This window comes from Pimephales promelas, chromosome 3, assembly GCF_988280905.1.
Source record: "Pimephales promelas chromosome 3, fPimPro1.hap1.1, whole genome shotgun sequence".
Classification (NCBI taxonomy): Eukaryota; Metazoa; Chordata; class Actinopteri; order Cypriniformes; family Leuciscidae; genus Pimephales; species Pimephales promelas.
In genome coordinates, this window is record NC_142771.1 from 31,758,565 (window position 1) to 31,829,661 (window position 71,097).

General features: G+C 39.9%; 2 protein-coding genes across 3 annotated transcripts; one reads left to right on the top strand and one right to left on the bottom strand.

Annotated features, from left to right (window-relative positions):
- The first annotated feature begins 2,815 nt into the window (after positions 1-2,815).
- zc3h7a (zinc finger CCCH-type containing 7A) lies at positions 2,816-26,795 on the top strand. The gene is made up of 23 exons (XM_039686507.2): positions 2,816-2,970; positions 4,851-4,956; positions 8,267-8,306; positions 8,387-8,584; positions 9,288-9,446; positions 9,525-9,605; positions 9,800-9,853; positions 9,933-9,972; positions 11,669-11,973; positions 12,061-12,295; positions 14,434-14,465; positions 14,550-14,721; positions 14,838-14,996; positions 15,090-15,295; positions 15,593-15,693; positions 16,389-16,570; positions 16,657-16,727; positions 16,818-16,954; positions 18,329-18,434; positions 18,542-18,650; positions 22,900-23,033; positions 25,843-26,006; positions 26,093-26,795. The coding sequence occupies exons 2-23, from the start codon at positions 4,889-4,891 to the stop codon at positions 26,280-26,282; spliced, it is 2,943 nt and encodes a 980-aa protein (XP_039542441.2). The 5' UTR covers positions 2,816-2,970; positions 4,851-4,888; the 3' UTR covers positions 26,283-26,795.
- Positions 26,796-30,406: 3,611 nt separating this feature from the next.
- Positions 30,407-32,854, bottom strand: snn (stannin). Of its 2 annotated transcripts, none has more exons than XM_089128744.1 (2): positions 32,714-32,854; positions 30,407-30,906 (listed from the first exon to the last, which is right to left on the bottom strand). In XM_089128744.1, exon 2 carries the CDS (start codon positions 30,806-30,808, stop codon positions 30,545-30,547), a length of 264 nt encoding a protein of 87 aa, XP_088984870.1. In that variant the 5' UTR covers positions 30,809-30,906; positions 32,714-32,854; the 3' UTR covers positions 30,407-30,544. The 2 variants fall into 2 exon arrangements, with proteins under 2 accessions (XP_088984870.1, XP_088984871.1); XM_089128745.1 differs by lacking the exon at positions 32,714-32,854 and adding an exon at positions 32,321-32,446.
- Between the last annotated feature and the right edge of the window lie 38,243 nt (positions 32,855-71,097).

Genomic DNA, 71,097 nt, shown 5'->3' on the forward strand with positions numbered 1-71,097 from the left:
AATGTGTAATTTAGTTTTTTTTTGTTTGTTTGTTTGTTTTACTTTAAGGTCTAGCTATAATATTTCAATTTGAATACAGTTGATGTAATGTGTTGATTTATTAAAAATTATCCATATCTTAATTAAAAACGCATGATTTATTAACACGTATTATCCAAAAACATATTTCACTATATATATATATATATATATATATATATATATATATATATATATATATATATATATTAGGGCTGTGCAAAAGTTAATTGCGATTAATCGCATCCAAAATAAAAGTCTGTGTTTATATATATATTTGTGTGTGCTGTATATAATTATTTTGTATATATAAATACACACACATGCATGTATATGTTTAAGAAAATGTGTTATTCCTATATAAAATATTTATATTTATATAATATAGATTATGTATTTATATATATATACAGAATTTAAGAGCAAATAATTCTTAAATATATGCATGCATGCATAGGTATTTATATTTACAAAATAATTATATACAGCACACACAAATATATTATGTAAAACAGACTTTTATTTTGGATGCGATTAATCGCAATTAACTTTTGCACAGCCCTAATATAGGCTATATATATATATATATATATATATATATATATATATATATATATATATATATATATATGCAAATAGCCTAGATGAGTGAAATTCATCAGTTCACTTAATGCATGTGTAGAATTCAAAGCAACTGGTGCTGTGTTGACATTAAATTGAATGAAATCTCAATATCAGAATTCAGAAATCCGAATATGGATAAAAATTAACTACAACAAAAATGGGACTACAACACATGTATCAACAACACTGTAAAAATGAATATGCTTTATCTAATCAAAAAAATTGTGGCAACAGATTACAAGCTATATTAATATAAATTTCAATATTAATTCAATTAAACAAATTAGTATTGAGTAATAATTAATCAAATTAATTCTTTAAAAGTTAACTAAATGAGTAAAACTTACAACAAAAACAAAACAGAAAAAAACCCCATAAATTTAAGTCACCATTATGGTGATCAATGTTTGTTTTAGGTTTGTTTTAAAATCACGTTTTTCTCCTTCGGTTTTCATGATTCTGCTTGTTAATATCAGGTGTCTTCAATGTTGGCAATATAAAATAAACTCTTTGTCCAATAAACTCCAAAAAAAAACTCTTTGTCTAAAATAAACTCCACCTGATGTTAACAAGCAGAAAAAATATCTAAAAAAATATTTGACATATATATATATATATATATATATATATACAGTATATATACATATTGTGAAATATATCACAAAAATATCCCACTAACAGACAGATGTCAAAGATTAATTAAGAACTCTTTATTATGAAGAGTTTTTAATTAATCTTTGACATCTGTCTGTTAGTGAGATATTTTTGTTAATTTTTTTGGTGTAAACTTTACTCATTTTAAATGTTCAACTTTTAAGGAATAATTATTACTCAATTCGAATTTGTTCAATTTAATTAATAATATTGCTTGTAATCTGTTGCCACAATTCTGATGATTAGATAAAGCATATTCATTTTTACAGTGAAATGGGCTAAAACAATTTCAATTAGATGAACATTTAAAATGTTAACCATATTGTAAAATTTGTTTCTGTCAGTTTTCTGTAAACACTTTAAATTAACTTAAATTGTTTGCATATTTTAAAGTGTCATATTCTGCATCTACATTTTGCTCCTCTCACCCTGTCTTGACCCCAGAGATTGTAATAATACCTTACCTCAATAATACATTTTCTGCTCTTTCTTTCCTTTCTTGAATTTCCTAACGGCACACTCATTTCTGTTTTATAAAAAAAGTAGATTACATGTCAATAAAATAACCAACATTTACTGGTTATTTTATTGACATGTAATCTAGTTTTTTTATAAAACAGAAATGAGTGTGCCGTTAGGAAATTAATTTTAAATAAATTAAATTTATTTAATGAATTATTGAAAGTTAAAGGTCACCCACTTTACCTGAATCCAACTGGCCCACTTTATCCAGCCAAAGTGGGGAAAAATAACACATTTTTTAACATTTTATTATTTGCATTTGATTATATGTTAACTGTAGTAACAAACAAACCAGGAACTGTAACAATAATACTTGTTTACATTTAGTGAGCAACCTTATCATTTAAAAAATAAATTCTTATAGCTAACTATTTTATCATTTAAAGAAAAAATGTCACTAATTAAAGACCAATGTCATGCTCTGGAAAGTGTAAAACCAACCCATTGAGCACAGTAGCCTATAAAACTTAAACAAGCCACTTTCCTTGCATTCACCATTACTGACTGCATGAAAATGTTCTTATAAGTCAGCATGCCCTATTTCTTCTCACATATTAAATAATTCAAATTTATATTCCATGTCCGTGCATTCTATAAGTAGCCAAATATCTGGGCCTGTTTTCTTTCCTTTCTTGCATTTATTTAACCATAATCCATATTGCCTACTTCTTGCGTAGTCTTCATTAGCTTTACGTTACTTGGCACATTTTTAAATACTGAGAACGTTTTGTCAGTGTTATCCTATTTTTTACAATATGGTGTTATCGTAAAGATGACAAAGAAGACATTCACTAACAAGTTTGTTTTTCAAAGCGGAAGTAAGTTATTTCCTGTAAATGTGGTCCGGTAAATAACATAGTTACTTAATAGCAGATTAAATAAATGTTAAAAATACAATTTTTCTAGTTAGCATGTCATCGGTAGATCGATGTTTGATGCTGAACGCAGCCAGGTGGAGAATGGGGTATGGAGATGATGGCGGCTGTTGTCCGTAAGAGGGCGCTGTAATCATCTTCACCTACGAACCGAAAAAGTGAACAAGACGTCATGAAGATCACGTTGCCCAAAGAAGAGGCAGGATTGACGAACACATGAAAACGTTAGCGATTGTATGGAACAGTATTTTTCCTGCTGGTCATTTGTCTACATAAGGTGAGTGTTGTTAAAGTAGTTATAAATAGGTTTGTTCGCCTACATACATATGTTTGTGCGGCCGCTGTTCAGCCGAGTGAGTGGGCTGAGGTGCGCGGTAAAAATGCTACCATGCTAACATAGTTTACCTAGCGACTCTGTCTTCACACAAGAGTTTGAACTACCAACCCTTTGGCTAGCACACAAGATCTACGTGTAACTGACTTTACGGGAAAAATAGGTCAGAGCTTCGGTGCCTGTTTTACAGCAAAAATATCCATTGGAATTTCTAAAAATGTGGTCATACAATGGCTGTGTATTAATATCAAGTGGGCTGCCTATCTAGACTGTACATTACATTTGGACGCCGAAGCGCGTTCGAAGAAACCTGGAAACAAACAAGTTAACGTTAGGCGGCTCACTTGGCTTCGAGACACAGCCAGTGTTTCTTTATTGCGAGAGCTTGTGTAATGAGACTTTAAGTTAACATGCGACATTCAAGAAGTTTCAATGTGGCTAAATCAACCAATATCAGACGTCACTTTTCTGCGAATCCCCATTGTCTCAAGTGGGCTAAGATTTAAAAAGTATGTTATGTTTTATACTGAATTCCTTACTGTTTTGTTTTTCTTTTGAGTAAGGTGTTTTGAATGAATCCGTTTGCAAAATCCGACTGAACCGAGTCAATCGACAAATCTTTGAACTATTGTTAATCATAGCCGTGCGTCATGGGCCGAGAACATCGCCCTGATAAGTGATTTAATGTTAGCATTGTTTGTATTATAAATAGACTATAGTTCTAATCGACTTTAAGAACTAAATTATTGTTTCAAGAAACTAACAACCGAAAAAAAATTATTAAAAGAATAGTTATACCCATAAATGAATATTATCCCATGGTTTACTCCACCTCAAGCCATCATAGGTGGGTGTTTATGACTTTCTTTTTTTTTTCAGCTGAACACAGATTTTGGCGCTTCCCAGCTTTGTAATGTAGTATTTGAAGCTTGAAAAAGTGCATCATTCATCATAAAAGTAATTCATATGGCAACAGTTGGTTAATAAATGCCTTGTAAAGCAAAGCGATGGGTTTTTCTTTGGAAAATATCCATATTTTAAAATATATAAACCATAATCACTGGCTTCCAGCAATGGCTGAATGCGCTTGTTCAAATTCAGGCGGAAGAGTGACCTCTGACCTGATGTAGAGGTGGCATACGCTTGGATGAGTATTGACAAGCGCAGAGGATAGCGCTAATTTATGCTGCTCACAAATTAGAAGTCAAAAACAAGATGTTTTAAAGAAAATGTTGGAGGATTTTGATATAAAAGGAGCTACGTCATATGTTGGCTCTGACTCAACTCTCTCGTGAATGCGTGAAGACAGTGATAAATTATGGGATGATTTTCATATTTTGGTGAACTATTCCTAACAACAATGTAATGTAATCATGCACATTAATAATACCTCTAAAAATGCCTTAAGAGCATGTTGTATGTCATGTAAGTAGCCTAAGCCGTCATTCAATTTCTGAATCGCTTCTTTGTAGGGCTGTAACGATTTCACTACTGCAAAGATTGTGAGTCAGCATCGCAACTTCATCTTTGCAGCCAAGTGAACTGACACTGGCAGAAAACACTTATTAATAAAGAATTAAAATGTCTCCTTGCTATATTTGACATTCATAATCATTACTTTAGCTGGTTCTTTGTGTCAACTTTTAGGTGTGTTATTGGCAGTGTCACCCTTGCGTTACATGAATGCGTCACCACCGCATCAGCACCGAAAACATGGAGATTTTTTTAGAGAATAATCGTCGTACAACCTATTTGATATTCTATAATTAAATACTCAGTGACTTGAATCAGTGTATCTGTGTCATCTCTGTATAAAACTGTAGGTGTTGACCATAGTCGAGTCCTACATGCGAATGGGAAGATGTCCGTCACATGCCAGGACCGAAGCAGCCGGTGGCAGGACATTCAGAAAGGCCTACAATTCATTCAGTAAGTGTTCTGCTTTTAACTATTAGTATAAACCTGTGAACGTAAGAGAGCTTTGATCATGAAGAAAAAGACTTCAGTTTTTGTTATGGAGGAAAAGTGAGAGAAATAGTTTGAGACTTCATCCACTGATGTTTATTTCTGTCTTGTGAAAAGAATTTGGTTGCAGTTCAAACAATTTATGGAATGCAAATTACACACAGCTTTGACACCCAGCCCTCACTGATTCATAATGACATGGGTTTTTTCTCAGGAAATCTATCATTGCTCATGTACCTTGCACCTGCGTTTTCATTGTCCTCACCTGCAAACTTGTCGCTTTTGGATGACAATTGCCTTTTGGTCATTTACGTGAATCGGGGGAACGTGAAAACGAAGCATTGAGGACTTTGAAAAGCCCCTTTCACACAGAGATTCCGGAAAATACACGGATAATGTGACCCGGCATTTGTCCCGGGATTGTTTGATTTTTGTTCATAGTAGATAGTGAGGAGCTCCTGGTCTCTGCTTCGTTCCAGTTTACAGACATTTGTTCGTCCTTTCTTTGTTGATGACGAACACAAACTTTCTTCTAAGAGCAACAGAGTCGCGCGATGGCACGAGCGTCATCACTAAAACACCCCTTACGGCATTGGTCCTGGCTTTTGTTCACACAGCGCGCGTTCCGGGACTGATCCCGGCAATGTTACTAGGTCCCCAACCCGGTATCTGGCAATTTCCCGACAATTTTCCGGGATCAACGCGCTGTGTGAAAGGGGCTTAAGTGTACAGACCGTTTAATAAGAAGTTATTTTATAAAGACAGTGCACTTTGTGTATACACAGTCGGAGCCATCTTTGAAAACAGTCTCGATAAGTCAAACCACGAACGATGTGCCAAGTGAGCTGGACTGTATGAAGTTCAGCAAACTTCTGAACTGCATGAACGGCGTTCGTGGTTCGACTTATCGAGAATGTTTTTCCAAAGATGGCTCCTGTCTGTATACGTAAAGTGAACTGTTTTTATAAAGTATTTCCTTATTAAACGGTCTGTAAACTTACAAAGTTCTCAATGCCTCCTTTTGCATTTTGGTATTAACTAGCGATTTCTCTTTACTTTATTAAATGCCCCCATTACTAGCGTTATACGCTAAACAGTTTTAGAGATACTATTCATTACATTCGATTATCATGAAAACAAATCTCAGAGAACGGTTGACTAGGTACCAATGTTTTATTAGACCAAAGGTACATTTTGCACCGGAGTTCTCCTGTAATGTGTGGCCGAATGACAATCCTTAGCCCCTTTCACACAGCACATTGATCCCGGGAAATTGCCAGAACGCCTTCTGTGTGAACGCAAACACGACCCGGGATTGATACCGGCATCGATGCCGGGTTGGGGACCTAGTAACGTTGCCGGAATTAGTCCTGGAACGCCCACTGTGTGAACAAAAGTCCAGGGTGAACAAAAAGTCTGTGTGAACAAAAGTCAAAATGCCGTAAGGGGTGTGTCATAGTGATGATGCTCGTCCTATCGCACGACTCTGTTGCTCTTAGAAGAAAGTTTATGTTCGTCATCAACAAAGAAAGGACGAACAAATGTCTACAAACTACGTCTACAGACGTCATGTGTCTCTCTGTGATCTTTACGGGTTGTGTGTGAACGCACTCACAGATCCCGGCAAATCACTGCCAGTGTGAATGAACCGAAATCAAACAATCCCAGGACAAATGCCGGGTCACATTATCCGTGTGTTTTCCGGAATCTCTGTGTGAAAGGGGCTCTTGAAAGGATAATTTAATCGTGAGGATATTGATGAAACTACCATGATAATAATGACAGATATAAAATTTTGCATGGGTAATGTAGTACCCAAAAAAGAGGTGATCAATTATGCGAACAATAAGCCCTACATAACTAAGGAAATTAAAAGCTGTATTAATAAAAAGAAACTAGCCTTTCGTAACCAAGATCGTCCCGCAGTAAGTTTGGCACAGAAGGAATTGAATGGACTATTGAGTGAGACCAGGAATAAACAAAGTGTCTAACCCTAAGCAGCTTTGGGATTCTATGAAATCCATAACTAATATGCAGCCTTCAAGGAAATGTGTATCTACTCCTGATGTTCTACAGAAAACCAATGATTTAAATACGGTTTAAGATTTGAGAAGAGCAGCCATACTCCTGTAAATAGCATAACACATTTGTCCTAAGAAATCAGCTGTCCCTGATGGAATTTCAGCCTACGTTTTAAAAAACTTTGCAGATGAACTGACTCCAGAATGGCTACCTAAATTTCAACAATCTTTGGATAGATTCATACCGGCTCTGAAGATAGTCAAGCCCGTAGAAAATAATGATTTTAGACCGATGGCGTTAACGTCTGTGATTTTGAAATGTTTTGAAAAGTGTATTCTCAATGTTAAAAGCAGAGGTTGCTAACAATTTAGATCATTTACAGTTTGCTTATAGACAGGGGAGGGGAACTGAGGATGCTATTAGCAGCATTATGCACCTAATTGTGAAGCATTTAGAGAATCACAAATCCTATGCCCGTTTACTTTTTATCGATTTTAGCTCTGCTTTTAACACCATCCAATCGCCTTTTTTGTTAATCTCAGCTGCACCATCTTTGACTGTAAACCCAGCTATCATAAAGTGGTACTTATCTTTTTTTTAACTCATAGAACTCAGTGTGTTAAAATAAACAATTGTCTTTCACAACAAAGGAACATGAACACAGGTGTTCCTGTCAGTTCACCAATTCCTTTTACTCTTTTTACAAATGAATGTTCAAGTAAGCATTCAAAAAACTATATTTTTAAATATAAAAATGACACAGCCATCTTAAGTCTACTTTATGGAGACTTTTATTATAGCCAGAAATAAGCTGGTTTGTCGATTGGGGTTATAAAAATGATTTAAATATAAAGAAATTGGAGATTATATTCAATCCAAAATGTATACGTGACCATCGTCAAGTGGTGATACATGACCAAAACATCACCCAAATGCAAACTTACTATTTGAGTGTTTAAATAGACAGCTCACTTACTTGGAAAACTCAAATGCAATGGGTTTTACACCCGGCTGCACCAGAGACTGTACTTCTTGCAAATATTAAACATGTCTTCTCTTTAAGCATCAAGGATGTTTTAACATTGATTAATGATAAGTATTCTGACTTAAGTCATGCTCAGAAATATTTTATTTGCATATTAAAATCCCAAAAAAGAATGGAGCTGCCCAACACTGTCACCTTGTTTATTCTGAGGAAGTTTGCAGGTCTGATATAGTCTCAATGTTTTCTTTATCTTCTGTTTAAATGTAGATCTACCCTGCCCTTTCCTGGTTCCCAGGAGCAGTATGAGGTATGTGCACTGTTTCTGCAAAAGCACTGTTTGCAGTTGTGCATTAGATGTTTATATTAAGCATTGATTCATTCCTTTAGGTATTCATTCAGAGTTTGGTGAGGAATCTGTATGGCGAGGCAAATGATGTGTTCCTTGAAGGCGAGTGGGCACGATCTGTTGAATTATACACCGAGGCCTTAAACATAGCAGAGTATGCCGAATCAGAGGACATCCTCATCCCTCAAGAGATAAAGGAGAAGCTTCATGCGAACCGTGCTGCGTCCTACTTGAACATTGTAAGAATCTGCATTCGCTTACATGTATACAGATATACAACTTTAATTAGGATGCAGGGATGCATTCAATTGTTTGATAGCGAGTGTAGTCATTTGTGAAGTTACTAAAGATTTCCGTTTCAAATAAATTCTGTTCAATTGAACCTTTTAATCATGAAAGGATCATGGAAAAAATTATCACTGTTTCCACGTAAATCAGTTTGCATGATTGAATCAATGACTCGCTCATAAATACTTGAAGAGTCACCATTTTTGTAGGAATCTTTTGAATTAATGATTCAATGGTAAATACGTTTAACAGTCACTTGTTGCATGTAACAATTTAATTGTTCAAGAGATGATTTAGTCTATTTTGACTATTACTGTAGACATCTGTGTTTATTATATCCTGTTTAAGCTGTTTCACAGCTATACATGATAACTGTATTCTTGAATGTTCTCTTATTATTTTATCTAATATATATAGCTGAATCTTTGGCATTTTGGAATTAGATCGAAGGTGTTTTTGAATCGAGATTGCAATCTTTCAACGATGAATCATGTAGCTCTAATTCATCCGTATATAATAGGAAAATGTTTTGAATTGTAGAATACAAACTTCCATTAGTGTTTGACAACTGCTAATGGGCAGTTAATTGTCCCACTCCCAGTTGTTGTTTTTTTTTTATTATTGACTGTAATGTGTTTGTGGTTATTGATGCAGGGACTGCATGATCAAGCCCTAGAGGACTCTGAAAAAGCTCTTCAACTCAATGAAAGCAACTATAAAGCACTTTACCGGAAAGCTCGATGTCTTAAAGAAATGGGAAGACATCAAGAGGCTTACGAGGCGGTTGCTAAATGCTCCATGGCGGTGCCTCAGGTCAGAGCACTTTACATTGAGGTTTTAATCAAGTAGTTTTCGCATTACTTGCTTCCTCATGTTTCATTTGCTTTACAGGACACTCATGTGATTGAAATGACCCAGGAGCTTGCCAAAATGTTGGGATTGAAAATCCGTAAGGCTTATGTGAGACTCAAGGTAAAATATCCTTTTTTTCCAAATGCAGGGGGGAAAATAGGAACCAACATAATCTGAGATGTCTACTTTCTAGCCAATAAGGGGGAAATTATTTAATTGGTTAGACTTATGGTGAAAAAAAAAATTAAAGCTCATAATCTGTAAATATTTGGCCCTGACCAGTTCTTTTTTTCTTTCTTTTGGTTTGAAATCAGCCTGCCTTAAATGTTTTGCCTGGTGCAAGTCTATCTGGTGCGGTTAATGATAAGGTAAGATGCCGAATGTGTATGTGTGTTTTTAATTTGATAAATTTCAGCAACCCTACTGAGCTGCTTTGTTTCCTAACAGCATTCTCAAAGCTCTGACTCTGTGGAGGATATTGAAATGGGTAAGTCCTGTACCGCCATTAAAGGGATGCTCCTTTTTTTGGAAATAGGCTCATTTTACAACTCCCCCAGAGTTAAACAGTTGAGTTTCACCGTTTTCGAATCCATTCAGCCGATTTTCTGATATTTAGAAGAATATCAGTAACCAGACAGTTTCTGGTCCCATTGACTTCCATTGTATATATTAGGGGTGGAGCCGAATCCGAATACGGTATTCGGAAAGGCACAAATAATGTGTTTTTTACGAATACTTATTCCGAACAAATACTTTAAAATATATTTGTATTCGGGAACAACAATTACTTTATATCAAAAAGCTGCTTTCCTCACGAGACCGCAGTGCGCGAGTTGAGTGAGTGACGTTCAGGAAGAGGTGACTGACACAGGCTGCTCCACACAGCAACAGAGAGGGCTCGGCTGAGCGAAAAAAACACTTAACTGCATCACTATTTTTGTTGAATAGATGTTTGTACCTTAACTAGGTTCCGGGGGCAGTTTATAACTTTCGGGAAGCGGAGTTTGATCGGGAGTATATTGACGTCTGTAGACGGGTGCTCTCATTTTCGCTCCGTTTACGTAGCTCTGTTAGCTCGGTAACGGTTTATTTGTTTTTTTATATGGCTTGGTTGAATTCTAATGTAGAATGCGGTCTGTTATTATAACATGCCGCTGCTTATAAGTATAACACACCGTTGCCATGAAAAACAGAGCGTTGCCATGGATTCTAAACGTAGAGACAGAACGGACTATTTTTCTTCTTTAGCGGAAGCGATACAATCGTTTTTTAAATCCACAAACTCCTTTTTATATCCATATTTTGAGTCAAATTATTGATTTATTTAGGTAACCATATAATAAGCGGGGTAATGTAGAGCGAGGCAGCGAATACAAACCCTTCAGGCTTCGCGTCGGGCTCATAATCAACTTCCTCACTATAAATTATCCCTAAACTTATTCTGTCTGCTCAGCGTCCTCCACCGTGGTGTTGGGGTTCATAATGTTCACAATTGTATTTTATTAGTTGTTGGTTTAACCATGGTTCATGAGGTAATGGATGACTGTTATTTTCTTTTCAATGACTTTTCTTGTTACATGTTCATTGCTGGATTTATAGAAAAACATCAACCAATATTGCATATGCATAATTATTATAATGGATATAATTAAAGAATCCATACACTATAAAGTATTTTTAAAGATTTGTATGCCTATTTTGAATTTTACTCGAATACAAATACAAATACTTTTCCTCCCTGAACAAATACAGATACAAATACCGGCTTCTTTGCACACCCCTAGTATATATATATATATTTTTTTTTTCCTACTATGGAAGTCAATGGGACCAGAAACTGTTTGGTTACTGATATTCTTCTAAATATCAGAAAAACCAGCTGAATGCATTTCAAAACAGTGAAACTCTACTGTTTAACTTTGGGGGAGTTGTAAAATGAGCCTATTTCCAAAAAAAAGTGGAGTATACCTTTAAAAACATTTGATTTTTTTAATTTGTAATAATATTCTTCCAAAAAAATCACTGTTTATATTGCATATTTGATCAAATAAATGCAGCATTGGTGAGTAAAAGAGCCTCATTTCCAAAACATTCAAACATCTCACAAACACCAAACGGAAGTGTTTATCATAAATGTATGAATCAGTTCCAGTCAACTCATCACTGCCACGTTGTCTCCATAGAAGTGGGCCAGTCAATGCAGGGTATGGATAACCCAGTACCAGTCAGCATGCCAATGTGTTCAACTGTAAATGAGAAGGAAGAAGTCGAGTCTAAACCTCTAGTCGGTGTCATCTCGCCACCGCTACTCCCAGTTGAGACCCATCACCCAGAGCCTGTTCCCATGCCATTACATATGCCTCTGGTTAATGGAACCAGGCCCAATGACTCTTATGTATTACCGGACACCCGCATGGACTATGATACAGATATTATTGGGGATGATCTGGATGAGCTGTTGGACAGAGCAAGTCCTTCTAATTCTTTGGTAAGATAGAGTAATGCATTTTTGCTCAACATAAGTTGAGTGCATGTGAGATTTCATGTTGATGTTTGCCGCCTTCTCCCCACCCAGGATATTCCCACCGTGGACGGACCTATTCCTTTACCGACCAGTATTTCCGTCAGTGGTTCACTACAGAGTCCTTTACTCATGCCTTCTCATCTGAGTCATCCGTTTTTGACACAGTGCACAATAAATTTGCCCGCACCTTACCACAAACCAATTTCATCGTATTCTCTTGGTCTGGATACGTTTTCCTCAGCGCTGGATTCATTGGATAGTTTGTCGATTTCAGATTCTCAGACAGGTTTGTTGCTCTGCTTTCTCAACTAATGAAGGGGGGGGGTCTCTCCTCCAAATGCTGAGTGAATTAAGATAATTTACCAACCTCAATTATTTCTTACCTGCAATTAAACTGTAAACTGTCATCGAGTGCTGCAGAAATTAGTCATAAAATTAGTCCTATTAGTCATTCAAGGAATGAGTTAGCATTTTTGCACTTCCAGTTCTATCGTCCCAAAGTCAATGGGTTTTTGGCTAAATATCTGAAATAAAGTCGGTTGAACGGGAGTTCAAAATATTGTCATGGATTTTTCTACAACATAAAGTACGTTAGTAATACCTCACTCGAAATATTAAGCTTTTTATGTCTTGAAAGTGTCTAAATGGGACTACAGGGATTGTCGTCTTGTCGGATGGTAAACATCACATCGATCAGGTGAACTCCTCCACTAACTAGCCTGCTTTTACAGCCTCTTTGGGATTATAATAACACTCACTTAAACTTAAACTTTCAAATTATTTACTTGAGATTGAAAGAGTTGTTGGAAGTTAAAGGGTTGGTTCACTGAAAAATTATATTCTGTCAGTAATTACTCACCTCATGTTGATCCAACGCAGTAAGACTTTCATCTTCGGAAGACAAATTGAAGATATTTTTGATTAAATCTGAGAGCTGGATCACTCCTACATTGGCTTCTAAGGCCGTGTGTCCACCAAAGCGTTTTTCCACACGCCTGGCGTTTGTTTTCAATTGGAGCGCTGCCATGTGCCATGCGTAAATGAGGCGCTGAGCGTTTTTTATTTCATGCTGAAGCGCTGAGCGGCCGGTGTTTTTTACTGGTCATCAAAAGTTGAAAAATGTTCAACTTTGGATAAAAAGCAGCGCTCATCACTGTCACTTTTTACCCAGCCGTCCAATCACAGTGGAGGAGAGGCGGGACTAAACCACACTGACCAACTGTCACAACATTCTTTCTGTACAACGACGTCAACCAACAGAGCTAACCGAACATCATGGATGAAAAATAATTTTTTTTAGTATGAAATAAATTATCTGCGAAATCAGTTACAAGTAAACTGTGCTGCGGATATTTTGTATCATTGCAACGAAACGTCTCAACGGGAAAAAAATGCTGCGCTGCCAAAACGCGCTCAAAGCTAGGCGTTTTTCGACTGGCTAAAAACACTATGGTGGACACACGGCCTAAGTGATTGAAACTTGCCAGCCCAGAAAAGTTATTAAAGACATCATTAAAGTAGTCAGAGTGACTACAGTGGCTCAATCCTAAGTTTATCAACTGACGAGAACACTTTTTGTGCGCAAAAAACAAACAAAATAATGACTTTATATAACTAACAATACAAAATAATAAAACAAAATAACGACTTTATTTCGACTATTCATTTCCTTCTTTGTTGGCCTCGAGTGAGCTCACGTAGTGAAACTGCGGAGCGCTTTTGTGTTGTACGTCACACGTAGGCTGACTATTCGCTGACGCTGGTCATGTGTGTGTGATGTGTGTGACATACAACCAGAAGCACTGCGCAGTTACACTACGTGAACTAACTCAGGGTTGGGACAACATGAGGGTGAGTAATTATTGACAGAATTTTCATTTTGGGTTGAACTATCTCTGTAAGTCATGCGACCGTTGTGTAGCCTAGTTTGTTTATTTTTTTTTTTACTTTAATAGATTGTATTCAAATTTCAAAATTAGTTCGGGATGATTGTGATGAACAAGTATGCAAGAATCAAGCTTTTGTTGGTCACGGAGTGTATTTTCTGTTATCCAAAAGCCAGTGGAAAAATCCAATTTACTGTGACTTGATGATCACGTCCTGATTAGCCTATAAAAATGTCATCACTGCAGCACTCAATGAGACTGGTTTATTTGTGATGAGCACTGTGGGTCATTGTCGCTCCCTGAAACTTTAATAATTCAATATTGTAGATTCTAGTAAAGTGCTATAATAATAATAATACTTTTTATTTATAATGCAAAATGCTATCTTATTTAATTACTAAAGCCCCTAGTTAATGCCCATTTGGTTTCCTGAAAACTGTTAATTTTGGACCCTGGTGTCAATTTATTTGTTTGTTTTTATTTATAATGTCTGACTTTCTTTTTTCCTGTTTTAATTTCTTGAATCCTTGTGGACCAGATAAAGTCTTTAACCAGCATCATTTTATGTCGGTAAGAGTTAATTTACTTCAATATTTTTCTGAATATTCAGCTCTTTGGTCCTCTTTGGATAATCTCCATTATTTGCTCTTTCAGATGGGAAATAGCAACATGACCGTGCCAACCATTCCACCCATTGGGATGGGTTTCAGTACATCCGATGGGACATTCGCACAGGATTATCCACCGCAGTTAGACCTTGCCAAGAACCCACTTGCTGATACACATGATTTTAAACAGGCCTGTTCATCATGCTACATTAAAACCGGTAAGCGTCAGTCATGCAGGAAGTGTTGCTAAGCAGCATTTGCAGTGCATGATCTTTTAAAAATGCAAACAATGACGTTTTTGCATAAGGTTTTTTTTTTATGACTGTATTCACAGGACCTGGAGTGCTGGATTACTCTTACCTTTCAGAGGACCACAAATGCAAAAAAGATTTGCTTTTGGGTAGAACCAAACATGCCGAACTTCCAACATGGAAGCTTATTCGCCCGAGACCCACCAAAAACCAGTACATGGGGCCTTATTATATTTGCAAAGGTGCTAGTGTTGTTCTGCTTTGTGGCCTTATCTTGCTTTTTTGCTTTTTTTTTTTTTTCCTTTTACTAAAAATCCTCAATTTGTGCTTTGTAGATGTGGCGATGGGACAAGAATGCCGGTATCTTGGCCACTGTACCTTTGCTTATTGCCAAGAAGAAATTGAAGTGTGGACGCTAGAACGCAAAGGCTTCATCTGCAGGGATAATCTATGTGATCCTTATGGATATAGACCTAAGATCAATGTGACAGTGCCCAAAATCCTACAGGAGCACCATGGTATATTTATGTTCCTCTGTGAGGTAAAGTGTGCCATTGTTTAAGCGGCTTGCCCAATGTAATTGCTGACTAACCCATGATACACCTGAAAGTAAGCGGACTAAAAAGAATTTGGCCGTTCTGGTTGGAGATATTTTTTTTTTCAGCAGCTGACTGTCTGTCTTTTAACACACCCTCTCATTTCATCATTGAACTGGAATGACTGGTTTTCAAAAGAATGGATTTTCAGTTTCAGTGTTTGTTTTTCATCATTGCTGAAATTTGCATTGGTTTAAACTTTGAAGGAGCTGTAAAAATAACATGTGTGACTTGGTCTGTAGGTGTGCTTTGATCACAAACCCCGAATAATCAGCAAAACCAATAAGGACAACCCCGGTCTATGCTCTCACCCCGTGACAAAGCATGCGTTTGAGGAAAAGAAGTAAGCATTTCTTCTTGTGAAGACATGTACAGACACTAAATATGCAGATTCATGCTTTGCAGTGAATGCAGTTGGTCTGAAAATAATGAATGCATCTGATCAGGGCTGGGCGATATATTCAGTGTTTATATATTTAATATTATTTTGTCTGTGAAAATGAAACATTCTGTAACATTTATTTGCCCATTAAGCTTCTTGAACTCTGTCCGCACAGTAGATCAGTGTCAAACCCACACCATGCCATGACACGGATTTAATTTGTCTGTTATTTAAATATCAATAGAGTTTGAAAGTTTTATTCATTTTTTCAAACTTTGTCAGTGAATCAGCATGAATACAGATTCATCGTAACTCCGAAAACCTAGTTACATATAATTGCAACTGTTAAAATCATTATAGTATAAATACTTGTACTACAAGTTAAATATAATATTAAAATGAAAATATTAACAATTGATTTATTTCTTTTAAACAGTGTTTTACACAGTTTAAACAATAGTTTTAGTGGTCATTATACAAAAACATTTTACCCAAAGACGCTGCTTTTGACCAATCAAACTGAAGTGTTTCAGAGAGCCAGGAAGTGATGACATTTTCGTTGTTGTAGTCTATATTTCCTGGCCCTGGGTGAGATCTTTTATTACTTGGATTGAATTTTGACACTAATAACACACTTTTTTGTTTTGTTTTTTTAGGTGCCTTGTACACTATTTAAGGGACAAAACCGTTAGATACTCCAAAATTCGTCCATACATCCCTCTTTGCCAGATGGACCTGTGTAGGCATGAGGTACGATACGGCTGCCAGCGTGAGGATGCCTGCTTTTACGCCCACAGCCTCATCGAGCTCAAAGTATGGATGATGCAGAGTGAACGAGGTGAGCAGAAACTTAAGTCTCATGAGTTATCAGACATCGAGGTTGATGGGAAACGCTAACTGTTGTGGTGTTTTGATCTGTTTCAGGGATCTCACACGAAGGTATTGTTCAGGAATCACAGAAATATTGGAATATGGATGCTGCTGTTCAAGCCCAGGTAGAATTTATACACGTGTACTAATATTAGCTGTATGTACCCATGTTTCTGCGAGAGATTTCTTGTATTGTGCTTGTGGCAATTCCGTAGGAGCTTCCACCAGCCCTGCGCAGATTTGGACCAGTTAACCTGAAGATGCAGTTCGTATGTGCTCAGTGTTGGAGGAATGGCCAAGTCAGCGAGCCGGACAAAAACAAGAAGTACTGCAGTGCCAAGGCCAGGCATACGTGAGTCCTGCTCATGCGTTCATCCAAAAATGGAAATCAAACCCACTCAACTTTCTTTTTTGGAACACAAAAGGAGAAATGTTTAATGTACTGCTCTTTTCCATGTAATAATCACCATACACTTTCATTTCAAGTGAAAAAAATAACTTGTATATTCTTTCAACACATTTTCTGTTTCAAATCCCTTAATTTTTTTTTTCACTCTCACTTGAGGTGGTTTTTGACTTGCGAAAAAGAGTTAATGCTAATAATGGAAGATGAAAACATTTAGGAGCATTTAGGCCTTGATTGTAGTGTTGAGTTTCAACTAATCACAGCACTCTGGTCCAGCTGACCAATCAGAGCACATTGTACCTTTCAGAAGGAGGGGCTTACATTGTCTACAAGCATATTGTAGAACCATTGCCGCCAATGGTCTCTACGATCAACTTGGCTCACAATGCTTTTGAGAAATGCTGTCCAAAACATCTGGTCATTCTAGTAAAGGGATACTCCACCGGGTTTTCATATTAAACTATGTTATTCCCTTAATTAAGACGAGCTGATGCATACCTCTCTCGTCTCAGTGCGTGCACTCTATCGCTCTGTATTGGCGCAAAACTATGTTAGCACTTAGCTTAGCCCAGTGCATTAAATATGGGCCAGAAAGAGAAGTGACAACACTTCCTCGTTTTCCCTATTTAAACACAGTAACTCGATTAGTGTAACTCGACCTAGGCTGGTGACACAAAATAAAACGTTGTGTTTTTCTAAGCGTTTAAAATTGATGACTATATTGTATGGCGGAATACCATAAAAAAGTGTTTTAGAGCACTTCAACTTGGCGCAATAATACCTTCACTCGTGAAAAGTCCTCTTACCGGCTCACGCTTTGTCGCATGTCACGTTGGCTGCATTGACGGAAATAAGAGGGAGGGGGAGAGCGAGGAAGCGGGAGCCGGTAAGAGGACTTTTCACGAGTGAAGGTATTATTGCGCCAAGTTGAAGTGCTCTAAAGCACTTTTTTATGGTATTCCGCCATACAATATAGTCATCAATTTTAAACGCTTAGAAAAACACAACGTTTTATTTTGTGTCACCAGCCTAGGTCGAGTTACACTAATCGAGTAACTGTTTAAATAGGGAAAACGAGGAAGTGTTCGGTCGCTTCTCTTTTTGGCCCATATTTAATGCACTGGGCTAAGCTAAGTGCTAACATAGTTTTGCGCCAATACAGAGCGATAGAGTGCACGCACTGAGACGAGAGAGGTATGCATCAGCTCGTCTTAATTAAGGGAATAATATAGTTTAATATGAAAACCCGGTGGAGTATCCCTTTAAATACTATTATGCCCATGTCTGATAACTCATGACTCGTCACTTTCTGTTAACTAGTTGGTCTAAAGAGAGACGAGTGGTTCTGGTTAGTTCTATTGAACGGAAAAAGTGGACCACAGTTCGACCTCTCCCAACAAAAAAACCTGTTCCTGCTCAATTTGAAGTAAGTCTTATATTGTTTTTTGTTTTTTTTTCATATTAAGTATAGAAATGGATGGTTCATAATTTGTCACTGTCTCTTGAATAATTGTTTTTCGTGCATGTTTTTAGATTTGCTTGCATGTGGCTGCAGGCAAAAAGTGCCAGTACATTGGAAACTGCACGTTTGCTCACAGCACAGAAGAAAGAGATCTATGGACCTTCATGAAAGAGAACAATAGTAAGTTCATTATGCATTTGAGTGCTGAAGTTGCATGACTTGCATTCAGGGACTCATTTCTATAGGAATTATTTTGTTTGTTTAGCTTCATTGGTCATTAAAGTCCCTGTAAAGGCAATTCTACAAAAAAGTTCTAAACACATTATAAATGTTGCATATGTATTGCTAAAACATATTACAAAGTCTGTGAACTGTGAAGTACTGAAATGTGGAGTTAGACCGTTAAACAGTTTTTCACCGTTGCAATTTTACGGATTAATTGGGCGGGGCTAAAACAGGGCTCGATGACACACTGGAACCCATGAGCTGCTGGACACCCCCCCTATTTGATGACGCACAGAGTCTGATCTCCCCCTCTCCACACACACTCCCCGAGTACATTCGCATTCACCGCTCAATCGTGAGTGACTGTCAGTACTATTAGTTACTACAGCTGAGCCTACAGTTTTCTAGCTAGCTATGCCTTCGACATGGACATGCATGGACTACTACCTGGATGCGATCATGTACAAAACAGATCGGTATCTTCATTTAAAAAGAGGTTTTTAGAGAGCTAATACCTTGATGAAGAGCCTCTGTACCGCTGTAGTGATTGTTTTACACTGGATCGTTTTATAAACTTTCCTCAGAGACAACTTGGATTCACTGATAATCCGCTGTTACTGGTGAACGGGGCCGAAACGATGATCTCCCGCCTCAGTGTTCATCCTCCCGTCTCCAAAAGCTAATCAGCTAATATCACCGTCGACAGCTTTCCCGTGAGTGGGCGTGGTTTCAGCGCAGCCAGCCGACACGCCCCCAGCGTTTGAGAGCAGAGAATCTGCTCATTTTTTCATGATTTTGATAGCTTATTTTATGTACTTCCCGGATTTTTTTTATGATTCAAATTTGACTGGGTGGCTAAAAACACTTTTTTTTTTTCTGTGGTATGACAGACTCAGAATACATACTTAATTTTGACTTTACAGGGACTTTAAATCCAGATGATGACAACCAATACATAGTGGCCCTCATTTATCAAAAGTGCGTACACCAAATTTTCAGTGTACACCCAAAACCACGGTGACTTTGAGATTAATCAATATGGACGCCCAAATATTCATGAGGTTTTGTAAGCACGTTCTGTGTTAGTGCGGAAATGCGCAGAAAAACAATTCCTAACTCCACAAAACGCACTGACAAACTAAAAGATATGATATATTATGATCCACTGTAAAAAAAACAACAACAACATAGTGATTATAAACAGCAGTGTTTATTTTTGCACAACATGGACTTCAATGTTTAATTTGTGTGACTTTACCAAAGCCTTTGATTTGTAAGCATATGTATTCCTTCAGTTGCGAGCATGTGCGCTGTGTGCCAGGGTTAGCCCTGAGTCTGACAGGTGCGCACGGACTGGGTTTGGTAATGAATCGGCTTTAATAACTTAAATATATTTAACTTAGTGCATTGATTTATTACGAATCAGTCTATTAGTTTGTGTGACGTGCTTTTATTTTGTCACATTTGCCTTCTAGGTGCCATGGTTTAATTTACTCGACAAGATGAGTCACTGAATAAAACGGCCGATTTTGTCAAATTAGGTGTCAAATTTCATTTGACCTCCCCTCCACTAGATGGCAGACATGTCATACTTCATCCCCAACTCAAAACGTCATGCTTCTATACAAAATGTTCTAGGTACAGCGCATTGAATCAGTGCGAACAAAAGCAGAGCTAGTGTGTGAGTGAGCCATTTTACCAGAGCCTCTCCGCAATCGCGGCGACAGAATTGTGGTGGAGACTTTGTCTAATGCCACTGGGTATGTTAGACGAGGTCGAAGTATTCATAGGACATTCATAGGCAAAATGTTGTATTTGTTCTCATTGGGGGCAACGTGGTGGCAGGGTGGGGAGTCGCAATGACATGACAGTTGTCCGAGCTCTGCAAACTCGGCAGGCTGCTCGTATCATCTCACTCATGATCTGTGCCTTGCCGTGGCGAGTGAGCTTTTGAACTAAACAGGTCTTGTCTACTTGTGTTTTTGTGTCATATGAATATATATATGTATATATGTATATGTGTATATATATATATATATATATATATATATATATATATATGTGTGTGTCCCATACAAGGAATCAGAGTGCCTACTGTTTGTAGTAAATGGAAAATCTCCACAGCAAAATGCCAACCACTACATGCATTCGGTTTGTTTCTACCATTTATTAGTAATGATTTGCACAGTTTGTTTACTATTTACCTGAGAATTCAGTATTGTGCAATATAGCATACAGAAGGTGAGGGACATTTTGAGGGGAAAGAAGTGCTGCATTTTATCATTTAAACAGATTTTTCATGAAAATTCTTTAATCCAAGATTGCTGCCTCCATATGACGTCATTATATGCAAATTAGATTGTAAAATTGAATCCCTACATTAATTTTGGGTCATCCTTAATATTTCTCTAATTTACAGAAAGTCTTTTTAGAAAGTCAGATAGCCTTTTGAATTTAAGATTAAAAAAACAAACGTTTTGAGAAAAAAACTTCGAGTTAATTTTGTTCTTGATTTTATTGACAGTAGCCTGGGTTTCCCCATACGGTCTTGTGTCGCACAATTTTATTCACGATGTTAGGTAGTCTGGATACCATGGACCAAATTTTCGCCTCAGCGAGGGGACCAAATGGGCATTCATAAACCACGCCTCAAATACGAGAAAATGAACACATGGTTTCCAGACCCAAGTCTCGACGTCAATGAGACGTGGTCTGACGTTGGCCAGGCCACATTGACAGTAGCCTACCTGAAAAATGTAAAGCACCAGGCTATTTAATTTATATCTTTCTAATGTTGTGTTTGTTATTTTGAATCTTTCCTTCGTTTTAATAGCAAAGATAAAATTATACTATATTGTGATTTTATAAGATTACATTTAAAAAAAAATATATAATAAATTACCTGTGAAATTAAATTACGGTCCTATCCTGAAAGGTTAGTACATGTGATTGACATAATGTAATAATTGAAATCATCTCTGTAAGGAGATGTTTACACTGTGGCATGTAATTCTTTTTAAATAAAGGAGAGGGAATGGTCAAAAAGCAGGGCAGGAACATGCTGGTCAAGTGAGTTTTTAATTTAAGAATTTTAAGTTCTGTTATTCAGTTACTTTTACTGTGTTTTAGTTTTTTGCCGTGGTAATGGTTCAGATTGAGATGTTTTAGATGGGTATTGAAGGTTATAATATGGCCACACAAGTTTGTTTTATCACATAAGTGGTTTTATGTACCATTTGTTTATTTAAAGTTGGTTTCTCAGCTCTGGCCCTTGAGATCCACTTTCCTGTAAAGTTTTCTTCAAACACACCTGAACAAGCTGATCGAGGTCTTCAGGATTACTAGAAAGTTACAGTCAGGTGAGTTTGATCAAGGAGTGAAACTCTGCAGGAGAGTGGACCTTGAGGGCCAGAGTTGAGAAGCCTTGGTTTAAAGGTACACTATGTAACTTTTGGCTCTACATCGGTTAAGAAATAAAACTGCACGCATTTTGCGGAATAACATGGTTTTGGTAGTAACATAAACAGATGTAGATGCACCAAGTTTTCGGGGGGTTTTTTTAGCTAGAAAACCTTGTCAGTGTAATATTTTTTGCATGTCAGGGTTTCCTGATGAGAGTCTGCTTGGCTCCGATGAAGATGGATAGATCACAGATCCTTTGCCTGTGCCGCTTGTTGTCAGTTCAGAAGAAAGTTTAGGTTGTTGCTGTTTAGGTGTTACACACCTACCTGTGAGTTTCTGGTGATCCTGAAGACCTTGATTAGCTTGCTCAGGTGTGTTTGAGCTAAACTCTGCAGGACAGTAGGGCTGCAACTAACGACTATTTTAATAGTCGACTAGTCACCGACTATTGAAACGATTAGTCGACTAATCGGATAATTATTAAATTTTTCTAAACTTTAGCATGAGATTGCTTTAATTCTGTGGAAAATGATAGTAAAAACAAGAAAGAAGGGGGTACTTCAATGAAAAATGCATATTTTATTGAACTTTGCTGCTGATGGGCCGATTCATATTAAAAGTAAATAAAAATGCCCTGTCTAAAACCAATTAGGCACAGTGATTGGTCAGTATAATTTAAGTCCTATTCTACTGACCCCTAACTATTGAATTGTGGTCTCTGGGTGATATGAGTCAAACTCTCATATCATCATCACCCAGTCTTGACTCACATGCTTGTCTTCTAATGATCGTGTGTGTGCAGTTGCAGACATGGAGCAGCTGTATGAAATGTGGCTGCAGTCTCAAAAGCCGGGCTGGAGCGAGGAGAGCTCCAACATCGCCACCCGAGAGAACGGCAAACAGATTCACATGCCCACGGACTACGCTGAAGATGTGGTATGGAAACATGAGCAACATTCATATGCAAACATCTTCGTCACACCTCCGTATGACACAACCTTGGTTTATCTTAGTGTCCTTTACACAAAAGCAAGGAAATTACAAAACGCTCACTGTCAAGGATGGCACATCCACTCGGGGCTCTGTCATACTTTTGTCTGCTCTGCTGTCTCTCTCTGCTTTCACTTTCTTGGACCACAGTTTGCCATGTCAGGTCAAAAATCGTGTGATTTAAAAAAAAAAAAAAAAAAAAAACTTTTAAAAATGTACCTCGACCCCTGCAATCTGTTCTAGTCCATTGTGCTCCTCTAGCTGTTTTTGAGCACCAAACACAGCCTGTATCTACACCTCATGTGAAATTTATTTAAAAAGGTATTGTGAATGATTATTAGTTGCGTCATATTGCTTTGTAACCTTATTGGAGTGCTGCCTCGTAACTTAATAAATATTCATGTTAAGTCACCAACTGATTAGCACACACACACACTCTCGACAGCATCTGTTTTGCAGCCTACTGGCCAAATGTCACAATGCAATTAATATTCATGAGCAAATCCTTTACCTATTAGGACTTATATTACAGCATACAGACTTTAAAAGAAATTTGATTAAATGGTTAGTGGATAAAATGAAAATTCTGTCTAATTACTCGCCCTCATATGTCGTTCCAAATCCATAAGACTTTTGTGTAACACTTTACTTGAAGGGGTGTGCATAAGACTGACATGACACCTTTATAATCATGACATGACACATGTTTTGAGTATGAAGGAAGTTGTATGCATGTTTATGACAAACCAATACATCATAACCTGTCAGTGTCTTTGTCATGACTTGACCTGTCATGCGGTTGGCTTTTGACATTGGCTGTCATGAGGCAATTATAACTGTCTTATTTTTCATGACCTCAACTACAGTGGTACTAATTGAATTTGTCATTAAAATGTTATAATGGCTTCATGACAGCCAATGCCAAAACCAACCACCTGACAGTTTAATGTAATGTAAACCAATAAAGCTAAGTTTGATAATTAATCTGCTATGTCATGTTTATGACAGGTTGTGTTGTCTTAATAATGTCAAGTTGTCATGACAAAGACACTGACAGGTTATGATGTATTGGTTTATGTCAAGATCTCAAACAATGTCATATTTGCATTAAAAATGTCATAACTGAGCGAATGACACTTAATGACAGTTGTCATAAACATGAATAAAACTTCCTTCATATTCATAACATGTGCCATGTCATGATTATGAAGGTGTCATGTTAGTCTTATGCACAGTACACCACTTCAAGTAAAGTGTTACCCACTTTTGTTCATCTTCAAAACATTAGCTTTTTATTAATGAATTGAGTCCCATACAGGTAGTAAAGACATCACGTGTCACATTATGGATTAAACAGAATTTTATGATGAAATGCTTTGTTTATGCAAAAAAAAAAAAAAAAAAATTACCACTTTATTTACAAATTTTGAAAGAACACCATGACGTATGCGTGTTATTGACGCAAGAGTGCATTAAGGTGCGTTGGAGATTACTTTTTTCTTTTTTTTCTTCAAACAAAGCACTCTCTTAGCTTCATAAAATTGAGGTTAAGCCACTGGAGATCTTTTCTTATGTCTTTACTATCTTTCTGGGGCTTGAAAGCGATAGTCTTTTCTTCCCCTGTTGTTACACACATCTGAGTAAAAAGGCTTCTGGAATGTGGGAAAAAAAGATAGGGCAGGATTTTTGTCTATCGGGAATTGATCATAGGAAGTTGGGTATTGCTAACTGAATGGAGGCAGATCTGAATGACAGTTTGCAATCAGTTGAGGATGTTTAGGGGCCGTTTTACACAAGACTTTCAGTTTTTAGTAGAAAACGGTGTCATGCATTTTGCCTGTCCTTTTACCCAACAATGGTGTTTTGGGGGCATTAGTGTTTCCATTAGCTAATTGTGAAAACGGTGGCATCTGTAGTAATTCAGTGCACATTTGTGATGCGATCTGGGAAAACCCGTAGGATGTTGCGCTGGTACGTTTTCAGTAAGGTCTAAATATAGATTGAATGTCGTTTTTTTTTTTTTTTTTTTTTTGGCAAAATTGTGATTTTATTAAATTATTATTCTATAACATCTTATCATCTCTGAATATATTTTGGGAAAAATCACTAGTTTAGTGCAGGAAAATAGCGATTTATAATGTCCAGCTGAAAAGACTGTGTTTCTCTTTAAGAACACGCAGGCGGAGCTGAGGGGGAAACACAAATCTCCCGTTTAGCTCTCCTTCCCTTAACACTACAAAGACAGTTCACCTATCAAAATAAACCACATAACAGAATAAAGTCCAGTCCTGGGTGAACTACAACAGCCCGCAAGTTTTTATTTATTTGTTTTTATCCAGCGTTATCATGTGGTGTGAGACCTTGCTCGCCTCTCAAGGTTGAATTTTGAGTTCGTAATCTTTTGAATGATACCTAATCTATGATGATTACTAAAATATGTGATATAAAAAAAGGGAGCGCCAGGCGTCCCGCTAGCAGGACGTGACCGTTAATTAAACCTTTTTTTCTCAAAATTCCCTTTCTGAAATTCACAGCGATCAGCCGACTTCAGATAACCATAACTTTTGTTACAGACAAACGATAAAATAAATAAAAACAGATTTGGAAGGGCTTTAATATGGTGTCAAAACCTGTAATAAGTCAAATATAACATGACATTTTCTTTCAGGAAACTCATTTCTTCATACAATTTTTTTTTTAAATAACTTTTCTTCATGAATGCAATCCTCGTAACCTCTAAATGCTGTCTCATCAGGCTGGCAACCATTGTTGGTTGTGTGGGAAGAACTGCAATAGTGATAAGCAGTGGCAGCAGCACATCACCTCCGATAAGCACAAAGAGCGAGTGTTCAACTCCGAGGACGACCAGAACTGCTGGCAGTATCGCTTCCCCACGGGCACCTTCAGAGTTTGCGAGTGGTGAGCTAACGCTAATGTGTAAGGGCCATTCAGCTCACGGTAGCGGTTAACTGTTGTCCCTAACGGATTGGCTTCCATCCCTCCAGGTTTCTCAAGGGCACCTGCACAGAGGAAGAGCTTTGTAAACTGGCACATGGAGAGGAGGAGCTGAAGGAATGGATGGACAGAAGAGAATTCCTTTTGATGAAACTCGCCAAAGCCCGAAAAGATCACTTGATAGCACCAAATGATAATGACTTTGGCAAATATAGTTTTCTGCTTAAAGATATTAAGTAATTTTTTTTTTTTAATGAATCTGAATCTGTTGATGCCGGGTGTTCTGGATCTATGATGTCTTGAGTTCAGTATTGAATCGGGCGAGTCCGTGGAGAGGGAGAACATCCTCCTTCTGGGTTTTCACGGAAAGCACAGAGCTGGCCTTGTGTTCTGAGTAATCACGGCTTTGTTGCTTTTATCACCGGTTAAAAGTAAACGCACCATCGCCTTTTTATGTTTCTCTTATTAAAATAGCACACAGCGGATCACCTTTCAGGAACTGGATTTTGTTAATGAAACCCAAAGCAGAAGTGCAGTATAGGCATGGCATATAGCCAGAGGTACCCTCTGAGAATCCCTTCGGATGATTCTGTGGCAAATTCCCGCCTTTTTTTTATTATGTGTTTTGGAATGGTCGGTCCTGTATCTCTGTTGTTCTACATTCGCACCAAATTGCTGTGTTATCTGCTTGCTGTGTTAATGCCTGTTGGTATTATATGGACCGACGTAAACACAATAAAGTCTTCATCTTTTCGGCGTCCGTAGTTCCTGAAAGCAAAACGGAGAGGGAAGTCACACCACATCAGTGTATTATTAATCGGAAAAGGGATGCGAGTTAGGGCAGTGTCGAGACATGTGTTAGCCACTAGGGGGAGGTCATGGATGGGCAACCACCTGACGAGTTATATGAGGTTGGATCTGCTGTGTATTTTTGGAAGAATTATTTCATTTTACTGGAATTTAACTGCTTGCTTTTGTGCTAATGAAACTGCTATATGCTAGTGAACTTTTTAAAATTAATTAATACTTTGATTCAGCAAGGACGCATTAATTTGTTAAAATGTGACATTACAATGTTACAAAAGACTCCTCTTTCGAATAAATGCTGTTCTTTTGAAGAATCGTGAAAAACATTTCTTGAGGTTTCCATGTTATTAATCTTTACAACTAGTTCTAAATGTTTCTTGAGCTGCAAATCATAAGGATCATGTGACACTGAAGACTGGAGTAATGATTTTGTAAATTCAGCTTTGCATCACAGGAATATATGGACAGAATACTTTTTTTTAAAAACCCATCACATATACATTGTTTTAACACTGTATATTCAAAGGGAACAGTTGTTTTGAATCGCTGTACCACTCAAAATAATTAATTGGTTTGAGTAGAGCCAACTCAAATTATTTTTTTCAAATTAACTTTTATGAGCTTTTAGAACTTTCTTTTTCTTTTGAGTTGAAAAAACTGACACATTTTAAGGAAGAGGTTTTATGAACTTGTTTAAAATTTAACTGAAACTGGGCTGGGATTTCTATTTCCCAGCATGCTTTGCCTGGACACTCAAAAGGGGAGAGTAAATGTTAAAGTTAAGTGTTACAAAATGTTTTTTTTTTGTTTTTTTGTTTTGTGTGATTTAGTACCGTTTAGTGTTTTGTTATGCTAGTTTAGTAGAGTTTCTGTTATGTTGGGTTTTTTGGGGGGGTTCCCATCATGGTGACGAGTGGAGCATGAGGTTAGCTTGAGGACAGTGTATAAAAAATATTTCATATTGATGAACTCATTCGAAGCGTGCTATGTTATGATAATTCTGTCAAAAAGTTGGTTGCCAATACGCAAGGTAGCATTTATTGAATTAGCTGGTTAAAGTTAATCCATTATAAAAAGTATATAAATTGAGGTTGCATGATTATCTTAAATTCTGTTTGAATTTGAAAACTCAAATATTTCAAATTAAGAGCAATTTTAATGTATGAGTACAAAATAACAATATGAAAGTTCTGCTATATTTAAAATTAAAATTTCTTAACTTAATTTTTTTTTAACTGATTACCGCAAAGTTTTGCCAACTTATTCGAGTTTATAGTGTTGTAATAACTTGACGTTACTGTTTTACTGTATTTTAGATTAAATAAATGCAGCCGTGGTGAGCAGAAAAGACCTCTATTTATATATTAATCGTTTGCCTCTTCAGATAAAACTGAGATGAGAGTAAAAACTATGTCAACTAAACTCCAAACAATGGATAGAGTAAACTAATGCACACACTGTCAGAGATGTGTGGTTTTTCTTTCCTGTTCTGGGCTGAAATGCGGTTTGCCTTCAACTGATGCTTGTGAACTTTCATCTGTCTTGTATTGTTATACTAATAGCAAATGATTTCAGTAAATTAATGTGGTCATCTTTATCTTTACATGCATATTATATACATCTTTAGTCACTGATCTTAGTGGTAATCATTGTGAAGTATATATAGTTTTACAAACTTTGCATTGGGTTTACTGTCTAAATGAATGCATTGAAGCTGGTCTTTTTTTTTTTTTTTTGGTCTTGCACCAAAAACAGGAAGTGTTTCCAACCCAGACCAGTATGACTAATATATAAAATTAAAGGGATAGTTCACTTTGAAATTAATTTTTGATAAGTTTTAGCTTACCTCAAGAGCATCCAAGATGTAATTGTAATTTTTTTCCCCCAGAGTATTTTCAATTTTGATATTTTCAGGTCAAACCGTTACTGTCTGTCAGTCATATAATGGAGGTCTATGGTCACCACCTCAAAGAGCATGCACAGAGAAGTCCAAATTAAACATGATTTAATGACTCGTAAATGTAAGTACACATTGATGGCCTAAGACACGAAACGAGCGGTTATCAATGTGTATCAATGCAATGAGCGCAGACAGAAGTGGCCTCGCCCTCAGAGTACTTGGATGTGACTGCGATTATAAAAGGTAAAAATAATATAAATACTGTTCATTTTCTCATACAAACCGCTCGTTTCGTGTCTTAGGCCATTCAATGTGCACTTACATTTACGAGTCATTAAATCATGTTTAATTTTGACTTCTCTGTGCATGCTTTTTCAGGTGGTGACCATAGACCTCCATTATATGACTGACAGACAACAACGGTTTGACCTAAAAATATCAAAATTGAAACTACTGCGGAAACAAAGACACCTACATCTTGGATGCCCTTGAGGTAAGCGAAACCATATCAAAAATTAATTTCAAAGTGAACTATCCCTGTAAAACAAGGGAAATTACACAATTATCACAAGAGAAAAGATTTACATTTTCATTTAAAACATACACACAAAACTCACGAGCAGACATTTCCCCAGAAACAGAGGTGTTTTATTGTTCAGTACAGTCAAACACTGGGCAGACACACAGGCTGGAGTGACATTAGCAATATACTAAACGCTTTACTGAGAAAAAGTAGCTTCTTTTTCTCAAATTAAATGAACATGCATGTACCGTCCTTGTTTTTTCTGTATATCGAACAGCACATAATGCAGAAAAAAAATCTGTCGACTTCAAATGCGTGACAGAACCCTAAAGATTTGACGATAGTAACGTCAACTAAATCATGGTAGCTGCTTTTTCAGGCTTTCTTTCTAAATGCCTGACTGACATTTGCATGAATTGTATAAAAATAAATAATTTGTCTCGATTTCATCTTACACGTACAAACAGCAAACATGACGTTATCGCAAACATATTTGGAATGAAATAATGCTGTGAAGAAACAGGTTAAACACTCAAGACAACGACTTTTCAGTATCCAGCTGCGCATCCAGCCACCTATAAAAAAAATATATTTACACTTTTAAATGACCCTTTCACAATGTAGAAATGTGCTCAACCACAAAAAAACGAACGCCTCGGGATCACGTCAGTATTCAACAAGACCTCAGTCATTGGCTTTCCGTTCTTTTAAGTGGTTTCCTAGCAGTTTTACACTGGAAACCAGCTGATATAAAATCACATGACGGATAAAAAGAGCTGATGAATGACAGAATATAATGCAAGAGCTTTCAAAAGTCAATTTACATAATTTGGCAAGTCATGGTATCCTGAAGTGCTCATTTGTAATGAAAAACGACATTCTTTTCTTATTGCAATTCAATAAAGCATTCTAAACAAAAAAAAAAGGTAAAGCTTAGACATCAGTCCATTGAAATATGTTGAATTTCCTAATCCCAGAGCCAGCTCTGGATGAAATGGTACAGTAAAAACACAACTAAAGACAACGAACGAATCTTGATTTAGCTTCAGGACTCGGCTCCGGCGTCACAAATAAACGGCATTGCACGAAACTCTTGATTTCACATTATAACAGGGCTCTACCACCACAAAATGGGCGAACAAATCAACAAAGCAACTAGACAACAGCATGCACTAGGTTTGCCTTCGTTCAACAGAGTGGGTTCATGTGTTGAGGGATATTGTAAGGGTTGAAATTCTTCGAGACTGGACCCACTACATATGACGAGGGGAGCTAGGTGTGGCTTTCGGTGCCATTAGGAGTGAGCTTGGTCTTGTGCTCCACCCGCGGGCCCCTGGCCGAATACTGGACCAGCAGGAAGGGTTCCTTGGTCTCGCCTTCTCCGACGATGCTTTCCTCATCTTCAGACTGACCGATGCGCTGCAGCCGCAAGTAGCACCAACAGCCAAGAATTAAAGCCCCCAGTGCGGCGACGGCGATGAGTATTACTATGATGGTGACGACCCCAGTGGTGGGGCTGTGATCCATGATAGACATCCTGTCGGTCGAGGGGAATTCAGCTGCTGGCCTTCACAAGTCCACCAGAGGCAGTTCTTCAGGGTTCGTGTAGGTCTGTCCGATTGCTCCTCCTACATCTGAAAGACAAAAGATGACTGACAGACTCAGGTCGATTCTACGCTGTAAAAAAAAAAAAACGATGTCATTTTAGCTGTTAAAGTGCTACAGTAAAACCTTCGTGACGGTAAGTTCTCTTATTACATTTGGGGCAAAACTATTAGATCTAACCGTCATTTCATTTCACAGTAAAATACTGTTTTTGAGAAGGGTAGAGCTGCAGCTTGGAGATCTCCAAATCTCCAGAAGTGTCATCTTCCTATTTCTTCTTCAGATCTTCTCATTTTGGAGATCTCGGGTGTGCAGCTATACCTACTTGCCATTTTTGGAAGTAAAAATGAACAAATCATCTTATTATTTGCAGTGAAAAGCCAAAATTTCCAGAATTCCCTGTGTGAAACTTTACATTTGGTGGTTTTTAAAAAAAATAGTTAATGTTAATAATTATAATAATGTGTCTTATTTATTATTTATAATTTTTATCAATTATGTACTTTATGGGTTTGTTACATGTTATCCCAGATAGCAAAAGTCTATTTATAGACGCATTTTGCTCATCTGCAATATAGGACGTTTCCTGTCAGATGTTTAGAAGATGTCTTTAAGATGTAATGATTTAGAATGCATGTTAAACTGACATCAGTCTATTTGACATCTGACAGGAAACGTCCTATAGACGTATTGCAGATGAGCAAACACTCTTAAAAATACGTCTTACAGATGTAAACATCACATCAAATAGACTTGTGCTAGTTGTTAAATGAATGTTTATTGCATTATTTCAGAGTCATTTATTATGATGGTGTTTTATGTATGTACATGACAAGGGTCACTGTGATTTTGCCAAGTAAGACGTCCCCAATCCCTACCCCTAAACTTAACCCATAACTTTTCCCTAAAATCAGAGGGTAATGGAAGGTGAATAACAATGTAAGTAGTACTTCACCCTGGTTCTAAGCCTAAACTTGACATAAACTGTAAACTTGTCACTGAAATCTGATTGGTTGATTGGAAAGATGATCCAGTGGTATTTGGTAAAATCACGTTCAGCTTGTGTATCAGAGCTTGTGTACTTGCGATTATACAACAGATTTAACCTTAATTCAGCAAAAAAAAAAAAAAAAAAAGGCGGTAAGATTTTCCAGTCAAAATATGTAATCTTTTGTTTTAAATTATAACATGTACAGACTGTTTTGTAAATGTGTTTACTGTTTACATTTGTACCAGTACTGTACAGAAACATTGCGGAAACCACAGCTGATCTGCCATTTCTCTCTCTCTCTCTCTCTCTCTCTCTCTCTCTCTCTCTCTCTCTCTCTCTCTCTCTCTCTCTCTTTTGTACGTAACGTTACAATAATCTCATATTTGGAGAAACCTCCTAAAAATGTTCTGCTTCTTAAGAGATGCGACAAACATTTCATTTTTCAAATTTACCTGCGTCACAGTTCATTAAACCATGATTCCTTAAAGCCACAGGTTATGCAACACATTTGCTGCATGTTGGCGAAGACTTTCCATTTTGCCCACGCGCCAGTGTTAAATGCGAAGTGGCACGAGGCCCTTCCGGTGTCCCTAACTGAAGCACCGTACAACATTCATGCAGGACAGAGCTCTAGTATCAACAAAAACGACAGCTGCAAATATCGCTGACGCCGTTGTTATATTTTTTGCCCGAAAAATGCTTTTGAACGGAAAAAAGACATTTGCCACAAAACAGCGATTTTATGCAAACTAAACAAGCCTGAACGTAATGCACATATTTTATCGAGTACAATTAACTTAGCGATATGAAAAGAAGAGCAGAAGGTAATTTAAAGTCAATCTTACCTGTACTAGGCCGATTTTTATCAAAGAATAACACTTGTGCGTTTTGCGAACCATTTCGTGCAATCACGATAGTTCACGCTCGCGCGCGCTGACAGCTTCATGAAAACACAGTCCGCGTCCAGTGATCCAGATGTTATATTATATACACAGCAACATCTAAAAACAGTCACTTACATCTCCAGTCCGAGTAGATAAATAAATAAATAAATGCACACAGCTTGTCACTGTGCAGGAAATGAGATCACGGCTGCAAAAAGGCAAATATCCAATCAAATCAAAGGAATTAATGCCAGTCTGATGGTGCTCATAAGGACATATGGGGGCGATCCTCGTTTTGCATTCATAGACAAATGGAAAGAGACGAACTGACTAATGTATTTTTGTATCACGATAGTTCACGCTCGCGCGCGCTGACAGCTTCATGAAAACACAGTCCGCGTCCAGTGATCCAGATGTTATATTATATACACAGCAACATCTAAAAACAGTCACTTACATCTCCAGTCCGAGTAGATAAATAAATAAATAAATGCACACAGCTTGTCACTGTGCAGGAAATGAGATCACGGCTGCAAAAAGGCAAAAAATATCCAATCAAATCAAAGGAATTAACCCCCCTCAGACCTGAATTATGTTTCAAGTTTCTGAAAAATATAAAAGTACATTTTACCAGCTCATGAGGTTTCTATAAATTAAAAAAAATGAATTTTTTTTATATAATTGCTTTCATTGTGATTTTTTTGTCCATTCCAATGGACATCAGGTCAAAACAGGTGTACTTCCCAAAAATGTACCAACATGAAATAAATTAATAAACATAAAATTTGTTGGTCTATACTCTTTTTCTCAAGGTCAAAAACATCCCAGCAGTATACCATTTCAACTATAATTTTGAGGTTTTTGTTTTACAGATTGCACATTGTTTGCAACAAACTAAATATCTTCGACTCAATCTAGAGTCATTTTTTAGAACAAAAACTTGAACATTATAACTTTATAACACGCCCCGACCCCCCCGGGGGGCCGACAGGAGGAGCCCGAAGTTTCGGGACCCCCGAGGCAGTTCCGCAAAAGCCCCCTCGGTGGAGCCACCCTCGAAACGTCCCCACTGACCGGTCCCCGGACACGCCCCCATCCCACGAACCCACTATTTGTCCAATAACCCACTATATTTTTTAAAGTTTTTCCGCTGTTCATTCAATATGCTGCAATTGGACGCGGTCCCATCGGCAATCTATTGAATGGGGATTCGGGTAGTGTTTTTGATAGACATTTTAATTAAAGTTCCTGTCATGATAAAAACTATTTTACTGCACTCAGGGGGGTCCCCTGAGTCTGTGGTACCAAGCGCCATCCCATAATTCCACCGTCCACAAACCCACTATTTTTATAATGGCATAAATGCTACGTGGGATGTCCATATCTCAGCTCTGGAAGGGTCTAGAGCCTCCATTTTTGCACTGAGGTCTAAGTCTCATGGCCGTCTATCAGAATCCAGAGTTTTGAGAAGATTGGAGAAACTTAATTTTTTCGCCCGGAAAAAAAAACCGTAAGGGGTACCACTGTCGTTTTTTTCGGGCCGAATTTTTGAGTTTCGATATCTCAGCTCTGGAAGGGGCTAGAGCCTCCATTTTTGCACTCAGGTCTAAGTCTCATGGCCCTCTATCAGAATCCAGAGTTTTGAGAAGATTGGAGAAACTTAATTTTTCGCCCGGAAAAGAAAAACGTAAGGGGTACCACTGTCGTTTTTTTTTCTGGTCAAATTTTTGAGTTTCGATATCTCAGCTCTGGAAGGGTCTAGAGCCTCCATTTTTGCACTCAGGTCTAAGTCTCATGGCCCTCTATCAGAATCCAGAGTTTTGGGAAGATTGGAGAAACTTAATTTTTCGCCCGAAAAAAAAAAAAACCTAAGGGGTACCACTGTCGTTTTTTTTTCGGGCCGAATTTTTGAGTTTCGATATCTCAGCTCTGGAAGGGGCTAGAGCCTCCATTTTTGCACTCAGGTCTAAGTCTCATGGCCCTCTATCAGAATCCAGAGTTTTGAGAAGATTGGAGAAACTTAATTTTTCGCCCGGAAAAAAAAAACGTAAGGGGTACCACTGTCGTTTTTTTTTTCGGGTCAAATTTTTAAGTTTCGATATCTCAGCTCTGGAAGGGGCTAGAGCCTCCATTTTTGCACTCAGGTCTAAGTCTCATGGCCCTCTATCAGAATTTGGGAAGATTGGAGAAACTTAATTTTTCGCCCCAAAAAAAAAACGTAAGGGGTACCATTGTCGTTTTTTTTTTCGGGCCAAATTTTTGAGTTTCGATATCTCAGCTCTGGAAGGGGCTAGAGCCTCCATTTTTGCACTCAGGTCTAAGTCTCAGGGCCCTCTATCAGAATTTGGGAAGATTGGAGAATCTTAATTTTTCGCCCAAAAAAAAAAACGTAAGGGGTACCACTGTCGTTTTTTTTTCGGGCCGAATTTTTGAGTCTCGATATCTCAGCTCTGGAAGGGGCTAGAGCCTCCATTTTTGCACTCAGGTCTAAGTCTCATGGCCCTCTATCAGAATTTGGGAAGATTGGAGAAACTTAATTTTTCGCCCAAAAAAAAAACGTAAGGGGTACCACTGTCGTTTTTTTTTCGGGCCGAATTTTTGAGTTTCGATATCTCAGCTCCGGAAGGGGCTAGAGCCTCCATTTTTGCACTCTGGTCTAAGTCTCATGGCCCTCTATCAGAATTTGGGAAGATTGGAGAAACTTAATTTTTCGCCCAAAAAAAAAAAACGTAAGGGGTACCACTGTCGTTTTTTTTTTCGGGCCGAATTTTTGAGTTTCGATATCTCAGCTCTGGAAGGGGCTAGAGCCTCCATTTTTGCACTCAGGTCTAAGTCTCATGGCCCTCTATCAGAATTTGGGAAGATTGGAGAATGTTAATTTTTCGCCCAAAAAAAAAACGTAAGGGGTACCACTGTCGTTTTTTTTTCGGGCCGAATTTTTGAGTTTCTATATCTCAGCTCTGGAAGGGGCTAGAGCCTCCATTTTTGCACTCAGGTCTAAGTCTCATGGCCCTCTATCAGAATTTGGGAAGATTGGAGAAACTTAATATTTCGCCCAAAAAAAAAACGTAAGGGGTACCATTGTCGTTTTTTTTTTTCGGGCCAAATTTTTGAGTTTCGATATCTCAGCTCTGGAAGGGGCTAGAGCCTCCATTTTTGCACTCAGGTCTAAGTCTCATGGCCCTCTATCAGAATTTGGGAAGATTGGAGAAACTTAATTTTTCGCCCCAAAAAAAAAACGCAAGGGGTACCACTGTCGTTTTTTTTTTCGGGCCGAATTTTTGAGTTTCGATATCTCAGCTCTGGAAGGGGCTAGAGCCTCCATTTTTGCACTCAGGTCTAAGTCTCATGGCCCTCTATCAGAATTTGGGAAGATTGGAGAAACTTAATTTTTCGTCCAAAAAAAAAACGTAAGGGGTACCACTGTCGTTTTTTTTGGGCCGAATTTTTGAGTTTCGATATCTCAGCTCTGGAAGGGGCTAGAGCCTCCAATTTTGCACTCAGGTCTAAGTCTCATGGCCCTCTATCAGAATTTGGGAAGATTGGAGAAACTTAATTTTTCGCCCCCCCCCCCAAAAAAAAACGCAAGGTGTACCACTGTCGTTTTTTTTTTTCGGGCCGAATTTTTGAGTTTCGATATCTCAGCTCTGGAAGGGGCTAGAGCCTCCATTTTTGCACTCAGGTCTAAGTCTCATGGCCCTCTATCAGAATTTGGGAAGATTGGAGAAACTTAATTTTTCGCCGAAAAAAAAAAACGTAAGGGGTACCACTGTCGTTTTTTTTTTCGGGCCGAATTTTTGAGTTTCGATATCTCAGCTCTGGAAGGGGCTAGAGCCTCCATTTTTGCACTCAGGTCTAAGTCTCAGGGCCCTCTATCAGAATTTGGGAAGATTGGAGAATCTGAATTTTTCGCCCAAAAAAAAAAACGTAAGGGGTACCACTGTCGTGTTTTTTTTCGGGCCAAATTTTTGAGTTTCGATATCTCAGCTCTGGAAGGGGCTAGAGCCTCCATTTTTGCACTCAGGTCTAAGTCTCATGGCCCTCTATCAGAATTTGGGAAGATTGGAGAAACTTAATTTTTCGCCCCCCCAAAAAAAACGTAAGGGGTACCATTGTCGTTTTTTTTTTCGGGCCAAATTTTTGAGTTTCGATATCTCAGCTCTGGAAGGGGCTAGAGCCTCCATTTTTGCACTCAGGTCTAAGTCTCATAGCCCTCTATCAGAATTTGGGAAGATTGGAGAAACTTAATTTTTCGCCCAAAAAAAAAAACGTAAGGGGTACCACTGTCGTTTTTTTTTTCGGGCCGAATTTTTGAGTTTCGATATCTCAGCTCTGGAAGGGGCTAGAGCCTCCATTTTTGCACTCAGGTCTAAGTCTCAGGGCCCTCTATCAGAATTTGGGAATATTGGAGAATCTTAATTTTTCGCCCAAAAAAAAAACGTAAGGGGTACCACTGTCGTTTTTTTTTCGGGCCGAATTTTTGAGTCTCGATATTTCAGCTCTGGAAGGGGCTAGAGCCTCCATTTTTGCACTCAGGTCTAAGTCTCATGGCCCTCTATCAGAATTTGGGAAGATTGGAGAAACTTAATTTTTCGCCCAAAAAAAAAACGTAAGGGGTACCACTGTCGTTTTTTTTTCGGGCCGAATTTTTGAGTTTCGATATCTCAGCTCCGGAAGGGGCTAGAGCCTCCATTTTTGCACTCAGGTCTAAGTCTCATGGCCCTCTATCAGAATTTGGGAAGATTGGAGAAACTTAATTTTTCGCCCAAAAAAAAAAAAACGTAAGGGGTACCACTGTCGTTTTTTTTTCGGGCCGAATTTTTGAGTTTCGATATCTCAGCTCTGGAAGGGGCTAGAGCCTCCATTTTTGCACTCAGGTCTAAGTCTCATGGCCCTCTATCAGAATCCAGAGTTTTGGGAAGATTGGAGAAACTTAATTTTTCACCCGAAAAAAAAAAACGTAAGGGGTACCACTGTCGTTTTTTTTTTCGGGTCAAATTTTTGAGTTTCGATATCTCAGCTCTGGAAGGGGCTAGAGCCTCCATTTTTTCACTCAGGTCTAAGTCTCATGGCCCTCTATCAGAATTTGGGAAGATTGGAGAAACTTAATTTTTCGCCCAAAAAAAAAACGTAAGGGGTACCACTGTCGTTTTTTTTTCGGGCCGAATTTTTGAGTTTCGATATCTCAGCTCTGGAAGGGGCTAGAGCCTCCATTTTTGCACTCAGGTCTAAGTCTCATGGCCCTCTATCAGAATTTGGGAAGATTGGAGAATGTTAATTTTTCGCCCAAAAAAAAAACGTAAGGGGTACCACTGTCGTTTTTTTTTCGGGCCGAATTTTTGAGTTTCGATATCTCAGCTCTGGAAGGGGCTAGAGCCTCCATTTTTGCACTCAGGTCTAAGTCTCAGGGCCCTCTATCAGAATTTGGGAAGATTGGAGAATCTTAATTTTTCGCCCAAAAAAAAAACGTAAGGGGTACCACTGTCGTTTTTTTTTCGGGCCGAATTTTTGAGTTTCGATATCTCAGCTCTGGAAGGGGCTAGAGCCTCCATTTTTGCACTCAGGTCTAAGTCTCATGGCCCTCTATCAGAATTTGGGAAGATTGGAGAAACTTAATTTTTCGCCCAAAAAAAAAACGTAAGGGGTACCACTGTCGTTTTTTTTTTCGGGCCGAATTTTTGAGTTTCGATATCTCAGCTCTGGAAGGGGCTAGAGCCTCCATTTTTGCACTCAGGTCTAAGTCTCATGGCCCTCTATCAGAATTTGAGAAGATTGGAGAAACTTAATTTTTCGCCCAAAAAAAAAACGTAAGGGGTACCATTGTCGTTTTTTTTTTCGGGCCAAATTTTTGAGTTTCGATATCTCAGCTCTGGAAGGGGCTAGAGCCTCCATTTTGCACTCAGGTCTAAGTCTCAGGGCCCTCTATCAGAATTTGGGAAGATTGGAGAAACTTAATTTTTTGCCCCAAAAAAAAAACACGCAAGGGGTACCACTGTCGTTTTTTTTTCTGGCCGAATTTTTGAGTTTCGATATCTCAGCTCTGGAAGGGGCTAGAGCCTCCATTTTTGCACTCAGGTCTAAGTCTCAGGGCCCTCTATCAGAATTTGGGAAGAATGGAGAATCTTAATTTTTCGCCCAAAAAAAAAACGTAAGGGGTACCACTGTCGTTTTTTTTTCGGGCCAAATTTTTGAGTTTCGATATCTCAGCTCTGGAAGGGGCTAGAGCCTCCATTTTTGCACTCAGGTCTAAGTCTCATGGCCCTCTATCAGAATTTGGGAAGATTGGAGAATGTTAATTTTTCGCCCAAAAAAAAAACGTAAGGGGTACCACTGTCGTTTTTTTTTCGGGTCGAATTTTTGAGTTTCGATATCTCAGCTCTGGAAGGGGCTAGAGCCTCCATTTTTGCACTCAGGTCTAAGTCTCATGGCCCTCTATCAGAATTTGGGAAGATTGGAGAAACTCAATTTTTCGCCCGAAAAAAAAACGTAAGGGGTACCATTGTCGTTTTTTTTTTTCGGGCCAAATTTTTGAGTTTCGATATCTCAGCTCTGGAAGGGGCTAGAGCCTCCATTTTTGCACTCAGGTCTAAGTCTCATGGCCCTCTATCAGAATTTGGGAAGATTGGAGAAACTTAATTTTTCGCCCCCAAAAAAAAAAACGCAAGGGGTACCACTGTCGTTTTTTTTTTCGGGCCGAATTTTTGAGTTTCGATATCTCAGCTCTGGAAGGGGCTAGAGCCTCCATTTTTGCACTCAGGTCTAAGTCTCATGGCCCTCTATCAGAATTTGGGAAGATTGGAGAAACTTAATTTTTCGCCCAAAAAAAAAAACGTAAGGGGTACCACTGTCGTTTTTTTTTCGGGCCGAATTTTTGAGTTTCGATATCTCAGCTCTGGAAGGGGCTAGAGCCTCCATTTTTGCACTCAGGTCTAGGTCTCATGGCCCTCTATCAGAATTTGGGAAGATTGGAGAATGTTAATTTTTCGCCCAAAAAAAAAACGTAAGGGGTACCACTGTCGTTTTTTTTTCGGGCCGAATTTTTGAGTTTCGATATCTCAGCTCTGGAAGGGGCTAGAGCCTCCATTTTTGCACTCAGGTCTAAGTCTCATGGCCCTCTATCAGAATTTGGGAAGATTGGAGAAACTTAATTTTTCGCCCAAAAAAAAAACGTAAGGGGTACCATTGTCGTTTTTTTTTTTGGGCCAAATTTTTGAGTTTCGATATCTCAGCTCTGGAAGGGGCTAGAGCCTCCATTTTTGCACTCAGGTCTAAGTCTCATGGCCCTCTATCAGAATTTGGGAATATTGGAGAATCTTAATTTTTCGCCCAAAAAAAAAACGTAAGGGGTACCACTGTCGTTTTTTTTTCGGGCCGAATTTTTGAGTCTCGATATCTCAGCTCTGGAAGGGGCTAGAGCCTCCATTTTTGCACTCAGGTCTAAGTCTCATGGCCCTCTATCAGAATTTGGGAAGATTGGAGAAACTTAATTTTTCGCCCAAAAAAAAAAACGTAAGGGGTACCACTGTCGTTTTTTTTTTCGGGCCGAATTTTTGAGTTTCGATATCTCAGCTCTGGAAGGGGCTAGAGCCTCCATTTTTGCACTCAGGTCTAAGTCTCAGGGCCCTCTATCAGAATTTGGGAATATTGGAGAATCTTAATTTTTCGCCCAAAAAAAAAAACGTAAGGGGTACCACTGTCGTTTTTTTTTCGGGCCGAATTTTTGAGTCTCGATATCTCAGCTCTGGAAGGGGCTAGAGCCTCCATTTTTGCACTCAGGTCTAAGTCTCATGGCCCTCTATCAGAATTTGGGAAGATTGGAGAAACTTAATTTTTCGCCCAAAAAAAAAAACGTAAGGGGTACCACTGTCGTTTTTTTTTCGGGCCGAATTTTTGAGTTTCGATATCTCAGCTCCGGAAGGGGCTAGAGCCTCCATTTTTGCACTCAGGTCTAAGTCTCATGGCCCTCTATCAGAATTTGGGAAGATTGGAGAAACTTAATTTTTCACCCCCCCAAAAAAAAACGCAAGGGGTACCACTGTCATTTTTTTTTTTCGGGCCGAATTTTTGAGTTTCGATATCTCAGCTCTGGAAGGGGCTAGAGCCTCCATTTTTGCACTCAGGTCTAAGTCTCATGGCCCTCTATCAGAATTTGGGAAAATTGGAGAAACTTAATTTTTCGCCCAAAAAAAAAACGTAAGGGGTACCACTGTCTTTTTTTTTTGGGGCCGAATTTTTGAGTTTCGATATCTCAGCTCTGGAAGGGGCTAGAGCCTCCATTTTTGCACTCAGGTCTAAGTCTCAGGGCCCTCTATCAGAATTTGGGAAGATTGGAGAATCTTAATTTTTCGCCCAAAAAAAAAAATGTAAGGGGTACCACTGTCGTTTTTTTTTCGGGCCAAATTTTTGAGTTTCGATATCTCAGCTCTGGAAGGGGCTAGAGCCTCCATTTTTGCACTCAGGTCTAAGTCTCATGGCCCTCTATCAGAATTTGGGAAGATTGGAGAAACTTAATTTTTCGCCCCAAAAAAAAAAACGTAAGGGGTACCATTGTCGTTTTTTTTTTCGGGCCAAATTTTTGAGTTTCGATATCTCAGCTCTGGAAGGGGCTAGAGCCTCCATTTTTGCACTCAGGTCTAAGTCTCAGGGCCCTCTATCAGAATTTGGGAAGATTGGAGAATCTTAATTTTTCGCCCAAAAAAAAAAACGTAAGGGGTACCACTGTCGTTTTTTTTTGGGCCGAATTTTTGAGTTTCGATATCTCAGCTCTGGAAGGGGCTAGAGCCTCCATTTTTGCACTCAGGTCTAGGTCTCATGGCCCTCTATCAGAATTTGGGAAGATTGGAGAATGTTAATTTTTCGCCCAAAAAAAAAACGTAAGGGGTACCACTGTCGTTTTTTTTTCGGGCCGAATTTTTGAGTTTCGATATCTCAGCTCTGGAAGGGGCTAGAGCCTCCATTTTTGCACTCAGGTCTAAGTCTCATGGCCCTCTATCAGAATTTGGGAAGATTGGAGAAACTTAATTTTTCGCCCAAAAAAAAAACGTAAGGGGTACCATTGTCGTTTTTTTTTTTGGGCCAAATTTTTGAGTTTCGATATCTCAGCTCTGGAAGGGGCTAGAGCCTCCATTTTTGCACTCAGGTCTAAGTCTCATGGCCCTCTATCAGAATTTGGGAATATTGGAGAATCTTAATTTTTCGCCCAAAAAAAAAACGTAAGGGGTACCACTGTCGTTTTTTTTTCGGGCCGAATTTTTGAGTCTCGATATCTCAGCTCTGGAAGGGGCTAGAGCCTCCATTTTTGCACTCAGGTCTAAGTCTCATGGCCCTCTATCAGAATTTGGGAAGATTGGAGAAACTTAATTTTTCGCCCAAAAAAAAAAACGTAAGGGGTACCACTGTCGTTTTTTTTTTCGGGCCGAATTTTTGAGTTTCGATATCTCAGCTCTGGAAGGGGCTAGAGCCTCCATTTTTGCACTCAGGTCTAAGTCTCAGGGCCCTCTATCAGAATTTGGGAATATTGGAGAATCTTAATTTTTCGCCCAAAAAAAAAAACGTAAGGGGTACCACTGTCGTTTTTTTTTCGGGCCGAATTTTTGAGTCTCGATATCTCAGCTCTGGAAGGGGCTAGAGCCTCCATTTTTGCACTCAGGTCTAAGTCTCATGGCCCTCTATCAGAATTTGGGAAGATTGGAGAAACTTAATTTTTCGCCCAAAAAAAAAAACGTAAGGGGTACCACTGTCGTTTTTTTTTCGGGCCGAATTTTTGAGTTTCGATATCTCAGCTCCGGAAGGGGCTAGAGCCTCCATTTTTGCACTCAGGTCTAAGTCTCATGGCACTCTATCAGAATTTGGGAAGATTGGAGAAACTTAATTTTTCGCCCAAAAAAAAAAACGTAAGGGGTACCACTGTCGTTTTTTTTTCGGGCCGAATTTTTGAGTTTCGATATCTCAGCTCTGGAAGGGGCTAGAGCCTCCATTTTTGCACTCAGGTCTAAGTCTCATGGCCCTCTATCAGAATTTGGGAAGATTGGAGAAACTTAATTTTTCACCCCCCCCCCAAAAAAAACGCAAGGGGTACCACTGTCATTTTTTTTTTTCGGGCCGAATTTTTGAGTTTCGATATCTCAGCTCTGGAAGGGGCTAGAGCCTCCATTTTTGCACTCAGGTCTAAGTCTCATGGCCCTCTATCAGAATTTGGGAAAATTGGAGAAACTTAATTTTTCGCCCAAAAAAAAAACGTAAGGGGTACCACTGTCTTTTTTTTTTGGGGCCGAATTTTTGAGTTTCGATATCTCAGCTCTGGAAGGGGCTAGAGCCTCCATTTTTGCACTCAGGTCTAAGTCTCAGGGCCCTCTATCAGAATTTGGGAAGATTGGAGAATCTTAATTTTTCGCCCAAAAAAAAAAACGTAAGGGGTACCACTGTCGTTTTTTTTTCGGGCCAAATTTTTGAGTTTCGATATCTCAGCTCTGGAAGGGGCTAGAGCCTCCAATTTTGCACTCAGGTCTAAGTCTCATGGCCCTCTATCAGAATTTGGGAAGATTAGAGAAACTTAATTTTTCGCCCCCCCCAAAAAAAACGCAAGGTGTACCACTGTCGTTTTTTTTTTTCGGGCCGAATTTTTGAGTTTCGATATCTCAGCTCTGGAAGGGGCTAGAGCCTCCATTTTTGCACTCAGGTCTAAGTCTCAGGGCCCTCTATCAGAATTTGGGAAGATTGGAGAATCTTAATTTTTCGCCCAAAAAAAAAAACGTAAGGGGTACCATTGTCGTTTTTTTTTTCGGGCCAAATTTTTGAGTTTCGATATCTCAGCTCTGGAAGGGGCTAGAGCCTCCATTTTTGCACTCAGGTCTAAGTCTCATAGCCCTCTATCAGAATTTGGGAAGATTGGAGAAACTTAATTTTTCGCCCAAAAAAAAAACGTAAGGGGTAACACTGTCGTTTTTTTTTTCGGGCCGAATTTTTGAGTTTCGATATCTCAGCTCTGGAAGGGGCTAGAGCCTCCATTTTTGCACTCAGGTCTAAGTCTCAGGGCCCTCTATCAGAATTTGGGAATATTGGAGAATCTTAATTTTTCGCCCAAAAAAAAAACGTAAGGGGTACCACTGTCGTTTTTTTTTCGGGCCGAATTTTTGAGTCTCGATATTTCAGCTCTGGAAGGGGCTAGAGCCTCCATTTTTGCACTCAGGTCTAAGTCTCATAGCCCTCTATCAGAATTTGGGAAGATTGGAGAAACTTAATTTTTCGCCCAAAAAAAAAACGTAAGGGGTAACACTGTCGTTTTTTTTTTCGGGCCGAATTTTTGAGTTTCGATATCTCAGCTCTGGAAGGGGCTAGAGCCTCCATTTTTGCACTCAGGTCTAAGTCTCAGGGCCCTCTATCAGAATTTGGGAAGATTGGAGAATCTTAATTTTTCGCCCAAAAAAAAAAACGTAAGGGGTACCACTGTCGTTTTTTTTTGGGCCGAATTTTTGAGTTTCGATATCTCAGCTCTGGAAGGGGCTAGAGCCTCCAATTTTGCACTCAGGTCTAAGTCTCATGGCCCTCTATCAGAATTTGGGAAGATTAGAGAAACTTAATTTTTCGCCCCCCCCAAAAAAAACGCAAGGTGTACCACTGTCGTTTTTTTTTTTCGGGCCGAATTTTTGAGTTTCGATATCTCAGCTCTGGAAGGGGCTAGAGCCTCCATTTTTGCACTCAGGTCTAAGTCTCAGGGCCCTCTATCAGAATTTGGGAAGATTGGAGAATCTTAATTTTTCGCCCAAAAAAAAAAACGTAAGGGGTACCATTGTCGTTTTTTTTTTCGGGCCAAATTTTTGAGTTTCGATATCTCAGCTCTGGAAGGGGCTAGAGCCTCCATTTTTGCACTCAGGTCTAAGTCTCATAGCCCTCTATCAGAATTTGGGAAGATTGGAGAAACTTAATTTTTCGCCCAAAAAAAAAACGTAAGGGGTAACACTGTCGTTTTTTTTTTCGGGCCGAATTTTTGAGTTTCGATATCTCAGCTCTGGAAGGGGCTAGAGCCTCCATTTTTGCACTCAGGTCTAAGTCTCAGGGCCCTCTATCAGAATTTGGGAATATTGGAGAATCTTAATTTTTCGCCCAAAAAAAAAACGTAAGGGGTACCACTGTCGTTTTTTTTTCGGGCCGAATTTTTGAGTCTCGATATTTCAGCTCTGGAAGGGGCTAGAGCCTCCATTTTTGCACTCAGGTCTAAGTCTCATGGCCCTCTATCAGAATTTGGGAAGATTGGAGAAACTTAATTTTTCGCCCAAAAAAAAAACGTAAGGGGTACCACTGTCGTTTTTTTTTCGGGCCGAATTTTTGAGTTTCGATATCTCAGCTCTGGAAGGGGCTAGAGCCTCCATTTTTGCACTCAGGTCTAAGTCTCATGGCCCTCTATCAGAATTTGGGAAGATTGGAGAAACTTAATTTTTCGCCCAAAAAAAAAACGTAAGGGGTACCACTGTCGTTTTTTTTTTCGGGCCGAATTTTTGAGTTTCGATATCTCAGCTCTGGAAGGGGCTAGAGCCTCCATTTTTGCACTCAGGTCTAAGTCTCATGGCCCTCTATCAGAATCCAGAGTTTTGGGAAGATTGGAGAAACTTAATTTTTCACCCGAAAAAAAAAAACGTAAGGGGTACCACTGTCGTTTTTTTTTTTCGGGTCAAATTTTTGAGTTTCGATATCTCAGCTCTGGAAGGGGCTAGAGCCTCCATTTTTTCCCTCAGGTCTAAGTCTCATGGCCCTCTATCAGAATTTGGGAAGATTGGAGAAACTTAATTTTTCGCCCAAAAAAAAAACGTAAGGGGTACCACTGTCGTTTTTTTTTCGGGCCGAATTTTTGAGTTTCGATATCTCAGCTCTGGAAGGGGCTAGAGCCTCCATTTTTGCACTCAGGTCTAAGTCTCATGGCCCTCTATCAGAATTTGGGAAGATTGGAGAATGTTAATTTTTCGCCCAAAAAAAAAACGTAAGGGGTACCACTGTCGTTTTTTTTTCGGGCCGAATTTTTGAGTTTCGATATCTCAGCTCTGGAAGGGGCTAGAGCCTCCATTTTTGCACTCAGGTCTAAGTCTCATGGCCCTCTATCAGAATTTGGGAAGATTGGAGAAACTTAATTTTTCGCCCAAAAAAAAAAAACGTAAGGGGTACCACTGTCGTTTTTTTTTCGGGCCGAATTTTTGAGTTTCGATATCTCAGCTCTGGAAGGGGCTAGAGCCTCCATTTTTGCACTCAGGTCCAAGTCTCATGGCCCTCTATCAGAATTTGGGAAGATTGGAGAAACTTAATTTTTCGCCCAAAAAAAAAAACGTAAGGGGTACCACTGTCGTTTTTTTTTTCGGGCCGAATTTTTGAGTTTCGATATCTCAGCTCTGGAAGGGGCTAGAGCCTCCATTTTTGCACTTAGGTCTAAGTCTCATGGCCCTCTATCAGAATCCAGAGTTTTGGGAAGATTGGAGAAACTCAATTTTTCACCCGAAAAAAAAAAACGTAAGGGGTACCACTGTCGTTTTTTTTTTCGGGTCAAATTTTTGAGTTTCGATATCTCAGCTCTGGAAGGGGCTAGAGCCTCCATTTTTTCACTCAGGTCTAAGTCTCATGGCCCTCTATCAGAATTTGGGAAGATTGGAGCAACTTAATTTTTCGCCCAAAAAAAAAAACGTAAGGGGTACCATTGTCGTTTTTTTTTCGGGCCAAATTTTTGAGTTTCGATATCTCAGCTCTGGAAGGGGCTAGAGCCTCCATTTTTGCACTCAGGTCTAAGTCTCATGGCCCTCTATCAGAATTTGGGAAGATTGGAGAAACTTAATTTTTCGCCCAAAAAAAAAAACGTAAGGGGTACCACTGTCGTTTTTTTTTTTCGGGCCGAATTTTTGAGTTTCGATATCTCAGCTCTGGAAGGGGCTAGAGCCTCCATTTTTGCACTCAGGTCTAAGTCTCATGGCCCTCTATCAGAATTTGGGAAGATTGGAGAAACTTAATTTTTCGCCCCCCCCAAAAAAACGCAAGGGGTAACACTGTCGTTTTTTTTTTCGGGCCGAATTTTTGAGTTTCGATATCTCAGCTCTGGAAGGGGCTAGAGCCTCCATTTTTGCACTCATTTCTAAGTCTCATGGCCCTCTATCAGAAGTTGGGAAGATTGGAGAAACTTAATTTTTCGCCCAAAAAAAAAAAACGTAAGGGGTACCACTGTCGTTTTTTTTTTCGGGCCGAATTTTTGAGTTTCGATATCTCAGCTCTGGAAGGGGCTAGAGCCTCCATTTTTGCACTCAGGTCTAAGTCTCATGGCCCTCTATCAGAATTTGGGAAGATTGGAGAATGTTAATTTTTCGCCCCAAAAAAAAACGTAAGGGGTACCACTGTCGTTTTTTTTTCGGGCCGAATTTTTGAGTTTCGATATCTCAGCTCTGGAAGGGGCTAGAGCCTCCATTTTTGCACTCAGGTCTAAGTCTCATGGCCCTCTATCAGAATTTGGGAAGATTGGAGAAACTTAATTTTTCGCCCAAAAAAAAAAAACGTAAGGGGTACCATTGTCGTTTTTTTTTTCGGGCCAAATTTTTGAGTTTCGATATCTCAGCTCTGGAAGGGGCTAGAGCCTCCATTTTTGCACTCAGGTCTAAGTCTCATGGCCCTCTATCAGAATTTGGGAAGATTGGAGAAACTTAATTTTTCGCCCCAAAAAAAAAACCGCAAGGGGTACCACTGTCGTTTTTTTTTTTCGGGCCGAATTTTTGAGTTTCGATATCTCAGCTCTGGAAGGGGCTAGAGCCTCCATTTTTGCACTCAGGTCTAAGTCTCATGGCCCTCTATCAGAATTTGGGAAGATTGGAGAAACTTAATTTTTCGCCCAAAAAAAAAACGTAAGGGGTACCACTGTCGTTTTTTTTTTCGGGCCGAATTTTTGAGTTTCGATATCTCAGCTCTGGAAGGGGCTAGAGCCTCCATTTTTGCACTCAGGTCTAAGTCTCATGGCCCTCTATCAGAAATTGGGAAGATTGGAGAATGTTAATTTTTCGCCCAAAAAAAAAACGTAAGGGGTACCACTGTCGTTTTTTTTTTCGGGCCGAATGTTTGAGTTTCGATATCTCAGCTCTGGAAGGGGCTAGAGCCTCCATTTTTGCACTCAGGTCTAAGTCTCATGGCCCTCTATCAGAATTTGGGAAGATTGGAGAAACTTAATTTTTCGCCCCAAAAAAAAAACGTAAGGGGTACCATTGTCGTTTTTTTTTTCGGGCCAAATTTTTGAGTTTCGATATCTCAGCTCTGGAAGGGGCTAGAGCCTCCATTTTTGCACTCAGGTCTAAGTCTCATGGCCCTCTATCAAAATTTGGGAAGATTGGAGAAACTTAATTTTTCGCCCAAAAAAAAAACGTAAGGGGTACCACTGTCGTTTTTTTTTTCGGGCCGAATTTTTGAGTTTCGATATCTCAGCTCTGGAAGGGGCTAGAGCCTCCATTTTTGCACTCAGGTCTAAGTCTCATGGCCCTCTATCAGAATTTGGGAAGATTGGAGAAACTTAATTTTTCGCCCAAAAAAAAAACGTAAGGGGTACCACTGTCGTTTTTTTTTCGGGCCGAATTTTTGAGTTTCGATATCTCATCTCTGGAAGGGGCTAGAGCCTCCATTTTTGCACTCAGGTCTAAGTCTCAGGGCCCTCTATCAGAATTTGGGAAGATTGGAGAATCTTAATTTTTCGCCCAAAAAAAAAACGTAAGGGGTACCACTGTCGTTTTTTTTTTCGGGCCGAATTTTTGAGTCTCGATATCTCAGCTCTGGAAGGGGCTAGAGCCTCCATTTTTGCACTCATGTCTAAGTCTCATGGCCCTCTATCAGAATTTGGGAAGATTGGAGAAACTTAATTTTTCGCCCAAAAAAAAAAACGTAAGGGGTACCACTGTCGTTTTTTTTTCGGGCCGAAATTTTGAGTTTCGATATCTCAGCTCTGGAAGGGGCTAGAGCCTCCATTTTTGCACTCAGGTCTAAGTCTCATGGCCCTCTATCAGAATTTGGGAAGATTGGAGAAACTTAATTTTTCACCCCCCCAAAAAAAAACGCAAGGGGTACCACTGTCATTTTTTTTTTTCGGGCCGAATTTTTGAGTTTCGATATCTCAGCTCTGGGAGGGGCTAGAGCCTCCATTTTTGCACTCAGGTCTAAGTCTCATGGCCCTCTATCAGAATTTGGGAAGATTGGAGAAACTTAATTTTTCACCCCCCCAAAAAAAAACGCAAGGGGTACCACTGTCATTTTTTTTTTTCGGGCCGAATTTTTGAGTTTCGATATCTCAGCTCTGGAAGGGGCTAGAGCCTCCATTTTTGCACTCAGGTCTAAGTCTCATGGCCCTCTATCAGAATTTGGGAAGATTGGAGAATGTTAATTTTTCGCCCAAAAAAAAAACGTAAGGGGTACCACTGTCGTTTTTTTTTCGGGACGAATTTTTGAGTTTCGATATCTCAGCTCTGGAAGGGGCTAGAGCCTCCATTTTTGCACTCAGGTCCAAGTCTCATGGCCCTCTATCAGAATTTGGGAAGATTGGAGAAACTTAATTTTTCGCCCAAAAAAAAAACGTAAGGGGTACCACTGTCGTTTTTTTTTTCGGGCCGAATTTTTGAGTTTCGATATCTCAGCTCTGGAAGGGGCTAGAGCCTCCATTTTTGCACTTAGGTCTAAGTCTCATGGCCCTCTATCAGAATCCAGAGTTTTGGGAAGATTGGAGAAACTTAATTTTTCACCCGAAAAAAAAAAACGTAAGGGGTACCACTGTCGTTTTTTTTTTCGGGTCAAATTTTTGAGTTTCGATATCTCAGCTCTGGAAGGGGCTAGAGCCTCCATTTTTTCACTCAGGTCTAAGTCTCATGGCCCTCTATCAGAATTTGGGAAGATTGGAGAAACTTAATTTTTCGCCCAAAAAAAAAACGTAAGGGGTACCACTGTCGTTTTTTTTTCGGGCCGAATTTTTGAGTTTCGATATCTCAGCTCTGGAAGGGGCTAGAGCCTCCATTTTTGCACTCAGGTCTAAGTCTCAGGGCCCTCTATCAGAATTTGGGAAGATTGGAGAATCTTAATTTTTTGCCCAAAAAAAAAACGTAAGGGGTACCACTGTCGTTTTTTTTTTCGGGCCAAATTTTTGAGTTTCGATATCTCAGCTCTGGAAGGGGCTAGAGCCTCCATTTTTGCACTCAGGTCTAAGTCTCATGGCCCTCTATCAGAATTTGGGAAGATTGGAGAATGTTAATTTTTCGCCCAAAAAAAAAACGTAAGGGGTACCACAGTCGTTTTTTTTTCGGGCCGAATTTTTGAGTTTCGATATCTCAGCTCTGGAAGGGGCTAGAGCCTCCATTTTTGCACTCAGGTCTAAGTCTCATGGCCCTCTATCAGAATTTGAGAAGATTGGAGAAACTTAATTTTTCGCCCAAAAAAAAAAACGTAAGGGGTACCATTGTCGTTTTTTTTTTCGGGCCAAATTTTTGAGTTTCGATATCTCAGCTCTGGAAGGGGCTAGAGCCTCCATTTTTGCACTCAGGTCTAAGTCTCATGGCCCTCTATCAGAATTTGGGAAGATTGGAGAAACTTAATTTTTCGCCCAAAAAAAAAAAACGTAAGGGGTACCACTGTCGTTTTTTTTTTTCGGGCCGAATTTTTGAGTTTCGATATCTCAGCTCTGGAAGGGGCTAGAGCCTCCATTTTTGCACTCAGGTCTAAGTCTCATGGCCCTCTATCAGAATTTGGGAAGATTGGAGAAACTTAATTTTTCGCCCCCCCCAAAAAAACGCAAGGGGTAACACTGTCGTTTTTTTTTTTCGGGCCGAATTTTTGAGTTTCGATATCTCAGCTCTGGAAGGGGCTAGAGCCTCCATTTTTGCACTCATTTCTAAGTCTCATGGCCCTCTATCAGAAGTTGGGAAGATTGGAGAAACTTAATTTTTCGCCCCAAAAAAAAAAAACGTAAGGGGTACCACTGTCGTTTTTTTTTTCGGGCCGAATTTTTGAGTTTCGATATCTCAGCTCTGGAAGGGGCTAGAGCCTCCATTTTTGCACTCAGGTCTAAGTCTCAAGGCCCTCTATCAGAATTTGGGAAGATTGGAGAATGTTAATTTTTCGCCCCAAAAAAAAACGTAAGGGGTACCACTGTCGTTTTTTTTTCGGGCCGAATTTTTGAGTTTCGATATCTCAGCTCTGGAAGGGGCTAGAGCCTCCATTTTTGCACTCAGGTCTAAGTCTCAAGGCCCTCTATCAGAATTTGGGAAGATTGGAGAAACTTAATTTTTCGCCCAAAAAAAAAAACGTAAGGGGTACCATTGTCGTTTTTTTTTTCGGGCCAAATTTTTGAGTTTCGATATCTCAGCTCTGGAAGGGGCTAGAGCCTCCATTTTTGCACTCAGGTCTAAGTCTCATGGCCCTCTATCAGAATTTGGGAAGATTGGAGAAACTTAATTTTTCGCCCAAAAAAAAAAACGTAAGGGGTACCACTGTCGTTTTTTTTTTCGGGCCGAATTTTTGAGTTTCGATATCTCAGCTCTGGAAGGGGCTAGAGCCTCCATTTTTGCACTTAGGTCTAAGTCTCATGGCCCTCTATCAGAATCCAGAGTTTTGGGAAGATTGGAGAAACTCAATTTTTCACCCGAAAAAAAAAAACGTAAGGGGTACCACTGTCGTTTTTTTTTCGGGTCAAATTTTTGAGTTTCGATATCTCAGCTCTGGAAGGGGCTAGAGCCTCCATTTTTTCACTCAGGTCTAAGTCTCATGGCCCTCTATCAGAATTTGGGAAGATTGGAGAAACTTAATTTTTCGCCCAAAAAAAAAAACGTAAGGGGTACCATTGTCGTTTTTTTTTCGGGCCAAATTTTTGAGTTTCGATATCTCAGCTCTGGAAGGGGCTAGAGCCTCCATTTTTGCACTCAGGTCTAAGTCTCATGGCCCTCTATCAGAATTTGGGAAGATTGGAGAATGTTAATTTTTCGCCCAAAAAAAAAACGTAAGGGGTACCACTGTCGTTTTTTTTTCGGGCCGAATTTTTGAGTTTCGATATCTCAGCTCTGGAAGGGGCTAGAGCCTCCATTTTTGCACTCAGGTCTAAGTCTCATGGCCCTCTATCAGAATTTGAGAAGATTGGAGAAACTTAATTTTTCGCCCAAAAAAAAAAACGTAAGGGGTACCATTGTCGTTTTTTTTTTCGGGCCAAATTTTTGAGTTTCGATATCTCAGCTCTGGAAGGGGCTAGAGCCTCCATTTTTGCACTCAGGTCTAAGTCTCATGGCCCTCTATCAGAATTTGGGAAGATTGGAGAAACTTAATTTTTCGCCCAAAAAAAAAAACGTAAGGGGTACCACTGTCGTTTTTTTTTTTCGGGCCGAATTTTTGAGTTTCGATATCTCAGCTCTGGAAGGGGCTAGAGCCTCCATTTTTGCACTCAGGTCTAAGTCTCATGGCCCTCTATCAGAATTTGGGAAGATTGGAGAAACTTAATTTTTCGCCCCCCCCAAAAAAACGCAAGGGGTAACACTGTCGTTTTTTTTTTTCGGGCCGAATTTTTGAGTTTCGATATCTCAGCTCTGGAAGGGGCGAGAGCCTCCATTTTTGCACTCATTTCTAAGTCTCATGGCCCTCTATCAGAAGTTGGGAAGATTGGAGAAACTTAATTTTTCGCCCAAAAAAAAAAAAACGTAAGGGGTACCACTGTCGTTTTTTTTTTCGGGCCGAATTTTTGAGTTTCGATATCTCAGCTCTGGAAGGGGCTAGAGCCTCCATTTTTGCACTCAGGTCTAAGTCTCATGGCCCTCTATCAGAATTTGGGAAGATTGGAGAATGTTAATTTTTCGCCCCAAAAAAAAACGTAAGGGGTACCACTGTCGTTTTTTTTTCGGGCCGAATTTTTGAGTTTCGATATCTCAGCTCTGGAAGGGGCTAGAGCCTCCATTTTTGCACTCAGGTCTAAGTCTCATGGCCCTCTATCAGAATTTGGGAAGATTGGAGAAACTTAATTTTTCGCCCAAAAAAAAAAACGTAAGGGGTACCATTGTCGTTTTTTTTTTCGGGCCAAATTTTTGAGTTTCGATATCTCAGCTCTGGAAGGGGCTAGAGCCTCAATTTTTGCACTCAGGTCTAAGTCTCATGGCCCTCTATCAGAATTTGGGAAGATTGGAGAAACTTAATTTTTCGCCCAAAAAAAAAACGTAAGGGGTACCACTGTCGTTTTTTTTTTCGGGCCGAATTTTTGAGTTTCGATATCTCAGCTCTGGAAGGGGCTAGAGCCTCCATTTTTGCACTCAGGTCTAAGTCTCATGGCCCTCTATCAGAAATTGGGAAGATTGGAGAATGTTAATTTTTCGCCCAAAAAAAAAACGTAAGGGGTACCACTGTCGTTTTTTTTTTCGGGCCGAATGTTTGAGTTTCGATATCTCAGCTCTGGAAGGGGCTAGAGCCTCCATTTTTGCACTCAGGTCTAAGTCTCATGGCCCTCTATCAGAATTTGGGAAGATTGGAGAAACTTAATTTTTCGCCCCAAAAAAAAAACGTAAGGGGTACCATTGTCGTTTTTTTTTTCGGGCCAAATTTTTGAGTTTCGATATCTCAGCTCTGGAAGGGGCTAGAGCCTCCATTTTTGCACTCAGGTCTAAGTCTCATGGCCCTCTATCAAAATTTGGGAAGATTGGAGAAACTTAATTTTTCGCCCAAAAAAAAAACGTAAGGGGTACCACTGTCGTTTTTTTTTTCGGGCCGAATTTTTGAGTTTCGATATCTCAGCTCTGGAAGGGGCTAGAGCCTCCATTTTTGCACTCAGGTCTAAGTCTCATGGCCCTCTATCAGAATTTGGGAAGATTGGAGAAACTTAATTTTTCGCCCAAAAAAAAAACGTAAGGGGTACCACTGTCGTTTTTTTTTCGGGCCGAATTTTTGAGTTTCGATATCTCATCTCTGGAAGGGGCTAGAGCCTCCATTTTTGCACTCAGGTCTAAGTCTCAGGGCCCTCTATCAGAATTTGGGAAGATTGGAGAATCTTAATTTTTCGCCCAAAAAAAAAACGTAAGGGGTACCACTGTCGTTTTTTTTTTCGGGCCGAATTTTTGAGTCTCGATATCTCAGCTCTGGAAGGGGCTAGAGCCTCCATTTTTGCACTCATGTCTAAGTCTCATGGCCCTCTATCAGAATTTGGGAAGATTGGAGAAACTTAATTTTTCGCCCAAAAAAAAAAAACGTAAGGGGTACCACTGTCGTTTTTTTTTCGGGCCGAATTTTTGAGTTTCGATATCTCAGCTCTGGAAGGGGCTAGAGCCTCCATTTTTGCACTCAGGTCTAAGTCTCATGGCCCTCTATCAGAATTTGGGAAGATTGGAGAAACTTAATTTTTCACCCCCCCAAAAAAAAACGCAAGGGGTACCACTGTCATTTTTTTTTTTCGGGCCGAATTTTTGAGTTTCGATATCTCAGCTCTGGGAGGGGCTAGAGCCTCCATTTTTGCACTCAGGTCTAAGTCTCATGGCCCTCTATCAGAATTTGGGAAGATTGGAGAAACTTAATTTTTCACCCCCCCAAAAAAAACGCAAGGGGTACCACTGTCATTTTTTTTTTCGGGCCGAATTTTTGAGTTTCGATATCTCAGCTCTGGAAGGGGCTAGAGCCTCCATTTTTGCACTCAGGCCTAAGTCTCATGGCCCTCTATCAGAATTTGGGAAGATTGGAGAATGTTAATTTTTCGCCCAAAAAAAAAACGTAAGGGGTACCACTGTCGTTTTTTTTTCGGGACGAATTTTTGAGTTTCGATATCTCAGCTCTGGAAGGGGCTAGAGCAGGGTTCACCAATCTCGGTCCTGGAGGGCCACTGTCCCTGCAGAGTTTAGCTCCAACCCTGATCAAACACGCCTACCTGTGAGTTTCTACTGATCCTGAAGACCTTGATTAGCTTGCTCAGGTGTGTTTGATCAGGGTTGGAGCTAAACTATGCAGGGACAGTGGCCCTCCAGGACCGAGATTGGTGAACCCTGGGCTAGAGCCTCCATTTTTGCACTCAGGTCTAAGTCTCATGGCCCTCTATCAGAATTTGGGAAGATTGGAGAAACTTAATTTTTCGCCCAAAAAAAAAAAACGTAAGGGGTACCACTGTCGTTTTTTTTTCGGGCCGAATTTTTGAGTTTCGATATCTCAGCTCTGGAAGGGGCTAGAGCCTCCATTTTTGCACTCAGGTCCAAGTCTCATGGCCCTCTATCAGAATTTGGGAAGATTGGAGAAACTTAATTTTTCGCCCAAAAAAAAAAACGTAAGGGGTACCACTGTCGTTTTTTTTTTCGGGCCGAATTTTTGAGTTTCGATATCTCAGCTCTGGAAGGGGCTAGAGCCTCCATTTTTGCACTTAGGTCTAAGTCTCATGGCCCTCTATCAGAATCCAGAGTTTTGGGAAGATTGGAGAAACTTAATTTTTCACCCGAAAAAAAAAAACGTAAGGGGTACCACTGTCGTTTTTTTTTCGGGTCAAATTTTTGAGTTTCGATATCTCAGCTCTGGAAGGGGCTAGAGCCTCCATTTTTTCACTCAGGTCTAAGTCTCATGGCCCTCTATCAGAATTTGGGAAGATTGGAGAAACTTAATTTTTCGCCCAAAAAAAAAACGTAAGGGGTACCACTGTCGTTTTTTTTTCGGGCCGAATTTTTGAGTTTCGATATCTCAGCTCTGGAAGGGGCTAGAGCCTCCATTTTTGCACTCAGGTCTAAGTCTCAGGGCCCTCTATCAGAATTTGGGAAGATTGGAGAATCTTAATTTTTTGCCCAAAAAAAAAACGTAAGGGGTACCACTGTCGTTTTTTTTTCGGGCCAAATTTTTGAGTTTCGATATCTCAGCTCTGGAAGGGGCTAGAGCCTCCATTTTTGCACTCAGGTCTAAGTCTCATGGCCCTCTATCAGAATTTGGGAAGATTGGAGAATGTTAATTTTTCGCCCAAAAAAAAAACGTAAGGGGTACCACTGTCGTTTTTTTTTCGGGCCGAATTTTTGAGTTTCGATATCTCAGCTCTGGAAGGGGCTAGAGCCTCCATTTTTGCACTCAGGTCTAAGTCTCATGGCCCTCTATCAGAATTTGAGAAGATTGGAGAAACTTAATTTTTCGCCCAAAAAAAAAAACGTAAGGGGTACCATTGTCGTTTTTTTTTTCGGGCCAAATTTTTGAGTTTCGATATCTCAGCTCTGGAAGGGGCTAGAGCCTCCATTTTTGCACTCAGGTCTAAGTCTCATGGCCCTCTATCAGAATTTGGGAAGATTGGAGAAACTTAATTTTTCGCCCAAAAAAAAAAACGTAAGGGGTACCACTGTCGTTTTTTTTTTTCGGGCCGAATTTTTGAGTTTCGATATCTCAGCTCTGGAAGGGGCTAGAGCCTCCATTTTTGCACTCAGGTCTAAGTCTCATGGCCCTCTATCAGAATTTGGGAAGATTGGAGAAACTTAATTTTTCGCCCCCCCCAAAAAAACGCAAGGGGTAACACTGTCGTTTTTTTTTTTTCGGGCCGAATTTTTGAGTTTCGATATCTCAGCTCTGGAAGGGGCTAGAGCCTCCATTTTTGCACTCAGGTCTAAGTCTCATGGCCCTCTATCAGAATTTGGGAAGATTGGAGAAACTTAATTTTTCGCCCCCCCCAAAAAAACGCAAGGGGTACCACTGTCGTTTTTTTTTTTCGGGCCGAATTTTTGAGTTTCGATATCTCAGCTCTGGAAGGGGCTAGAGCCTCCATTTTTGCACTCAGGTCTAAGTCTCATGGCCCTCTATCAGAATTTGGGAAGATTGGAGAAACTTAATTTTTCGCCCAAAAAAAAAACGTAAGGGGTACCACTGTCGTTTTTTTTTTTCGGGCCGAATTTTTGAGTTTCGATATCTCAGCTCTGGAAGGGGCTAGAGCCTCCATTTTTGCACTCAGGTCTAAGTCTCATGGCCCTCTATCAGAAATTGGGAAGATTGGAGAATGTTAATTTTTCGCCCAAAAAAAAAACGTAAGGGGTACCACTGTCGTTTTTTTTTTCGGGCCGAATGTTTGAGTTTCGATATCTCAGCTCTGGAAGGGGCTAGAGCCTCCATTTTTGCACTCAGGTCTAAGTCTCATGGCCCTCTATCAGAATTTGGGAAGATTGGAGAAACTTAATTTTTCGCCCCAAAAAAAAAACGTAAGGGGTACCATTGTCGTTTTTTTTTTCGGGCCAAATTTTTGAGTTTCGATATCTCAGCTCTGGAAGGGGCTAGAGCCTCCATTTTTGCACTCAGGTCTAAGTCTCATGGCCCTCTATCAAAATTTGGGAAGATTGGAGAAACTTAATTTTTCGCCCAAAAAAAAAACGTAAGGGGTACCACTGTCGTTTTTTTTTTCGGGCCGAATTTTTGAGTTTCGATATCTCAGCTCTGGAAGGGGCTAGAGCCTCCATTTTTGCACTCAGGTCTAAGTCTCATGGCCCTCTATCAGAATTTGGGAAGATTGGAGAAACTTAATTTTTCGCCCAAAAAAAAAACGTAAGGGGTACCACTGTCGTTTTTTTTTCGGGCCGAATTTTTGAGTTTCGATATCTCATCTCTGGAAGGGGCTAGAGCCTCCATTTTTGCACTCAGGTCTAAGTCTCAGGGCCCTCTATCAGAATTTGGGAAGATTGGAGAATCTTAATTTTTCGCCCAAAAAAAAAACGTAAGGGGTACCACTGTCGTTTTTTTTTTCGGGCCGAATTTTTGAGTCTCGATATCTCAGCTCTGGAAGGGGCTAGAGCCTCCATTTTTGCACTCATGTCTAAGTCTCATGGCCCTCTATCAGAATTTGGGAAGATTGGAGAAACTTAATTTTTCGCCCAAAAAAAAAAACGTAAGGGGTACCACTGTCGTTTTTTTTTCGGGCCGAATTTTTGAGTTTCGATATCTCAGCTCTGGAAGGGGCTAGAGCCTCCATTTTTGCACTCAGGTCTAAGTCTCATGGCCCTCTATCAGAATTTGGGAAGATTGGAGAAACTTAATTTTTCACCCCCCCAAAAAAAAACGCAAGGGGTACCACTGTCATTTTTTTTTTTCGGGCCGAATTTTTGAGTTTCGATATCTCAGCTCTGGGAGGGGCTAGAGCCTCCATTTTTGCACTCAGGTCTAAGTCTCATGGCCCACTATCAGAATTTGGGAAGATTGGAGAAACTTAATTTTTCACCCCCCCCAAAAAAAACGCAAGGGGTACCACTGTCATTTTTTTTTTTCGGGCCGAATTTTTGAGTTTCGATATCTCAGCTCTGGAAGGGGCTAGAGCCTCCATTTTTGCACTCAGGTCTAAGTCTCATGGCCCTCTATCAGAATTTGGGAAGATTGGAGAATGTTAATTTTTCGCCCAAAAAAAAAACGTAAGGGGTACCACTGTCGTTTTTTTTTCGGGACGAATTTTTGAGTTTCGATATCTCAGCTCTGGAAGGGGCTAGAGCCTCCATTTTTGCACTCAGGTCTAAGTCTCATGGCCCTCTATCAGAATTTGGGAAGATTGGAGAAACTTAATTTTTCGCCCAAAAAAAAAAAACGTAAGGGGTACCACTGTCGTTTTTTTTTCGGGCCGAATTTTTGAGTTTCGATATCTCAGCTCTGGAAGGGGCTAGAGCCTCCATTTTTGCACTCAGGTCCAAGTCTCATGGCCCTCTATCAGAATTTGGGAAGATTGGAGAAACTTAATTTTTCGCCCAAAAAAAAAAACGTAAGGGGTACCACTGTCGTTTTTTTTTTCGGGCCGAATTTTTGAGTTTCGATATCTCAGCTCTGGAAGGGGCTAGAGCCTCCATTTTTGCACTTAGGTCTAAGTCTCATGGCCCTCTATCAGAATCCAGAGTTTTGGGAAGATTGGAGAAACTTAATTTTTCACCCGAAAAAAAAAAACGTAAGGGGTACCACTGTCGTTTTTTTTTCGGGTCAAATTTTTGAGTTTCGATATCTCAGCTCTGGAAGGGGCTAGAGCCTCCATTTTTTCACTCAGGTCTAAGTCTCATGGCCCTCTATCAGAATTTGGGAAGATTGGAGAAACTTAATTTTTCGCCCAAAAAAAAAACGTAAGGGGTACCACTGTCGTTTTTTTTTCGGGCCGAATTTTTGAGTTTCGATATCTCAGCTCTGGAAGGGGCTAGAGCCTCCATTTTTGCACTCAGGTCTAAGTCTCAGGGCCCTCTATCAGAATTTGGGAAGATTGGAGAATCTTAATTTTTTGCCCAAAAAAAAAACGTAAGGGGTACCACTGTCGTTTTTTTTTCGGGCCAAATTTTTGAGTTTCGATATCTCAGCTCTGGAAGGGGCTAGAGCCTCCATTTTTGCACTCAGGTCTAAGTCTTATGGCCCTCTATCAGAATTTGGGAAGATTGGAGAATGTTAATTTTTCGCCCAAAAAAAAAACGTAAGGGGTACCACAGTCGTTTTTTTTTCGGGCCGAATTTTTGAGTTTCGATATCTCAGCTCTGGAAGGGGCTAGAGCCTCCATTTTTGCACTCAGGTCTAAGTCTCATGGCCCTCTATCAGAATTTGAGAAGATTGGAGAAACTTAATTTTTCGCCCAAAAAAAAAAACGTAAGGGGTACCATTGTCGTTTTTTTTTTCGGGCCAAATTTTTGAGTTTCGATATCTCAGCTCTGGAAGGGGCTAGAGCCTCCATTTTTGCACTCAGGTCTAAGTCTCATGGCCCTCTATCAGAATTTGGGAAGATTGGAGAAACTTAATTTTTCGCCCAAAAAAAAAAACGTAAGGGGTACCACTGTCGTTTTTTTTTTTCGGGCCGAATTTTTGAGTTTCGATATCTCAGCTCTGGAAGGGGCTAGAGCCTCCATTTTTGCACTCAGGTCTAAGTCTCATGGCCCTCTATCAGAATTTGGGAAGATTGGAGAAACTTAATTTTTCGCCCCCCCCCAAAAAAACGCAAGGGGTAACACTGTCGTTTTTTTTTTTCGGGCCGAATTTTTGAGTTTCGATATCTCAGCTCTGGAAGGGGCTAGAGCCTCCATTTTTGCACTCATTTCTAAGTCTCATGGCCCTCTATCAGAAGTTGGGAAGATTGGAGAAACTTAATTTTTCGCCCAAAAAAAAAAAAAACGTAAGGGGTACCACTGTCGTTTTTTTTTTCGGGCCGAATTTTTGAGTTTCGATATCTCAGCTCTGGAAGGGGCTAGAGCCTCCATTTTTGCACTCAGGTCTAAGTCTCAAGGCCCTCTATCAGAATTTGGGAAGATTGGAGAATGTTAATTTTTCGCCCCAAAAAAAAACGTAAGGGGTACCACTGTCGTTTTTTTTTCGGGCCGAATTTTTGAGTTTCGATATCTCAGCTCTGGAAGGGGCTAGAGCCTCCATTTTTGCACTCAGGTCTAAGTCTCATGGCCCTCTATCAGAATTTGGGAAGATTGGAGAAACTTAATTTTTCGCCCAAAAAAAAAAACGTAAGGGGTACCATTGTCGTTTTTTTTTTCGGGCCAAATTTTTGAGTTTCGATATCTCAGCTCTGGAAGGGGCTAGAGCCTCCATTTTTGCACTCAGGTCTAAGTCTCATGGCCCTCTATCAGAATTTGGGAAGATTGGAGAAACTTAATTTTTCGCCCAAAAAAAAAAACGTAAGGGGTACCACTGTCGTTTTTTTTTTCGGGCCGAATTTTTGAGTTTCGATATCTCAGCTCTGGAAGGGGCTAGAGCCTCCATTTTTGCACTTAGGTCTAAGTCTCATGGCCCTCTATCAGAATCCAGAGTTTTGGGAAGATTGGAGAAACTCAATTTTTCACCCGAAAAAAAAAAACGTAAGGGGTACCACTGTCGTTTTTTTTTCGGGTCAAATTTTTGAGTTTCGATATCTCAGCTCTGGAAGGGGCTAGAGCCTCCATTTTTTCACTCAGGTCTAAGTCTCATGGCCCTCTATCAGAATTTGGGAAGATTGGAGAAACTTAATTTTTCGCCCAAAAAAAAAAACGTAAGGGGTACCATTGTCGTTTTTTTTTCGGGCCAAATTTTTGAGTTTCGATATCTCAGCTCTGGAAGGGGCTAGAGCCTCCATTTTTGCACTCAGGTCTAAGTCTCATGGCCCTCTATCAGAATTTGGGAAGATTGGAGAATGTTAATTTTTCGCCCAAAAAAAAAACGTAAGGGGTACCACTGTCGTTTTTTTTTCGGGCCGAATTTTTGAGTTTCGATATCTCAGCTCTGGAAGGGGCTAGAGCCTCCATTTTTGCACTCAGGTCTAAGTCTCATGGCCCTCTATCAGAATTTGAGAAGATTGGAGAAACTTAATTTTTCGCCCAAAAAAAAAAACGTAAGGGGTACCATTGTCGTTTTTTTTTTCGGGCCAAATTTTTGAGTTTCGATATCTCAGCTCTGGAAGGGGCTAGAGCCTCCATTTTTGCACTCAGGTCTAAGTCTCATGGCCCTCTATCAGAATTTGGGAAGATTGGAGAAACTTAATTTTTCGCCCAAAAAAAAAAACGTAAGGGGTACCACTGTCGTTTTTTTTTTCGGGCCGAATTTTTGAGTTTCGATATCTCAGCTCTGGAAGGGGCTAGAGCCTCCATTTTTGCACTCAGGTCTAAGTCTCATGGCCCTCTATCAGAATTTGGGAAGATTGGAGAAACTTAATTTTTCGCCCCCCCCAAAAAAACGCAAGGGGTAACACTGTCGTTTTTTTTTTTCGGGCCGAATTTTTGAGTTTCGATATCTCAGCTCTGGAAGGGGCGAGAGCCTCCATTTTTGCACTCATTTCTAAGTCTCATGGCCCTCTATCAGAAGTTGGGAAGATTGGAGAAACTTAATTTTTCGCCCAAAAAAAAAAAAACGTAAGGGGTACCACTGTCGTTTTTTTTTTTCGGGCCGAATTTTTGAGTTTCGATATCTCAGCTCTGGAAGGGGCTAGAGCCTCCATTTTTGCACTCAGGTCTAAGTCTCATGGCCCTCTATCAGAATTTGGGAAGATTGGAGAATGTTAATTTTTCGCCCCAAAAAAAAACGTAAGGGGTACCACTGTCGTTTTTTTTTCGGGCCGAATTTTTGAGTTTCGATATCTCAGCTCTGGAAGGGGCTAGAGCCTCCATTTTTGCACTCAGGTCTAAGTCTCATGGCCCTCTATCAGAATTTGGGAAGATTGGAGAAACTTAATTTTTCGCCCAAAAAAAAAACGTAAGGGGTACCACTGTCGTTTTTTTTTTCGGGCCGAATTTTTGAGTTTCGATATCTCAGCTCTGGAAGGGGCTAGAGCCTCCATTTTTGCACTCAGGTCTAAGTCTCATGGCCCTCTATCAGAAATTGGGAAGATTGGAGAATGTTAATTTTTCGCCCAAAAAAAAAACGTAAGGGGTACCACTGTCGTTTTTTTTTTCGGGCCGAATGTTTGAGTTTCGATATCTCAGCTCTGGAAGGGGCTAGAGCCTCCATTTTTGCACTCAGGTCTAAGTCTCATGGCCCTCTATCAGAATTTGGGAAGATTGGAGAAACTTAATTTTTCGCCCCAAAAAAAAAACGTAAGGGGTACCATTGTCGTTTTTTTTTTCGGGCCAAATTTTTGAGTTTCGATATCTCAGCTCTGGAAGGGGCTAGAGCCTCCATTTTTGCACTCAGGTCTAAGTCTCATGGCCCTCTATCAAAATTTGGGAAGATTGGAGAAACTTAATTTTTCGCCCAAAAAAAAAACGTAAGGGGTACCACTGTCGTTTTTTTTTTCGGGCCGAATTTTTGAGTTTCGATATCTCAGCTCTGGAAGGGGCTAGAGCCTCCATTTTTGCACTCAGGTCTAAGTCTCATGGCCCTCTATCAGAATTTGGGAAGATTGGAGAAACTTAATTTTTCGCCCAAAAAAAAAACGTAAGGGGTACCACTGTCGTTTTTTTTTCGGGCCGAATTTTTGAGTTTCGATATCTCATCTCTGGAAGGGGCTAGAGCCTCCATTTTTGCACTCAGGTCTAAGTCTCAGGGCCCTCTATCAGAATTTGGGAAGATTGGAGAATCTTAATTTTTCGCCCAAAAAAAAAACGTAAGGGGTACCACTGTCGTTTTTTTTTTCGGGCCGAATTTTTGAGTCTCGATATCTCAGCTCTGGAAGGGGCTAGAGCCTCCATTTTTGCACTCATGTCTAAGTCTCATGGCCCTCTATCAGAATTTGGGAAGATTGGAGAAACTTAATTTTTCGCCCAAAAAAAAAAAACGTAAGGGGTACCACTGTCGTTTTTTTTTCGGGCCGAATTTTTGAGTTTCGATATCTCAGCTCTGGAAGGGGCTAGAGCCTCCATTTTTGCACTCAGGTCTAAGTCTCATGGCCCTCTATCAGAATTTGGGAAGATTGGAGAAACTTAATTTTTCACCCCCCCAAAAAAAAACGCAAGGGGTACCACTGTCATTTTTTTTTTCGGGCCGAATTTTTGAGTTTCGATATCTCAGCTCTGGGAGGGGCTAGAGCCTCCATTTTTGCACTCAGGTCTAAGTCTCATGGCCCTCTATCAGAATTTGGGAAGATTGGAGAAACTTAATTTTTCACCCCCCCCAAAAAAAACGCAAGGGGTACCACTGTCATTTTTTTTTTTCGGGCCGAATTTTTGAGTTTCGATATCTCAGCTCTGGAAGGGGCTAGAGCCTCCATTTTTGCACTCAGGTCTAAGTCTCATGGCCCTCTATCAGAATTTGGGAAGATTGGAGAATGTTAATTTTTCGCCCAAAAAAAAAACGTAAGGGGTACCACTGTCGTTTTTTTTTCGGGACGAATTTTTGAGTTTCGATATCTCAGCTCTGGAAGGGGCTAGAGCCTCCATTTTTGCACTCAGGTCTAAGTCTCATGGCCCTCTATCAAAATTTGGGAAGATTGGAGAAACTTAATTTTTCGCCCAAAAAAAAAACGTAAGGGGTACCACTGTCGTTTTTTTTTTCGGGCCGAATTTTTGAGTTTCGATATCTCAGCTCTGGAAGGGGCTAGAGCCTCCATTTTTGCACTCAGGTCTAAGTCTCATGGCCCTCTATCAGAATTTGGGAAGATTGGAGAAACTTAATTTTTCGCCCAAAAAAAAAACGTAAGGGGTACCACTGTCGTTTTTTTTTCGGGCCGAATTTTTGAGTTTCGATATCTCATCTCTGGAAGGGGCTAGAGCCTCCATTTTTGCACTCAGGTCTAAGTCTCAGGGCCCTCTATCAGAATTTGGGAAGATTGGAGAATCTTAATTTTTCGCCCAAAAAAAAAACGTAAGGGGTACCACTGTCGTTTTTTTTTTCGGGCCGAATTTTTGAGTCTCGATATCTCAGCTCTGGAAGGGGCTAGAGCCTCCATTTTTGCACTCATGTCTAAGTCTCATGGCCCTCTATCAGAATTTGGGAAGATTGGAGAAACTTAATTTTTCGCCCAAAAAAAAAAAACGTAAGGGGTACCACTGTCGTTTTTTTTTCGGGCCGAATTTTTGAGTTTCGATATCTCAGCTCTGGAAGGGGCTAGAGCCTCCATTTTTGCACTCAGGTCTAAGTCTCATGGCCCTCTATCAGAATTTGGGAAGATTGGAGAAACTTAATTTTTCACCCCCCCAAAAAAAAAACGCAAGGGGTACCACTGTCATTTTTTTTTTCGGGCCGAATTTTTGAGTTTCGATATCTCAGCTCTGGGAGGGGCTAGAGCCTCCATTTTTGCACTCAGGTCTAAGTCTCATGGCCCTCTATCAGAATTTGGGAAGATTGGAGAAACTTAATTTTTCACCCCCCCCAAAAAAAACGCAAGGGGTACCACTGTCATTTTTTTTTTTCGGGCCGAATTTTTGAGTTTCGATATCTCAGCTCTGGAAGGGGCTAGAGCCTCCATTTTTGCACTCAGGTCTAAGTCTCATGGCCCTCTATCAGAATTTGGGAAGATTGGAGAATGTTAATTTTTCGCCCAAAAAAAAAACGTAAGGGGTACCACTGTCGTTTTTTTTTCGGGACGAATTTTTGAGTTTCGATATCTCAGCTCTGGAAGGGGCTAGAGCCTCCATTTTTGCACTCAGGTCTAAGTCTCATGGCCCTCTATCAGAATTTGGGAAGATTGGAGAAACTTAATTTTTCGCCCAAAAAAAAAAAAAGGGGTACCACTGTCGTTTTTTTTTTCGGGCCGAATTTTTGAGTTTCGATATCTCAGCTCTGGAAGGGGCTAGAGCCTCCATTTTTGCACTCAGGTCTAAGTCTCATGGCCCTCTATCAGAATTTGGGAAGATTGGAGAAACTTAATTTTTCGCCCAAAAAAAAAACGTAAGGGGTACCACTGTCGTTTTTTTTTCGGGCCGAATTTTTGAGTTTCGATATCTCATCTCTGGAAGGGGCTAGAGCCTCCATTTTTGCACTCAGGTCTAAGTCTCAGGGCCCTCTATCAGAATTTGGGAAGATTGGAGAATCTTAATTTTTCGCCCAAAAAAAAAACGTAAGGGGTACCACTGTCGTTTTTTTTTTCGGGCCGAATTTTTGAGTCTCGATATCTCAGCTCTGGAAGGGGCTAGAGCCTCCATTTTTGCACTCATGTCTAAGTCTCATGGCCCTCTATCAGAATTTGGGAAGATTGGAGAAACTTAATTTTTCGCCCAAAAAAAAAAACGTAAGGGGTACCACTGTCGTTTTTTTTTCGGGCCGAATTTTTGAGTTTCGATATCTCAGCTCTGGAAGGGGCTAGAGCCTCCATTTTTGCACTCAGGTCTAAGTCTCATGGCCCTCTATCAGAATTTGGGAAGATTGGAGAAACTTAATTTTTCACCCCCCCAAAAAAAAACGCAAGGGGTACCACTGTCATTTTTTTTTTTCGGGCCGAATTTTTGAGTTTCGATATCTCAGCTCTGGGAGGGGCTAGAGCCTCCATTTTTGCACTCAGGTCTAAGTCTCATGGCCCTCTATCAGAATTTGGGAAGATTGGAGAAACTTAATTTTTCACCCCCCCAAAAAAAAACGCAAGGGGTACCACTGTCATTTTTTTTTTTCGGGCCGAATTTTTGAGTTTCGATATCTCAGCTCTGGAAGGGGCTAGAGCCTCCATTTTTGCACTCAGGTCTAAGTCTCATGGCCCTCTATCAGAATTTGGGAAGATTGGAGAATGTTAATTTTTCGCCCAAAAAAAAAACGTAAGGGGTACCACTGTCGTTTTTTTTTCGGGACGAATTTTTGAGTTTCGATATCTCAGCTCTGGAAGGGGCTAGAGCCTCCATTTTTGCACTCAGGTCTAAGTCTCATGGCCCTCTATCAGAATTTGGGAAGATTGGAGAAACTTAATTTTTCGCCCAAAAAAAAAAAACGTAAGGGGTACCACTGTCGTTTTTTTTTCGGGCCGAATTTTTGAGTTTCGATATCTCAGCTCTGGAAGGGGCTAGAGCCTCCATTTTTGCACTCAGGTCCAAGTCTCATGGCCCTCTATCAGAATTTGGGAAGATTGGAGAAACTTAATTTTTCGCCCAAAAAAAAAAACGTAAGGGGTACCACTGTCGTTTTTTTTTTCGGGCCGAATTTTTGAGTTTCGATATCTCAGCTCTGGAAGGGGCTAGAGCCTCCATTTTTGCACTTAGGTCTAAGTCTCATGGCCCTCTATCAGAATCCAGAGTTTTGGGAAGATTGGAGAAACTTAATTTTTCACCCGAAAAAAAAAAACGTAAGGGGTACCACTGTCGTTTTTTTTTCGGGTCAAATTTTTGAGTTTCGATATCTCAGCTCTGGAAGGGGCTAGAGCCTCCATTTTTTCACTCAGGTCTAAGTCTCATGGCCCTCTATCAGAATTTGGGAAGATTGGAGAAACTTAATTTTTCGCCCAAAAAAAAAACGTAAGGGGTACCACTGTCGTTTTTTTTTCGGGCCGAATTTTTGAGTTTCGATATCTCAGCTCTGGAAGGGGCTAGAGCCTCCATTTTTGCACTCAGGTCTAAGTCTCAGGGCCCTCTATCAGAATTTGGGAAGATTGGAGAATCTTAATTTTTTGCCCAAAAAAAAAACGTAAGGGGTACCACTGTCGTTTTTTTTTCGGGCCAAATTTTTGAGTTTCGATATCTCAGCTCTGGAAGGGGCTAGAGCCTCCATTTTTGCACTCAGGTCTAAGTCTCATGGCCCTCTATCAGAATTTGGGAAGATTGGAGAATGTTAATTTTTCGCCCAAAAAAAAAACGTAAGGGGTACCACAGTCGTTTTTTTTTCGGGCCGAATTTTTGAGTTTCGATATCTCAGCTCTGGAAGGGGCTAGAGCCTCCATTTTTGCACTCAGGTCTAAGTCTCATGGCCCTCTATCAGAATTTGAGAAGATTGGAGAAACTTAATTTTTCGCCCAAAAAAAAAAACGTAAGGGGTACCATTGTCGTTTTTTTTTTCGGGCCAAATTTTTGAGTTTCGATATCTCAGCTCTGGAAGGGGCTAGAGCCTCCATTTTTGCACTCAGGTCTAAGTCTCATGGCCCTCTATCAGAATTTGGGAAGATTGGAGAAACTTAATTTTTCGCCCAAAAAAAAAAACGTAAGGGGTACCACTGTCGTTTTTTTTTTTCGGGCCGAATTTTTGAGTTTCGATATCTCAGCTCTGGAAGGGGCTAGAGCCTCCATTTTTGCACTCAGGTCTAAGTCTCATGGCCCTCTATCAGAATTTGGGAAGATTGGAGAAACTTAATTTTTCGCCCCCCCCAAAAAAACGTAAGGGGTACCATTGTCGTTTTTTTTTTCGGGCCAAATTTTTGAGTTTCGATATCTCAGCTCTGGAAGGGGCTAGAGCCTCCATTTTTGCACTCAGGTCTAAGTCTCATGGCCCTCTATCAAAATTTGGGAAGATTGGAGAAACTTAATTTTTCGCCCAAAAAAAAAACGTAAGGGGTACCACTGTCGTTTTTTTTTTCGGGCCGAATTTTTGAGTTTCGATATCTCAGCTCTGGAAGGGGCTAGAGCCTCCATTTTTGCACTCAGGTCTAAGTCTCATGGCCCTCTATCAGAATTTGGGAAGATTGGAGAAACTTAATTTTTCGCCCAAAAAAAAAACGTAAGGGGTACCACTGTCGTTTTTTTTTCGGGCCGAATTTTTGAGTTTCGATATCTCATCTCTGGAAGGGGCTAGAGCCTCCATTTTTGCACTCAGGTCTAAGTCTCAGGGCCCTCTATCAGAATTTGGGAAGATTGGAGAATCTTAATTTTTCGCCCAAAAAAAAAACGTAAGGGGTACCACTGTCGTTTTTTTTTTCGGGCCGAATTTTTGAGTCTCGATATCTCAGCTCTGGAAGGGGCTAGAGCCTCCATTTTTGCACTCATGTCTAAGTCTCATGGCCCTCTATCAGAATTTGGGAAGATTGGAGAAACTTAATTTTTCGCCCAAAAAAAAAAAACGTAAGGGGTACCACTGTCGTTTTTTTTTCGGGCCGAATTTTTGAGTTTCGATATCTCAGCTCTGGAAGGGGCTAGAGCCTCCATTTTTGCACTCAGGTCTAAGTCTCATGGCCCTCTATCAGAATTTGGGAAGATTGGAGAAACTTAATTTTTCACCCCCCCCAAAAAAAACGCAAGGGGTACCACTGTCATTTTTTTTTTTCGGGCCGAATTTTTGAGTTTCGATATCTCAGCTCTGGGAGGGGCTAGAGCCTCCATTTTTGCACTCAGGTCTAAGTCTCATGGCCCTCTATCAGAATTTGGGAAGATTGGAGAAACTTAATTTTTCACCCCCCCCAAAAAAAACGCAAGGGGTACCACTGTCATTTTTTTTTTTCGGGCCGAATTTTTGAGTTTCGATATCTCAGCTCTGGAAGGGGCTAGAGCCTCCATTTTTGCACTCAGGTCTAAGTCTCATGGCCCTCTATCAGAATTTGGGAAGATTGGAGAATGTTAATTTTTCGCCCAAAAAAAAAACGTAAGGGGTACCACTGTCGTTTTTTTTTCGGGACGAATTTTTGAGTTTCGATATCTCAGCTCTGGAAGGGGCTAGAGCCTCCATTTTTGCACTCAGGTCTAAGTCTCATGGCCCTCTATCAGAATTTGGGAAGATTGGAGAAACTTAATTTTTCGCCCAAAAAAAAAAAACGTAAGGGGTACCACTGTCGTTTTTTTTTCGGGCAGAATTTTTGAGTTTCGATATCTCAGCTCTGGAAGGGGCTAGAGCCTCCATTTTTGCACTCAGGTCCAAGTCTCATGGCCCTCTATCAGAATTTGGGAAGATTGGAGAAACTTAATTTTTCGCCCAAAAAAAAAAACGTAAGGGGTACCACTGTCGTTTTTTTTTTTCGGGCCGAATTTTTGAGTTTCGATATCTCAGCTCTGGAAGGGGCTAGAGCCTCCATTTTTGCACTTAGGTCTAAGTCTCATGGCCCTCTATCAGAATCCAGAGTTTTGGGAAGATTGGAGAAACTTAATTTTTCACCCGAAAAAAAAAAACGTAAGGGGTACCACTGTCGTTTTTTTTTCGGGTCAAATTTTTGAGTTTCGATATCTCAGCTCTGGAAGGGGCTAGAGCCTCCATTTTTTCACTCAGGTCTAAGTCTCATGGCCCTCTATCAGAATTTGGGAAGATTGGAGAAACTTAATTTTTCGCCCAAAAAAAAAACGTAAGGGGTACCACTGTCGTTTTTTTTTCGGGCCGAATTTTTGAGTTTCGATATCTCAGCTCTGGAAGGGGCTAGAGCCTCCATTTTTGCACTCAGGTCTAAGTCTCAGGGCCCTCTATCAGAATTTGGGAAGATTGGAGAATCTTAATTTTTTGCCCAAAAAAAAAACGTAAGGGGTACCACTGTCGTTTTTTTTTCGGGCCAAATTTTTGAGTTTCGATATCTCAGCTCTGGAAGGGGCTAGAGCCTCCATTTTTGCACTCAGGTCTAAGTCTCATGGCCCTCTATCAGAATTTGGGAAGATTGGAGAATGTTAATTTTTCGCCCAAAAAAAAAACGTAAGGGGTACCACTGTCGTTTTTTTTTCGGGCCGAATTTTTGAGTTTCGATATCTCAGCTCTGGAAGGGGCTAGAGCCTCCATTTTTGCACTCAGGTCTAAGTCTCATGGCCCTCTATCAGAATTTGAGAAGATTGGAGAAACTTAATTTTTCGCCCAAAAAAAAAAACGTAAGGGGTACCATTGTCGTTTTTTTTTTCGGGCCAAATTTTTGAGTTTCGATATCTCAGCTCTGGAAGGGGCTAGAGCCTCCATTTTTGCACTCAGGTCTAAGTCTCATGGCCCTCTATCAGAATTTGGGAAGATTGGAGAAACTTAATTTTTCGCCCAAAAAAAAAAACGTAAGGGGTACCACTGTCGTTTTTTTTTTTCGGGCCGAATTTTTGAGTTTCGATATCTCAGCTCTGGAAGGGGCTAGAGCCTCCATTTTTGCACTCAGGTCTAAGTCTCATGGCCCTCTATCAGAATTTGGGAAGATTGGAGAAACTTAATTTTTCGCCCCCCCCAAAAAAACGCAAGGGGTAACACTGTCGTTTTTTTTTTTCGGGCCGAATTTTTGAGTTTCGATATCTCAGCTCTGGAAGGGGCTAGAGCCTCCATTTTTGCACTCATTTCTAAGTCTCATGGCCCTCTATCAGAAGTTGGGAAGATTGGAGAAACTTAATTTTTCGCCCAAAAAAAAAAAAACGTAAGGGGTACCACTGTCGTTTTTTTTTTCGGGCCGAATTTTTGAGTTTCGATATCTCAGCTCTGGAAGGGGCTAGAGCCTCCATTTTTGCACTCAGGTCTAAGTCTCAAGGCCCTCTATCAGAATTTGGGAAGATTGGAGAATGTTAATTTTTCGCCCCAAAAAAAAACGTAAGGGGTACCACTGTCGTTTTTTTTTCGGGCCGAATTTTTGAGTTTCGATATCTCAGCTCTGGAAGGGGCTAGAGCCTCCATTTTTGCACTCAGGTCTAAGTCTCATGGCCCTCTATCAGAATTTGGGAAGATTGGAGAAACTTAATTTTTCGCCCAAAAAAAAAAACGTAAGGGGTACCATTGTCGTTTTTTTTTTCGGGCCAAATTTTTGAGTTTCGATATCTCAGCTCTGGAAGGGGCTAGAGCCTCCATTTTTGCACTCAGGTCTAAGTCTCATGGCCCTCTATCAGAATTTGGGAAGATTGGAGAAACTTAATTTTTCGCCCCAAAAAAAAACCCGCAAGGGGTACCACTGTCGTTTTTTTTTTCGGGCCGAATTTTTGAGTTTCGATATCTCAGCTCTGGAAGGGGCTAGAGCCTCCATTTTTGCACTCAGGTCTAAGTCTCATGGCCCTCTATCAGAAATTGGGAAGATTGGAGAATGTTAATTTTTCGCCCAAAAAAAAAACGTAAGGGGTACCACTGTCGTTTTTTTTTTCGGGCCGAATGTTTGAGTTTCGATATCTCAGCTCTGGAAGGGGCTAGAGCCTCCATTTTTGCACTCAGGTCTAAGTCTCATGGCCCTCTATCAGAATTTGGGAAGATTGGAGAAACTTAATTTTTCGCCC

Excerpts from the sequence above, each read along its gene's own strand:
- snn (XM_089128744.1), bottom strand. The coding sequence starts at position 30,808 with ATGTCTATCATGGATCACAGCCCCACCACTGGGGTCGTCACCATCATA.
- zc3h7a (XM_039686507.2), top strand. The coding sequence starts at position 4,889 with ATGTCCGTCACATGCCAGGACCGAAGCAGCCGGTGGCAGGACATTCAG. Across the intron at positions 9,447-9,524 it reads GCTCCATGGCGGTGCCTCAG|GACACTCATGTGATTGAAAT; the intron begins GTCAGAGCACTT and ends TTTGCTTTACAG. Across the intron at positions 18,651-22,899 it reads CTTCATGAAAGAGAACAATA|TTGCAGACATGGAGCAGCTG; the intron begins GTAAGTTCATTA and ends GTGTGTGTGCAG.